Source organism: Papio anubis, chromosome 9 (genome assembly GCF_008728515.1).
Source record: "Papio anubis isolate 15944 chromosome 9, Panubis1.0, whole genome shotgun sequence".
Taxonomy (NCBI): domain Eukaryota; kingdom Metazoa; phylum Chordata; class Mammalia; order Primates; family Cercopithecidae; genus Papio; species Papio anubis.
In genome coordinates, this window is record NC_044984.1 from 8767575 (window position 1) to 8834255 (window position 66681).

Sequence of the window (66681 nt, forward strand, 5' to 3'; positions counted from 1 at the left end):
GACTCTTTTTTTTTTTTTTTTTTTTTAAGGAAAAGGGGTACAAGAGGTTTCTACTGCTGGGCTAAGGCCCTGCTGGCTTCTGGTAGCTATAAAACCACGAACGTTAGGTAAGGATTAGAGAAGAAAGCCAGAGTGGCTGCGAGTCAAGAAAAGACATCAGATAACAGCAATTATTTTACCATGATGTGACATGTAATCCTGATGTTCCTACCTGAAGATAAAGAGCACAGTTTTAAAAATCTCCGCTCCTCCATTTCCAAAATCCAACAGCTGCTGGTCCCTTTACCACTTAAAAGTCATACTCTGCCCTCCAATTCGGCTGCGCAGCCCACATTAGAGAAACACCAGGCAAGGGGCGGGGGAGGGGGTAATGGGGAAAACGCCCGGATGCTGAAAGATACCTAATATTTCTTCTCGGTTCCTACTCACTACCTGCGCTAGTTTTAACTACTTAAGCCGGCGTCCAAAACACAGAAAAAACGTCTCAGTCCTGCCTTATCGCGTGCAGGTGCCAGGTGATCAGAAATCAATACCGGGGGAGGCTGGCTGTCCCCACACATTTCCCGGAGCCTAGAACGATGAGGCAAGAGGGCTGTTGCGCAGAGAACGTGACCTTGTTTTCCAGGCCCCGACTGTCTTGTGCTCCCCTACCCCCCTGTAATGCAAGAAAAGAACCGAATAGCTTCTGAACCTTTTCCTCCCAAGCCCAATGATATCACAGCCAAAGTCAACTTCATTAAAGGAGAACCGGCCAAGGCAGAAATCGACCGGGTTTGCGCAAACCTCACCGCACAGCACAATGTCCCCGCGTTCTTAAAGGTAGCCAATCCACGGCCCTGATCTAACCACTCTAGCACACAGGGGCGCTATTTTGCGCACCTCAACCCACACAGGGTCTCAGTATTGCTGAAACCGTGTGGGTTGCTGAGTCACTGAAGACGGCAGCTCGGCCCCAAAAACGCCGTCAGCCCTCAAGGGGGGTTCAGGCCCCAGGTATATGTGGTTTTAAAAGCTCCGCAGTCTGGACGTCCATTGGCTCGGGCACTGAAGGGCGTTCAGGATTAACTAATTATCGGCACCTCCCTTCCCCAGAGCCGCCTGGGCGCCCCAGGGAAGCCATCTCGACTCCCAGCCCCCGCCCCCGCGGGCCCTTCCCCTCCCATCCCCCCGCTCCTCTACACTCACGGGGACCCTGTCCGGATATTTCTTCCGGATCTTTTCTCCTTCCTTTTTCCGATACTCAAAGGGATGGTCCTCCTTGTACTGGAACTTCATGATGCACCGCAGGGCTTCCGAGATTCCCCGCGCGGGGCCTGCCTCCTTCGCCGCTGGCCCTGTCCAGCTCCCTCCGCCGACGTCAAGGTGTGTTCAAATAGCTACAGAAACGTCCGCTCCCGGGGCAACAGCGCTGGGCCGAGCGTGCAGAGGGGGTTCGGTGTGGGGGGATCTCGGGTGAGCCTGCCCGGAGATAGAGGAGAGCCAGGTGGAGAAACACCGGCGGCTTTTCGCTGGAGCTGGGAGCACAAAAACAGTTGGGTGGCGCGTCGGGCTGTGACGTCACCCCGCGCGCCCCGCCCCGCCCCCCAGGCGCCAGGCGCCGAGGGCAGGGGGCGGCCGAGTGCTGTCTTAACTGCGTTTCCTTTCTGGCTAACATTTTTCAAAATCGATGTCATTGCAAACATCAAAACATTCTAGTTGTGTTTTATTTTGTGACTGTGAAAGACGGTTTTAAGACAAAAATAATTTTAAACATGTTTTATTCCCCCTCCACTGTTTTTCTTGGTTTGGCCCCAAAACAAATACAAAAGGCGAAAATCCTTTTCCTGCTGGTTGGGATCCAGCCTCAGGGGAAAAGAGGCCCAGGCCTCCTGGGATCCCTTTGGCCGATGCAGAGCTGTCCCGTGCTTGCACCGTGCCCTCTGCGCTTTCCGCTGCCCCTCCCGCGCTGGCGTCACAGTGTTTGGGCCGCGCCGCAGTTCGCTCCTGAACAGCAACATAAACAGAGCGTGACTCAGGAATCTGAAGAGAGGAGTCAGATGAAGGACACAGAGTGTAATCAAGGTCCAAAGGAGACGTGATGTCAGTCAGGACTACGGAGGGCTTCATGTACAATCAGATACAGAAATAATTCACTTTCTAGCCGGACGCGGTGGCTCATGCCTGTAATCCCAGCACTTTGGGAGGCCCAGGCAGGGGGATCACCTGAAGTTAGGAGTTCGAGACCAGCCTGACCAACATGGAGAAACCCCGTCTCTACTAAAAATACAAAATTAGCTGGGCGTGGTGGCCCATGCCTGTAATCCCAGCTACTCTGGAGGCTGAGGCAGGAGAATCGCTCTAACCCGGGAGGCGGAGGTTGCGGTGAGCCGAGATCGCGGCATCGCACTCCAGCCTGGGCGAAAAGAGCGAAACACCGTCTTAAAGAAAAGAAAGAAAGAAGTGATTCACTTTCTGCCATTAACTCAGAAAGGAGGCTTGTCTTCTGGAAAAGAGAGTATCAAGCAATTTAGGTGATGACCTCAATTCTTCCCCCACATCTTATTTAGTTCCAGTGGTTAGGTAGCCCTCACGTGGCTGGAAAGCGCTGCCTGGAATGCCAGTGGAAGATTGGGCATTGCGGCAGGTGCGGCGAAGCCTCGTTCTGGCTTTCCCCACCTAGAGTCAAAGAACAAAGACCTTCCAACCAGTACAGTAGGCAGCGACACGGAGGACCGTGGAGATTGCAAAGAAAAAGAATAGTGAAAACGGGCTGCGTTGCCCATACAAGCCGGGTGAGTTCTGAGAAATATTAGACAACAGCAGCCCCATGGCCTACCTTCTTCAGTCGGGGTCTCAGTGTCTCTAATTTTAAAAACACCCACAAGGGGACAGGCGCGGTGGCTCACGTCTGTTCTCCCAGCACCTTGGGAGGCCCCGGCCGAGGATCGCTTGAGTTAAGGAGTTCAAGACCAGCTTGGGTAACAGGGCAAAACCCTGTCTCTACAAAAAATACAAAAATTAACCAGTCATGGTGGTGCGCTCCTATAGTCTCAGCTACTGTGGAGGCTGAGGCAGGAGAATCGCTTGAACCCCGGAGGCAGTGCCTCAGTGAGCCTAGATCGCCCACTGCACTCCAGCCTGGGAGACAGAGCGAGACTCTGTCTCAAAAAGAGTAAGTAAATAAAAATAGGCCGGACGCGTTGACTCAGTCTGTAATCCCAGCACTTTGGGAGGCCGAGGTGGATGGATCACGAGGTCAAGAGATAGAGACCATCCTGGCCAACATGGTGAAACCCCATCTCTACTAATAATACAAAAAAAGAAAAAGGAAAGAAAATTAGCTGAGCGTGGTGGCGCATGCCTGTAGTCCCAGCTACTCCAGACGCTGAGGCAGGAGAATCGCTTGAACCCGGGAGGGAGAACCAGGGAGGGTTTAGCTATATTTGCACCAAAACTAAAATGAGGCCAGGCGGGGTGGCTCAAGCCTGCAATCCCAGCACTTTGTTAGGCCGAGGTGGGTGGATCACAAAGTCAGGAGATCGACATCATCCTGGCTAACACAGTGAAACCCCGTCTCTACTAAAAAATACAAAAAAATTAGCCGGACGTGGTGGCGGGCGCCTGTAGTCCCAGCTATTGGGGAGGCTGAGGCAGGAGAATGGTGTGAACTCAGGAGGCGGAGCTTGCAGTGAGCCAAGATCGCGCTACTGCACTCCATCCTGGGCGACAGAGCGAGACTCCATCTCAGAAAAAAAACAAAACAAACAAAAAAACCTAAAATGAGCAACTGAAAATTAAACTATTTTCAATTTGAAAATAAGACCTAAAAATTATAAACATATAATGTGATACAATAACTCATGGATTTTCTTTATTTATTTTATTTATTTGTTTGATACAGAGTTTCTCTCTTGTCCCCCAGGCTGGAGTGCAATGGCTCCATCTAGGCTCTCTGCAACCTCCATCTCCCGGGTTCAAGCAATTTTCTCCTGCCTCATCCTCCTGAGTAGCTGGGATTACAAGGCGCCCGCCATCACGCCCAGCTAATTTTTTTGTATTTTTAGTACAGACGGGCTTTCGCCATGCTAGCCAGGCTGGTCTCGAACTCCTGACCTCAGGTGATTCGCCCATCTCGGCATCCTAAAGTGCTAGGGTTACAGGCGCGAGCCAACGCGCCCTGCCCTCATGGATTTTCATACATAAAGACTGAAAGATGCCATGGAGAAAAATAACATGAAGAAGTGGGACTATATGATTCATTTTCTTGTGCCAGTAATGAAACTTAGTTGCTTTTATTTTGTGGGTGTGTTTTTACATTTTTATTTATTTATTTTTGAGACAGAATCTCACTCTGTTGCCAGGCTGGAGTGCAGTGGCATGATCTCCGCGGACTGAAACCTCCTCCTCACGGATTCAAGCGATTCTCCTGCCTCAGCCTCCCAAATAGTTGGGACTACAGGCGCACACCACCACCCCAGGCTAATCTTTGTATTTTTAGGTAGAGATGGGGGTTTCACCATGTTGGTCTCGAACTCCTGACCTCAAGTGATCCACCCTCCTCAGCCTCCCAAAGTGCTGGGATTACAGGTGTAATCCAGCCTAAAGAAGTAAATTTTAAATTAACACAATCAAGTAAAATATTTCAAAATGTCTTATTTAACCAAAACCAAAATACTACATTAAAAAGCTCACATTTTCTCTAATATCTTTTCAACGTTTCTTGCACTTTTTTAAATGATTTCAAGGGTTAGAAGTTTTTTCAGTCTTTTATGAACATTTTTAAACATGTAGAGAGTTTTGAAAAATAGTATGATAAACACCAATATACCCTTCACCTAGATTTTTTTCCATTTGAAAGTAAATTAGAGGCCAGGCATGGTGGCTCACGCCTGTAATCCCAGCACTTTGGGAGGCCAAGGCGGGCGGATCACGAGGTCAAGAGATCAAGATCATCCTGGCTAACGCTGTGAAACCCCTTCTCTATTAAAAATACAAAAAATTAGCCGGTGTGGCCGTGGGTGCCTGTTGTCCCAGCTACTCAGGAAGCTGAGGCAAGATAATCGCTTGAACCCGGGAGGCGGAGCTTGCAGTGAGTCGAGATTGTGCCACTGCACTCTAGCCTGGGCGACAGAGCGAGACTCCGTCTCAAAAAAAAAGTAAATTAGAAACATAACACCACCACAATATACAAATTATATCCCCCCTGAGAATAAGGATATGTTCCTCCATAACCACAATGGTTATTACACCTTAAAAACCACTAATATTTTCCATTATCTAATACAGAGCTTATATTTATATTTCCTCAATTGCCCCAAACATGCTTTTTATCTCCCCCAATCAAGCATTTGAATCTGAAAACAGGTGGAATTTACCATAAAGATAGGTCTGATTTGATTTAGGGTCTCTGTCTGTGTGTGTGTGTGTGTGGACATGGGATTTCACTGTTTTGCCCTTTGGCTAATTGCAACCTCCAGCTCCTAGGTTCAAGTGATTCTCCTGCCTCAGCCTCCCAAGCAGCTGGGATTGCAGACATGTGCCACCACACCAGCTAATTTTGTATTTTTAGTAGACATGAAGTTTCGCCATGTTGGTCAGGCTGGTCTCAAACCCCCGACCTCAGGTGATCCACCCGCCTCGGCCTCCCAAAGTGCTGGGATTCCACTTTGGGAGGCGCCACTGCACCAGGCCCAGGGTCTCTTATATTATCACTTTTAAATTGATACATGAAACCAGAATTTTAGTGCATTGGTCTCCAATGAGAAATACAATAGCTAGAGGTTTAGTTATTCACAGCCATTTTCAAAATTTGCTTGCTAAACTTGGAATTTAAATAAGGAATTTTATTACTTAATTTGAATTTTTTAGTAAGCTGCCATCCACAAATCAAGTGTCAAACACCACAAGGATGTGCCTGGCTGACTCCAAGACTAGGAAAATATTTCCTGCCCCTGAACTATACATGAGTGGATCTTCCTCCTTAATAATTGTGTGCTCACATTGCTTCATTGCAGCTGCCACTACCTTAGTTTAATCTTCATTTTTTAAAAATTTTGGCTTAGCTCTGATTATCTGTTACTATATAGCAAACCACCTCAAAAGAATGGCTTAAAATAATAGCATCATCTATTTTGCTCACAAATCTGAAGTAATGGGGCTCAGCTTTGGTTTTAGTTAGTGACTGGTGATAGCGTCTTCTTGGAAAGCTTCTTCACTAGCAGTTTTGGTAGTTGGACTGGGAAGACTCAAACAATTGGCGTTCCTCAGCCGCCTCTTTCTTTCTCTGTAGGATCTCACCATGGGTCTCTTCCCTTAGTGTCTGCAAGCTAGCTAGACTTCTTTCATGGTGCCTAGGGGCTCTCTGGGCAAATTTGCCAAAAGAAGTCAGCAGAAAGCACATGGCCTCTTGTAATCTAGTCATTTTAGTTTCAAAGGGACACTTCTGCCTCATTCTATTTCTCAAGGCAGTCACAAAGTTCTGCTCAGATTCAAAGGAAGGTGCCACAGACTCCACTTCTACCTGGAGGAAGTATTGGAGAATCTGAGAATATGCTTCAAAATCACCACTATTGGGCCAGGCGTGGTGGCTCACGCCTGTAACCCCAGCACTTTGAGAGGCCAAGGCGAGCAGATCGCCTGAGGTCAGGAGTTCGAGACCAGCCTGACCAACGCGGAGAAACCCCATCTCTACTAAAAATACAAAATTAGTCAGGCGTGGTGGCACACGCCTGTCATCCAAGCTACTTGGGAGGCTGAGGCAGGAGAATCACTTGAACCCGGGAGTCAGAGGCTGTAGTCAGCCAAGATCGCAGCATTGCGTTCCAGCCTGGGCAACAAGAGCGAAACTCCATCTCAAAAAAAAAAAAAAAAAAAGAAAAAACAGCACTATTACTCAAACACATTAGTAAATAGTGTTCAGTCCTGTCCTTCCCACTTCTAGGAAAAAGAGAGCTCATTGATGCCAGACTAAATGTAATAAAACTATATTTCATTGTGTCATTTCTCTTGTTGATATCATTCAGTGGTCAGCGTTCTCTGCAATCTTTGGGAGATAGTTCAAATTCTTTACAAGGGAAATAGAGTACTCACAATCAGGCTATTGTTTCTCTCTTGAGCCTCATATATAGCCATTTCCTATTATTGCACTCTATGTTTCAGGCATACTAAATTATTTTCCCTGTATTGCTATTGTTTCAGACCACTGGATATTCAAAGCCTCCTTCCTGTGAAAATATTTTCTTCCTTTTTTTTTCTGATTAGTTTCTATAAAACGTTCAGGGTTTAGTTCAGACATCGTCTTCTCTAGGATACTTTTGATCTCCTTTACCTGAGTTCTGAATTCCTTCTAGGCACTTGCAAAGCATTGTGTGCTTATCTTTGTCATAGCACGTATAATGATGCATTGTTCATTAGATAACGTGATGCCAGCTGGGTGTGGTGGCTCACACCTGTAATCTCCCAACACTTTAGGAGGCTGAGGTGGGCAGATCACCTGAGGTCAGGAGTTCGAGACCAGTCTAGCTAATATGGTGAAACCTTGTTTCTACTGAAAATACAAAAAGTTAGCCAGGCGTGGTGGCTCGCACCTATAATCCCAGCTACTCGAGATGCTGAGATAGGAGAATCGCTTGAACTGGGAGGTGGAGGTTGCAGTGAGCTGAGATCGTGCCATTGAACTCCAGCTTGGGCAACAAGAGCAAAACTGCGTCTCAAACAAACAAAAAACATGACGCCCATGACATCTCCTTGTTTTTTTTTTTTGGCGGGGGGTGGGATGTATGTATGGTTTCAGAGGTAACTACTCTTTTTACATTGACACCACATGGTTCTAGTGGAACCCACCAATCATAAAATCTCACTGCCTTGACCATAAGATTAATCCGAATTTTTCCTTAGAATTTCTTGCATATGAACTAAAGAAGCCCCTTCTTCTTTGATGATGAAGTTTAGATAATATCTTAGTCCATTCCAGCTGCTATAACAAAATACACAGACTGGGTGGTTTATGAACAACAGAGATTCATTTCTCACAGTTCAGGAGACTGGAAAGTCCAAGATCAAGGTGCCAGCTGATTAACTGGTGAGGGCCCGCTTCCTCATAGACAGCTGTCTTCTCACTCCAACCTCACATAGCAGAAGGAAAGAAAGAGGGTTCTGCCTCAGGCCTCTTTTATAACGGCACTAATCCATTTATGAGGGTTCCAGTCTCATGACTTAATCACCTACCAAAGGCCTCACCCCCTAATAATATCATCTTATGGGTTAGGATTTCCATGTACGAATTTGGAGATGATACACACATTCAGACCATAGTGGATGATATGAGATCAGGGGCTGCTATTGTTTTGGTCTCAAGCAGTCACCAGATAAATGAGATAGATAAAGATAACACTCAGAGAGGCAAGGTATATGACAGGGATAGAGAGAGATAGAGATACATACAGAGTTTGGGGGAGTTCTAATGGCATCCAGGTTCCTAGTTTCAGATAGTCTCTTCCAGTAGCGAGAGAGAGAGAGTTTTTCTTATTTTCTGTATATTATGGTGTTCGACATTTAAAAAAAAAAAAAAAATTCTGGCTGGGGAGAGACTGTCTTTACCAGAGCTAACCAGTTCTTAGAGATAGCAAGGGCTCAGCTGAGAACATGCCTTTGATATACAAACTCACCAGTCTAGAGCTATACCTCCTATATCCAACCTGTATATTCCAGGAGGCAACATTTCTCTGCCTTAATCATAGGAGGACCAGTTACCAGGCAACCAGGGACAACCTTTGTGGTTTAGAGCCCATAGAAGTATTTCAAACTAAATTGTTTACCCGTCCCTTTCCTGTTTTTCCTATGGCAACCCCATTGAACGCTTTGACCTAAACCTTACCCTCGCTCCTGTCTTCTTTCCCCTGACCTCCCTGGTGTCTTTCTGATGTGTGACCTGTATGGCATGCTGTGACTGCTGTTTCTGCAACTTGTGAGTAAACTTTGTTACTCACAAGTAAACAAAAATTACTTGTCAGAAAATGTTTTCCTGAGTCTCCTCTGTCTCCTTTTGTGTCCTCCCTGACTGACTACCTCATAAAAGAATGCAAAAACAGCATATATTGTTTTTATGTTGTCAGGGCCTTGGATAACTCATGACACAAAGACTCAAAATACGCAATATAGCATCATGAAAGGAGCAAAGGATAGACTTCTAATTTAAGACGGTGGAATGAAAAGGTATTTTTGGCTTTGCTGTCTCCTGAGGTGGCGCTAAAACAACTGTGTAATGGGTTGAATTGTGTCGTCCAAAAAGATGTGGAAGCTTTAACTTCCATTATCAGTGACTGTGTCCTCATTTGGAAACAAGGTCTTTGCAGACGATTAAATTAAGAATAGATCTTTCGAGTGGATTGTAGTCAATATTACTGGTGTTCTTATAAAAGGGGGGAAATTTGGACACAAAAACAGGCATGAATAAAGGAAAGAGGATGTGAAGACACAGGAAGAACGTCATCCACAACCCAAAGAACACCTGAGGATACTAGAAGCTGGGAGACAGGCATGGAACAGATTCTTCCTCCCAGTCCTCAGAAGAACCTCACTCTGCTGACACTTTAATATCAGCCTTTCAGCCTCTGGAACAGTGAGACAATACATTTCTGTTGTTTGAGCCATCTAGTTTGTGGTGCTATGTTACAGCAGCTCTAGGAAATAAAGATAGACTGTAAAGAAAAAAGGAAGTAAAAAACTCACAAAATCAGGCCAGGTGCGGTGGCTCATGCCTGTACTCCTGGCACTCTGAGAGGCTGAGGCTGGCAGATCACCTGAGGTCAGAAGTTCAAGACCAGCCTGGCCAACATAGTGAAACCCCACCTCTACTAAAAATACGAAAATTACCCAGGCATGGTGGCGTGTGCTTGTAGTCCCAGCTATTAGGGAGGCTGAGGCAGGAGAATTGCTTGAACCCAGGAGGCACAGGTTGCAGTGAGCTGAGATCACGCCACTGCACTCCAACCTGGGTGACAGAGTGAGACTCCCTCTCAAAACAAACAAACAAACAACCTCACTACATCAGAGAAAAGGGGGAAACAGGAATCAGTTTTAAACTCTAGAAAGAAGGCTAACAAATGATAAATAACTTACAAAGTAGACTTAAGGAACGGAATCTGAAGTTGGCAGTAAAAAAAGTCTAAATAGCCTACTCATTAGATGGTTTAGAAAGGCACAGGCATTTTTACCACCAAGTTATCTCTGTAGCCCTATATAGCCATGTAATTTCTTCTCTCCCATCCCCGTATAGTCTTGAGATTTATTCTTTATAGAGAAGAAACGAAGAGTCTATGAATTGGAAAAGCTAGAGGGAAAGGGCTCCGTAGACGACAGCATACTGATAACAGGAATATTAAGTGAGAACTTCCATACTGACTCCTAAATCCCCAACCTTCTTCCTCCGAGTCTGTTCCAGTTACTCAACCCAGCCGACAACCTGCCCAGTAGAAGACCATGGTTGGATGCATGTAGAATTCTACAAGGTTGTTTGCATGCATGTAGAATTTATTTATTTATTTATTTATTTATTTATTTATTTATTTATTTATTTTTTTGAGACGGAGTCTTACTCTGTGGCCCAGGCTGGAGTGCAGTGGCCGGATCTCAGCTCACTGCAAGCTCCGCCTCCCGGGTTTACGCCATTCTCCTGCCTCAGCCTCCCGAGTAGCTGGGACTACAGGCGCCCACCACCTCGCCCGGCTAGTTTTTTGTATTTTTTAGTAGAGACGGGGTTTCACTGTGTTAGCCAGGATGGTCTCGATCTCCTGACCTCGTGATCCGCCCGTCTCGGCCTCCCAAAGTGCTGGGATTACAGGCTTGAGCCACCGCGCCCGACAGAGTATCACTCTGTCACCCAGGCTGGAGTGCAGTGGCGCGATCTCGGCTCACTGTAACCTCTGCCTCCCCAGTTCAAGCGATTCTTATGCCCCAGCCTCCCAAGTAGCTGGGATTACAGGAGCTCACCACCACGCCCAGCTAATTTTTGTATTTTTAGTAGAGACAGGGTCTCACCATGTTGACCAGGTTGGTCTCCAACTCCTGACCTCAAGTGATCTGCCTGCCTCGGCCTCCCAAAGTGCTGGGATTACAGGCATGAGCCACCGCACCGGGCTGTGCATGCAGAATTTCAAATGAGCTTTTGTAGCATCCCGCTTTCAAATATAAGAAGACAGCAAGTAGTCAAAAATCACCAGGGATTTGAAGAAAAGGTCCAACATGACTCAGTAAGAGAAAAACAATTTGAAGAAAATAAAAGATTACTCAGGGAGATAGAAACACCAAAAAACTGTATCATTAACATCCTCAGAAAAAGAAGAGGAAAGATTGCTTCCATGGAACAAAAACAGCTGCAGCCAAATAACATTTAGAGAAAAAAAATCTTAAAAATTGAAAGTATGAGAAGAAAAAACTCAGGAGAAATATTAGAAGAAAGTTAAAGGAAATGTCCTAGAAACTAAAGCAGTAAGACCAAAGAAAAAAAAGAAAAGGGGGCAGGGAAGGTAAATTAGAAGTCCCACATTCAAATACGAGGAATCACAGAGAAGCAACAGGGGAAGGAGGTCAGATTTGTTTAAAGAGGTGAAATGTTAGAAATTCGCCATTCAAATAATAGGAGTCTCAGAGAGATGACAGAAGGGAAGGAGATCAGCTTTTATTTGAAGATCTATGCCTTTAATTTTTAAGGGAAATTATTTTCTTCCGAGAATTTTATAACAAGCTATAGTATTGTTTAAGTGTGGGGGAAGCTCAAGACATTCTTAGACATGGAAACTCTCCCAAAATTCACCTTTTTTTTGAGACTGAGTCTCGCTCTGTCGCCCAGGCTGGAGTGTAATGGCACGATTTTGGCTCACTGCAACCTCCACCTCCTGAGTTCGAGCAATTCTCCTGCCTCAGCCTCCCAAGTAGCAGGAATTACAGGCATGTGCCACCACACCTGGCTAATTTTTTTGTATTTTTAATAGAGACGGGGTTTCACCATGTTGGCCAGGTTGGTTTCAAACTCCTGACCTCAGGTGATCCACCCGCCTCTGCCTCCCAAAGTGTTAGGATTACAGGCGTGAGCCACCTTGCCCAGTCCCCAAAATTTACTTTTAATGTTCTTGTTTTCAGTAAGAACCCCCACAATGAGAAAATAAACCAAGAAAGGAAAAGATGTGTGATTAAGGAAGTATAATTTTCCTTTTAGAAAGAGATGATGAGAAATGAAAGATAATCTATAAGATAATGAAAGTGATTAATACATATTAGCATATTAATATGCATGTTTTAAATATGTTATTATATATGAATATATATATCAACTCCCATAGTCCTCATATAATATAATGTAGGTGTACTCATTTTTCATCATTTTACAGTTGAGGAAATTGAAGCTAGAAAGATTACGTGACTACAGCAAGATTGGACAGGGAGTAAAGAGCAGAGCTACAATTTTTACCCTTAAAGCCCGGTTTCAGGCTCTTAACCATTAATGCTCCCTTTCTTGCTTCTTAAACAAAATTAAGATATCATCATATTTGGATGATAGGAGGGCATGAGAAATATTCAGATGTGTGATGCTAGCAAAGGTGGAGGTGGTGGTAAAAAAAGAGACTCATTTTCATCTTTTATAATGGCAAGTCAATAGATGGTTTCCAAACCAAAAATAAAAATCAAGAATAGCAACATATGTATAGTATTTGAAGAACTGTAGGCCTAAAAATACCAGCTAAAAAGTAGGGAGTAGAAAATATGTGTGTGGTGGGAAGGTGCTATTTTTCTTCACAAGCCTTGCGGGGCTGTTTGAATTTTCAATCTGTAAGGATACATAGATTTAATTTTAAAAAATAAAACATAAATTAAAAAATAAAAGGATCTAGGCACAGTGGCTCATGCCTGTAATCCCAGCATTTTGGGAGGCTGAGGCAGGCAGATCACCTGAGGTCAGGAGTTTTTTGTTTTGTTTTGTTTTTTTGAGATACATTTTTGCTCTTTTTGCCCAGGCTGGAGTGCAGTGGTGCAATCTCAGCTCGTTGCAACTTCCACCTCCCAGATTCAAGTGATTCTCCTGCCTCAGCCTCCCAAGTAGCTGGGATTACAGGCGAGTAAGTAGCTGGAATTACAGGCAAGCGCCTCCACGCCTGGCTAATTTTATATTTTTAGTAGAGACGGGAGTTTCACCATGTTGGCCAGGCTGGTCTTGAACGCCTGACCTCAGGTAATCCACCCGCCTTGGCCTTCCAAAGTACTAGGATTACAGATGTGAGCCACCATACCCATCCTCTTAATCAACTTTTGTTCTCACTGAATTGGATTTGCATTTATCAACTTAGGTATTTACTGAGTTTGAAGTTACAACTCTTTGGGAGAGAGAGGATAGTACTCAACTTTATCATTTATGGTAATTAGTATTAATAGTGGAGGGGAGAGCAGGTCCTAACTATAGTGTAAGAGAAGAGCACACAAGAGAGATCCTGTATAGGCAAATTTGATACACAAAGTCGGAATTAAAGAAAAGTCTAGATGCTTGTAGCACTGGTATCATTTATCAAACAGGAATAGCAAGAACCAAAGGGTAACAGAAACAATTTAAGGTTTGGTACTCGGAGGCTGAGAGAGAAGAGGCGTTAACTGAGTCTGCCTTATTTCATAACTTTGTCCATAAGTAAGATTTTATCATAGAAATTAAAGAGATTGACTTTAGGGTAGCTCCTTAGCCGTAATGGTCACCCTGTCTCCTGTATTTTACTTCTCTTTTTCATTTTTTAGTGACAACCAAAGCATCTTAAAAGTTACATTATCCCTTTTTCCTCTTCAAGAACTTGTGATGGCTTTCATCGACTGCAGGATAAAGTCCAAACTGCTCAAGCTCACATTTAATGCCTTCCATAAAAAGAAACCAACCTGTCTTCCAGATTAATTCCTGTCACATCACTCCTGGAATTTTCACCAGTCTCCATGATTCACATTGTAATTTTTTATATCTTTTCTTATAAACAGAAAATGCCATTATACCATGTAATTAATGTTTAAAATTCAAATATCCTTTAGATTTCAACACTGTTTACTTTTTTTTTTTTGGAGACGGAGTCTTGTTCTGTTGCCCAGGCTGGAGTACAGTGGCACGATCTCGGCTCACTGCAACCTCCGCTTCCCGAGTTCAAGCGATTCTCCTGCCTCAGCCTCCCGAGTAGCCGGTACTACAGGCACGTGCTACCAGGCCCAGCTAGTTTTTGTATTTTTAGTAGAGATGGGGTTTCACCATCTTGGCCAGGATGGTCTCGATCTCCTGACCTTGTGATCCTCCTGCCTCAGCCTCCCAAAGTGCTGGGATTACAGGCATGAGCCACCACACCCGGCCCCATACTGCTTACTTTCATAGTACCCTTCCCAGACTTCTAAAGTTGTGAGGCACCCTGGGGTGGGAAATAGCACAATTCTGGGTTAACCAAGGTGGAGATGCCAGTGGAAGGACATTGGCCACCACTACTCAGTGACAGCATGTCACATATTTTCCACAGTTGAACTCTCCATGTATCTTAGACAATCCATAAATCACTGAAATCATCACTGAAATCATTTTCCCAGTTGGCTTGCTCAAGGGCAGATATCCTGCCCTGACCTCTTTGTTACCTTCCAGCCAAGCTACTTTACCCAAGGAAAAGAAAACAAAACATACCTTCCCCAGAGTTTGCCATTTCAATCTCCTGCCACTTAAATTTGTTAAACAATTCCTGTTTCTGCTTTATTTCTGTACTCTCATATGCAAGTAAATGCAAGTAAATGCTAATTAACTGATAAAGACTGATAAAGATCGCAAAGCTGGGCCGGCATGGTGGCTCACGCCTATAATCCCAGCACTTTGGGAGGCCGAGGCAGGCAGATTACCTGAGGTCGGGAGTTTGAGACCAGCCTGACCAACGTGGGGAAACCCCATCTCTACTAAAAATACAAAATTATCCGGTCGTGGTGGCGCATGCCCGTAATCCCAGCTACTTGGGAGGCTGAGGCAAGAGAATCGCTTGAACCTGGGAGGCAGAGGTTGCAGTGAGCCAATATTGCGCCATTGCACTCCAGCCTAGGCAACAAGAGCGAAACTCTGTCTCAAAAAAATAAAAATAAAAAATAAATAAAATAAAATAAAGATCTTATAGCCATACCTACAAGGCCAACTCAATTAGAACTGATGCTGCAGTTCCTGAGCTAGACTTGGAGGGAAAACAGGCTACTGCAAAGCACTCTATACTGTTGTATTTGCCTGTAAACCACCGACAACTAGTCATCACAGCCATAGAATGTGTCAGACCCAGCCTCCCCACTGAAGAACAGTTTGTTTGTCCTTGTGTAAATTTAATATAGGTTCATCTTTCAGGTTTCCCGCACAGATTAGGAGTTTTGTGTTGTCAGGGTCACTTCCTCCTGCTATGCACGTATCAACACCTTCTTTCAGAAATTGACAACACACTGGACACAGCCCTGACTCCAAGAGTTTTGGTTTTAGCAAGAGTTGACGAAAAGAGTCAAACTCTAAAATATTTGAAGATGTTTATGCTGAGACAAATATGAGTGACCATGGCCCATGACACAGCCCTCAGGAGGTCCTGAGAACATGTGCCCAAGGTGGTCGGGGTGCAGCTTGGTTTTATAGATTTTAGGGAGGCATGGGACATCCATCAAATACATTTAAGTAATATCTTGGTTTGGTCCAGAAAGGTGGGGCAACTTAAAGCAGGCGGGGTGTAGGCTTCCAGGCCGGGGCGGGGGGGTGCTTCCAGGCAAATTTAAACATTTTACATTTAAACATTTTTTCTGGTTGACAATTTGTTGAGTTTGTCTAAAGACCTGGGATCCATAGAAAGGAAGTGTTCAGGTTAAAATAAAAGATTGTAGAGACCAAGGTTCTTTTGAAGTCTTATAGTGGCTGTCCTTAGAGACAATAGATGACAATGATTTCCTATTCAGATATTTAAAAGGTGCCAGACTCTTAGTTAATCTCTTTAGGATTGGGAGGGCCAGGAAGAAAAGATCTAGCTAAGTTAATAGAGATGATGATGATGATGATGATGATGATGATGATGATGATTTTTGAGACGGAATTTCTATCTTTTTGCCCAAGCTGGAGTGCAATGGCACAATCTCGGTGCACTGTAACCTCTGCCTCCTGGGTTCAAGCAATTCTCCTGCCTCAGCCTCCCAAGTAGCTGGGATTACAGGTGCATGCTACCACTCCGGGCTAATTTTTGTATTTTTGGTAGAGACAGATTTAACCATGTAGGCCAGGCTGGTCTCGAACTCCTGACCTCAGTTGATCTGCCCGCCTCAGCCTTCCAAAGTGCTGAGATTACAAGCATGAGCCACTGCAGCCAGCTGAGATTCTTTATGGATGCAAATATTCCCCCCACAAAGGACAGCTTTGCAGGGCCATTTCAAAATGTGGCAAAGATCCATGTTTTGGGGTAAAATATTTTGACTTTCTTCTTTGTCACATGTTATGCCAGAGTCAGATGGGAAAGTAAGTCATGATATACAGGGTTAAATAAAATCCATCTGATGAGAATTTATGGTTAGTAGGGCATGACTCCCCAGACCCTTTAGATAGGAATTAGGGTAAGATTAAAAAATCAGAGCTTAGTCCTCACAAGTAAAAAGTGATAGGAAGGCTGGGCACGGTGGCTCATGCCTGTAATCCCAGCATTTTGGGAGGCTGAGGTGGGTGGATTGCTTGAGGACAGGAGTTTGATAGCAGCCTGGCCAACATGACAAAACCCATCTCTACTGAAAATACAAAAAAAAAAAAAATTAGCAGGGCGTGGTGGTGCATGCCTGTAGTCCCAGCTACTTGGGAGGTTGAGGCAGGAGAATCACTTGAACCCAGTAGGCGGAGGCTGCAGTGAGCGAAGATCATGCCACTGTACTTCAGCCTGGGCAACAGAGCGAGACTCTGTCTCAAAAAAAAAAAAAAAAAGTGATAGAGGATGTGGTTTTTTGTCCAGTGTAATCACCCTTGACAGTAAGTTGAAAAGACCACAGATTGGAGCTGCCTGGCTCAGAGGGTTTGTGCATATTTATGTTATTTGAACTGAGAAAGAGGGGCCAGTGCATTTCCTCTGCTTAAAATTATAGGAGAGACCTAGAGAACAATTGTGTTAAAAATCATGTTTTTAACCACTTTGTTACTTTTGTTTTTTCAATTGAGCACAGCTTAGAATTCTGTTGGAAAAAAAAAAAAGAACAACATTTTACCATCACCTCAATGTTCCTTTCCATGCCCATCATCATCTTTTTTTTTTTTTTTTTTTGAGACAGAGTCTTGCTCTGCCACCCAGGCTGGAGTGCAGTGGTGTGAGCTCTATCTACTGGATTCAAGGGATTCTCCTGCCTCAGCCTTCTGAGTATCTGGGATTACAGGCATGTGCCACCATGCCTGGCTAATTTTTGTATTTTTAGTAGAGACAGGGTTTCACTATGTTGGCCACTCTGGTCTCGAACTCCTGACCTCAGGTGATCCGCCCGCCTCGGCATCCCAAAGTGCTGGGATTACAGGCATGAGCTACTGCACCCAGCAAGCTCCCCATTTTTAACTAGGATTTTTTACAATATTCTCCTAGTCAGGATTAAGATCTGCCTTCCTCACATTTCAGCTAAGACCTCAAACTTTCATCAGGGTATCTTTCTTTACATAATGGAGCTTTCCTGCAAATAAAACATTAAGTCACCCATCATTGTCTTCAAGTTCAGTTACCGAATTGCTTGGTGCAAGCTGAGCAGTGTGCCACTTCAACTTCATGCACTGCCCTCCCTTTATAGTATACAATTCATACTAAACTACTGTATGCTAAAGGGAAGAAACTGGTGGAAAGAGAAAAATTAAAGGAGTGAGAGGGAAAAAAAATCAAAAGGGTGAGGATGGGGAGAGATGATCTCATTTATGTCCATATATATGAATATATATTTTAACTTGATAGTTTCCAAACTTACATCCTCCTGTCCAAACCCCAGAGTCTCAGAGAGACATAACCAACAGTTTCCATGCAGTCTCCCGTGAATTATCTTAAAAACATTACAAAGCTAAATGACTAATGTAAAATTCCTTTTTCTTTTGTTTTTCACGAATTGAGGCTTTTCTCATTCATTTCCAAAGAAAACTTTGACTTAATCCATTAGCACGTTTGAGTTTCTTTTACTGTTTAGTGCAGTAGGACGTGTCTTAGATTAATTTGGTACATATTTCACCAGTGAATGCCTTATTTCTCACTTTTAGAAAGCATTGTTTACATTTTCTCTTGAATCTGGTCTTTCTCCAGTCTTCTCCATACTAATAAATACCTGTACTTTCCATGCATCAGCTCAGGTAAATGATCTAGAAGTCATTCTTCACTTCCTTTCCTTAATACATTTTCCTCTCCAATTCAGCAGCAAGTCCTGATGATCCTATCTCCAATATATTTCTCAAATTCCTACATTTATCTCTCTCTCTCCCTTTATTCTCACCACACTCATCCTATCCACAATCATCTTTTATCCACTATTCTTCAGTACCTCTGAAGACTTTCCCTGATCTGACCTTTGACTTCTGACCTTCTGACTTTCCCACTCCACTCCATTCTCCTGTAGCACTGAGAGTCATTGTCTTAAAATTCAAATTGCATCAAGTGACTTATTTAAAATCCTTCCAAAGGCCAGGCGTGGTGGCTCATGCCTGTAATCCCAGCAGTTTGGGAGGTCGAGGCAGATGAATCACTTGAGGTCAAGAGTTGGAGACCAGTCTGGCCAACATAGTGAAACCCCGTCTCTACAAAAAATACAAAAATTAGCTGGGTGTGGTGGCTCATGCCTGTAGCTCCAGCTTGGGAGGCTGAGGCAGGAGAACCACTTGAACCCAGGAGGCAGAGGTTGCAGTGAGCAGAGATCGCACCACTGCACTCCAGCCTGAGCAACAGGAGGGAAACTCTGTTTAAAAAAAAAAAAAATCCTTCCACCGCTTCTCAATACATGTTTTTTTGTTGTTGTTGACAGAGTCTCGCTTAGTTGCCCAGGCTGGAATGCAGTGGCACTATCTTGGTTCACTGCAACCTCTGCCTCCTGGGTTCAAGCAATTCTCCTGCCTCACCTCCAGGGTAGCTGGGACTACAGGCACAAGCTACCACGCCCCACTAATTTTTGTATTTTTAGTAGATATGGGGTTTTACCATATTGGCCAGGCTGGTCATGAATGCCTGACCTGAAGTGATCCACGCTCCTCGGCCTCCCAAAGTGCTGGGATTATAGGCGTGGGCCACCGCACCCAGCCTCTACTGTTTTTTCTATTTTTTTTTTTAAGTTTCTCAGATTTACCAAGGCTTTTCTTATCTTCGAAAATGCTTTTCCCTTATTTTGCTTCTCCCAAGTATCCTCTACCCTCTCCTATTTGTTGTCTGCTCTCAGTCTTTGTTTAGCTCTTTGTATTTATAAATCTGGTATTATTTTATCTTGCTTTTTCTTAATATTCCTGAAAATGTAACTCTGTGAAGATGTAAACTCTGTGAAGACGGAAAGGCAGAGGCCCTGTTTGTTTGTTCTGTATGCGCTACACTTTTCTTGGTACATAATTTCTTTCTTTCTTTTTTTTTTTTTTAAGAGACAAAGTCTCGCTCTGTTGCCCAGGCTGGAGTGCAGTGGCACAATCTCAGCTCACTGCAACCTCCGCCTCCCGGGTTCAAGCGATTCTTCTGCCTCAGTCTCCTGAGTCGCTGGGATTACAGGCATGTGCCACCACACCCAGCTACTTTTTGTATTTTTAGTAGAGACAGGGTTTCACCATGTTGGTCAGGCTGGTCTCGAATTCCTGACATTGTAATCTGCCCTCTTTGGCCTCCCAAACTGCTGGGATTACAGTCGTGAGCCACCGCGCCCCCAGCTGGTACATAATTTCTTAAATCATATTTGCTGAACACACACAAAACCTGTTAAATGATTGTAATGCAAGCACAACTAAGTCTATTTATTTATTTATTTATTTATTTATTTATTTTATGTTTTTTGAGATGGAGTTTTGCTCTTACTGCCCAGGCTGGAGTGCAGTGGCATGATCTCGGTTCATTGCAACCTCCACCTCCCAGGTTCAAGAGATTCTCCTGCCTCAGCCTCCTGAGTAGCTGGGACTACAGGCCCGCGCCACCACACCTGGCTAATTTTTGTGTTTTTAGTACAGACAGGGTTACACCATGTTGGCCAGGCTGGTCTGGAACTCCTGACTTCAAGTGATCCACCCACCTCGGCCTCCCAAAGTGCTGGGATTACAGGCGTGAGCCACTGTGCCCAGCCAAGCCAGTGTTTGAAGAGTAGATGTGAAGAGAGTTAAAAATGATTTTAAAAAATTGAGAACAATAATGATGGTGATGGAGGTGATTAACAGATGTATTAGATTCAGTATAGAAATACTTGAGGCCAAAGGGGTGCAAATAACTCGTGACCAAATGGAAAGGTTACGGGAGTGAGCGACTCCACGTGACTGAGGAGCAGCACATGTGAAGCAGATTAGGAAAAGGCGCACTATGAGATGGAGACAGGGGACAGAGTAGTATGTCACGGTTGGAAGTGATTCTATATTTCAAATAAGGTGGTAGGGGCTAGGAAGTGGCTGTGGGGCAGAGAGATTCCTTTAGAATAAGACCTTATAGGCAAGATTTCCCCAAGATTTTCTAATGCCAATGAACATTTTACCTTTGTCAAGTCTGTGGTGTCCTGGTGCCTGAATAGAAGAGCCTAGAATGTCTTCTGGAATGTGTCTTTGAGGACTGAATGACTCATCTGGCAGCAGTAAAACAAAGTCACTTTAGGCGCTATTAGCAATGCATGCATTTCAATAATTCCCAGAGCCAATTTGTTAAATGACTCAGGATAATCAGATCAACAGCGGGTTATACTCAGAACATTTTCCCCTCTGGGCTAAGTGAGCATTCCAAGAATATAGTTAACAAGGAGCTGCACTAATTAGCCAATCCCTGGCTCTGTGTTGCCTCTCTGAGTACTGGAGCTAATTAATTGGCTAATAAACAGATTTCTCAAATATTCCTTACCTCTACCCAGAACATATTAAGAGGAATCACTTATATCTGTTGTTGTTTACCTCAATCAACAAGTATTTATTGATAAACATAAAGCCACTTCAGGTGTGACAACAGTAACATAGCTGGCAAAAATGGGAACATAGCTCTCAGAAAAATCATAGCAGACAAGGGAAGGTTAGATGACAGTAGGAAGAATAACATACATATGCATAACACTTTACAAATTATGCCGCATACATTTAGCTTCTTTGATCTTCACAACAACCTTCTGAGGTGTTATTATTCCCTGTTTTCTAGGTGAGAAAACTGCTTTAAAGATTTCAGGGCAGGAGCGGTGGGTCAGGCCTGTAATTCCAGCACTTCGGGAGGCCGAGGGGGGTGGATCACCTGATGTCAGGAGTTCTAGACCAGTCTGGCCAACATGGTGAAACCCCCTCTCCACTAAAAATACAAAAATTAACTGGGCATGGTGGCGGGCACCAGTAATCCCAGCTACTCGGGAAGCTGAGGCAGAAGAATCGCTTGAATCCGGGAGGTGGAGGAGGTTGCAGTGAGCCGAGATCATGCCATTGCATCCCAGCCTGAGCTACAAGAGCAAAACTCCATCTCAAAAAAAAAGGAAAAAAAAAAGAAAAGAAAAAAAGAAAAAGGAAGGATTTCAGTGACTTATCTAAGGTGAGTAGTTTTTCCCCAAATATGCATCACTTCCTCGATTTTCCGATAATACTCTGGGAGGTGGTATGATATGTGGATAGATTAACACTACACTGCCGCATGGTTCCTGGGAAGCATTCATTCCATCCAGGCTTAGTTCACCATTTAGTTTTTGCTCCAAGAACTGGAGAGCCATGCCGATAGGCTTAAAGGAGAGTGTATTTTCTACCATGGCTCCACTAGGTGGCAGTGAGGGCCACCCCTAGAGACTAGCGTGAGTCACTACAGAGTGTTGTGGCTTTAAGTGGTCCAGGCAAAACAGGAAAGAAGCAAAGCAACACTATTTAAACCTTTAGAGTTAAAACAGGGTGCATGTGTACATGCATGTGTGCACACGTATGTGTCTGCAGTGCAGAGGAACTGAAGAATTAATCCAACTGTTACTGCACAGTATGTACACTGTGTACACAGCATGTGTACATGCATGTGTGCACACGTATGTGTCTGCAGTGCAGAGGAACTGAAGAATTAATCCAACTGTTACTGCACAGTATGGTTCTGTGAGTATGGTTTTTCATACTGCGGAGGGGCAGGACCAGAGGAAAGAAAGACTGATATTTGGCACTTGAATACTATACTGTGTTCTTTTAGCCCGTATCAGCAATCCCATCCCTAGCTTTTAGATATCCGGGTGGGTATGTTGTGCTGTCTAAGATGATCATTGTCATTTGGTGTAAAATTGATTGCTGTCTCAGAAGGAAAGATGCATGCATTCAGTGCATTAATGTTGATGGCTGTGCTAACACTGTTGTCTTTCTTTTCCACTTTATCGCAATGGATTAGCTGACACAGAGAGACGCAACTGGCAGTATCATGTGGGTACAGGAATTTTATATGCACTCAATAGTTGAAGGAATTCAAGACACCTTCATGTTTTCCCGGTTTAGTGGTAATCAGCATGGCTAGAGATTCCTTGCAGATTTTGACCATTGGATAAAAAAATTAAGAGTTCCCAATTAGAGCATTCTGTATCAGAAGATATAAAGGCCTGCGAATGAAGAGTAAGAACCATCTTTCCCTGGAATGATGGTGTTAGATGCCATCCTAAAACTTCTGAGGGTTAGAAAAGAATGTGTTCCATTTTCCCACAGACTCTGGACATACCTCCACCCCAATTTATAAAATGGCAGCTCTCATCAGTCAGTTCCAAGAGTCAACTATTCAAGTTGACTCCTTCTCTATCGGAGGCAGCTGCTTTTCTTCAGGCACTGGGGGTAGATCAGGTGCTTTCTGCCCACACCTGGCTACTGTGAAGCGACTCATATGAAGAGCTTCTTCATACCCTGGGAGGGTGTCCAAAGAGGAGGGCAGTTGGCCCAGGGAGCTGTGGGAGTGCGCCACAGCCAGGATCCTCCGAGCTGCAGGGCCAAACAGCGACTGCAGAGCTGTGAAGAAAGAAGGAACAGAGCTAAGGAACTAAGGGAAATGGGACACCCTCAGACAGCACAGACTTACTTCACACTTAACTGTCGCTTCATTTTTAACAAGCGTCCAAACTCATTGTCACTCCTTGCCCCATATTTTATGAATATCCTTTGAAGCATGTTTACAACCCGGCTTCCTGCTCTGCTAGAAGGACCTGTTTTCTCTGGTATCCTCAAATAATCTAAAGAATGTTTCTGCATCTCTCTCTCTCTTTTTTTTTTTTTTTTTGAGATGGAGTTTCGCTCTTGTTGCCCAGGCTGGAGTGCAACGGCGGATCTCAGCTCATTGCAACCTCCGCCTCCTGGGTTCAAGCGATTCTCCTCCCTCAGCCTCCCGAGTAGCTGGGATTACAGGCACGCACCACCATACCCAGCTAATTTTTGTATTTTTAGTGGAGAGGGGGTTTCACTATGTTGGCCAGGCTGGTCTCGAACTCCTGACCTCAGGTGATCCACCCGCCTTGGCCTCCCAAAGTGCTGGGATTATAGGAGTGAGCCACCGCACCTGGCCAAGAATATTTCTGCATCTCAACCCTGCCCTTTCCCCTTTCAGACTTAGATCCCTTTCCCCCAGCCCCCGATACTATAGACTCCTTAGGATTATTTATTTTTACCTCATCTCTTTTCTTTTTTTTTTTTTTTAAAGACAGGGTCTCACTCTGTCACCCAGGTTGGAGTGCAGTGGCACAATCTCAGCTCACTGCAATCTCTGCCTCCCAGGTTCAGACGATTCTCTTCTTCCTCAGTCTCCCGAGTAGCTGGGATTACAGGCATGTGCCAACATGCCTGGCTAATTTTTGTATTTTTATTAGAGGTGGGGTTTCACTATGTTGGCCAGTCTGGTCTCGATCTCCTGGCCTCAAATGATTCACCTGCCTCGGTCTCCCAAAGTTCTGGGATTACAAGCATGAGCCACCATGCTCAGCTATTTTTTTAATTTTTCTTTTTCTTCTTCCTTTCCTTTTTTTTTTCTTTCTTTCTTAGATGGTGTCTCACTCTGTAGCCCAAGCTGGAGTGAAGTGGCACCATCTGGGCTCACTGAAACCTCCACCTCCTGGGCTCAAATGATTCTTGTGCCTCAGCCTCCCGAGTAGCTGGGACTACAAGCCCGTGCCACCACGCCCTGCTAAATTTTGTATTTTAATAGGGACGGAGTTTCACCATGTTGCCCAGGGTGGTCTCAAACGCCTAAGCTCAGGCGATCTGCCCACCTTGGCCTGAGCCATGGTGCCCAGCGTTGGTTATCTTTTTTTCCTAAGACGACAGTGAGAAAGGGGAGGTAGGAAAGGTGAATAGCAACACTTCATATCATTCTATTTTTGTTGTTGTTGTTGCTGTTGTTTTGAGACAGGGTCTTGCTCTGTCACTCACCCAGGCTGGAGTGCAGTGGCATGATCTTGGCTCACTTCAACCTTTGCCTCCCAGGTTCAAGCGAATGTCACGCCTCAGCTTCCCGAGTAGCTGGGATTGCCGGTGCGTGCCACCACGCCCGGCTAGTTTTTGTATTTTTAGTAGAGATGAGGTTTCATCATGTTGGCCAGGTTGGTCTCGAACTCCTGACTTCAAGTAAGCCACCCGCCTCAGCCTCGCAAAGTGCTGGAATTACAGGCAGGAGCCACTGCGCCCAGCCATTCTCTTTTCAAAATAAATATCCACATTTTGCCAGCTGGTGTTCTGACTGGTACTGGCTCTTCAATTTTAGGAAAGAACATAGTCCAGGCACAGTGGCTCATGCTTGTAATCCCAGCATTTTGGGAGACAGAGGCAGGTGGATCATGAGGTCAGGAGTTTGAGACCAGCCTGATCAACATGGTAAATTGTTTACACTAAGAATAAAAATAAATAAATAAATAAATAAAAATTTTAAAACATTAGCCTGGTGTGGTAGTGGCTGCTTGTAATTCCAGCTACTCAGGAGGCTGAGGCATGAGAATCTCTTGAACCTGGGAGGCGGAGTTTGCAGTGAGCTGAAATCCCATCACGGCACTCCAGCCTGGGCAACAGAGGGGGACTCCATCTCAAAAAAAGAAAGCAATCAATTTTGGCCGGGCGTGGTGACTCACGCCTGTAATCCCAGCACTTTGTGAGGCAGAGACGGGTGGCTCACAAGGTCAGGAGTTTTGAGACCAGCCTGGCCAAGATGGTGAAATCCCATGTCTACTAAAAATACAAAAATTAGCCAGGCGTAGTGGTGGGCGCCTGTAATCTCAGCTACTCTGGAGGCTAAGGGAGAGAAGTGCTTGAACCCAGAAGGCGGAGGTTGCAGTGAGCCTGAGATTGCGCCAGTGCACTCTGGTCTGGGTAACAGAACGAGACTCCGTCTCAAAAAAAAAAAAAAAAAAAAAAAATGTAATGGAAAGAATGGAACCGCAGAAGAAAGGGAAAGTGTCTTGTAATCACTGAGAAAATGTTAAGGCTAAAATTTAGTGTATCAAGACTTGAAGAATAAAGAGCTGAAAGTACATGCCATTAATTTCTTTAAAAATATAAAATAGTATAGAAAATAGAAAAAGTAGATTTCACAAAATCCAAGACATTTTGAAAAAGGCAACTGTTTGGAGTTCAAAATAGTTTTTAGCAAAGTAACTAGTTATAAACTGGCTAATTCTTCCTATTCAATACTTCCAACAGCCTCCAATATTTCACTTCCTTCTTTATCGTCATCCAGACAGACCCTTGAGAACACAGCTTCAATGACAGCCCAGGTCACTGCAGCATCAGGCTGCTGGGAATTGTGAGTCGTGGAATCTTTAATATTACTCGATCAGTGGTTCTACGCCTTTGCACTCTTTTCGTTATTCATTTAAATGGGGTCCTTCTCCCAGGTTAAAAGGTCAATGTACTCACATGTGATAGTGCTCTGGAGAGTGCTGTCGTGATCGAAAGCAATGACAGTCACTTCATAGGGCGGTGGGCCCCCATCTTCCCCATTTTGCTGGCGGCTCAGACAGCAGCAGCGGAAGCACAGGGAAGACAGGCCGCACAGCAGAAGCAGCGCACCAATTCCCACCAGCAACCTGCAAAAGCCCATGGGGCAAGTGAGACTGGGATCTGGCTTTTTTCCCAGCTCTGCTGTAACCAGTCTTTAATGTCTGAGTTTTGATTCTTGTTTAAATATTTTATAGAATAATTATAAACATTTTAATTTATAATTTTAATTTCAAGGCTTTTGCTTTATAGATAACCTTATTTTGTCAGCTGGAGTAAGTCAATCCATTAGAACAAATAATAAGACATTTAAGGTAATTTGAGGGGGCTGCTTTCTTATTCTTTTCTGAGACAGAGTCTTGCTCTGCTGCCCAGGCTGGAGTGAAGTGGCAGGATCTCAGCCTCCTGAGTAGCCAGTACTATAGGCACATGCCACCACACTCGACTAATTTTTTTTTTTTTTTTTTTGAGACAGAGTTTCGCTCTCATTGCCCAGGCTGGTGTGTAATGGTGCGATCTCAGTTCATCGCAACGTATTCCTCCTGGATTGAAGCGATTCTCCTGCCTCAGCCTCCTGAGTAGCTGGGATTACAGGCATGTGCCACCACGCCTGGCTAATTTTGTATTTTTAGTAGAGACGGGGTTTCTCCAGGTTGGTCAGGCGGGTCTCAAACTCCTGACCTCAGGTGATCCACTCCCTCGGCCTCCCAAAGTGCTGGGATTACAGGCATGAGCCACCGCGCCCAGCTTTTTTTGTATTTTTAATAGAGATGGGGTTTCTTTATATTGCTCAGGCTGGTCTCAAACTCCTGGCCTCAAAGTGGTCTGCCTGCCTCGGCCTCCCGAAGTGTCGGGATTACAGGTGTGAGCCACTGCACCCGGCCAGGCTCTGCTTTTTAATTCACTAAAGTAATCTCCTTTGTGGAGATATTTCTAGAACAGACTCTGAGGGAAGGACACAATAATGGTTTGATGTTTGTGGAGGAGATGGTATTGAAAAAGGAAATCCTGACATATTGTCACATAGGTAGTGATGAAGTAATGAAATCTTACTCCATGAGATGCTAAGTAAGTAGGCAGGCTGTCATTTTTAATGACCCTGAGAAATACAGTGTCTTTCTGGGTATTATAAGTGAAACTTACCATATATACCAGAGATGTACCCAGTCTGTGGTCAGGCAACTATAAAGAAAGAATAAAGTTTTGTATATTAAAAATATAGTCAATCCCTGTTATAACTCCAGACTCAGAAATATGAGTTACAATGTGATGTGATACCTTGTTATAATAAAAGCACTATGGGTTATGTTTTTTAAATTCAATGTAGCTAGTTGAATCTTTTGCCAAATTATATGCTTTAAATAGTACTTTATACTATAGATGGCACTGTCCAAGTCATTTTGTAAATCATTATAAAACAAACTAGTGGTTATTAGAAGTGTTCATAGAAAACATGTATGTGCCTGTTGTAAACATTTATGATAAAAATTACCAAGAAAGGGCCAGGCTCGGTGCCTCATGCTTGTAATCCCAGCACTTTGCGAGGCCGAGGCGGGCAGATCACGAGGTCAGGAGTTGGAGACCAGCCTGGCCAACACAGTGAAACCCCGTCTCTACTAAAAATACAAAAATTAGTCAGCCGTGGTGACTCCATCTCAAAAAGAAAAAAAAGAAAAAATAGCAAGAAAGAACTTGGAATGCAAGTTTACAAAGAGTAACTTTGAAAATGGATGTAAAAGTTAGGACTCGTGTAAATTTGAGGTTAATAAAATGTAAACATAAAGAAAATTTCAGTTATGAGTATGAAAGTCATACAATCACATTTGTAATTTATCTTTTGCAAGCTGTTGCAACACTCCCACTGAGAATGTAGGGAAAAAAAAACTGAGTTTCTTCCTGCTATACTCTCCCAGCCCTCTGACACCAGATGTGTGGGTGGGGATTTCCCCACACACCAAGCAAGCAATCTTCCAGCAACAGACAACAGCTGAGTGTCCTCTAATTCAATTCAATTCCAACACTACCTGCCTGGAGATAGGATCCGATCCCATAGGGTGAGGGCTCAGTCCCCTAGACCGCTCCCCAGAATTCTGATGCCAATCACAAGTTGTTTTGCCTGTGCTTCTGACCTACTGGTTACAAATTGGGGGTTCCCTGACTCCCTCTTGGGGTTGCATTAATTTGTTAGAGCAGCTCACAGAACTCAGGGAAACACTCACTTACATCTACAGTTTATCACAAAGAATATTACCGAGGATGCGGATGAAGAGATGCATAGAGCAAAGCATGTGGGAAGGGACACGGAGCTTGCATGTCTTCCGAATGCACCACCCTTCAGAAACCACCACCTGTTCAGCTGTACAGAAACTCTTCAAATCCATCCTTTGGGATTTTTATGAAAGCTTCATTATGTAGGCATGATTGATTAAATCACTGGCCATTGATGATCAACTTCAGCCCCTCTATTTTCCTTGGATGTTGAGGGATGTGGCTTTAAGCATTCTGCCTTGGTCCTTCCAATGACCAGCCCCACCCTGAATCTACCTAGGGGCTGCCAGCCACCAGTCAACTCATTAGCATGCAAAATGATACTACTTACTTTGGGGATTTTAGAAATTGTATGCTAGGAGATGGGGACAAAATCAAATATATATTTCACAGTATCACACTCACCGTAAAGAGTACCCTAATTTTTCACATCCAGGATCAAAACTAATATATATATCCACTGAGACCAAACAGGAAGAGGGAAAAAAGTAGAAGCCAACTTTACCATGATGAGAGCTAAATAAATGTTCTGTGTTCACTATGGCAACTGTAAATTTTCTCTGTAAGAATGAAAAAAAAAATACGGATTGTATGGGAGAAGGAGTAGAAGATAAGGTCAGAAACTGGAGAATGAGGTGAGGCAAAGTATCTGTGTATGTTTGAAGAGTAGTAAATTTTGTTATTTAATAATTCTTTCTGATACATGAATCTACTGAAATCTAGTGAATCTATTTTTATTCTCTGGTCACACATTTATAGAAAATATAGTTTTTTTGTTTTTTCACTGAACAATGACTCCTCTTAGTTTTCCCACATTTCTTACTTGTTGAAAATTCCTCTGGTTCTAATTAGATTCTGGTTTATAGGAAAGGACTCTTCCTATGGTGGTAGAGGTGTAAAACCTCAAAAAGCAGTTATCAAGTAGTCAACACGCAGTGTGCATGTGAAGGTAATCAAGGCCATCACCATTTCCCTGGGTTTAACAGACCTGGCTATCGGGAAACTCTTCCCATGGCTAAATATGTATTTTTCTTCATCCTAAACAAGTTTTTATTCAAAGTGCCCCTACTTTTTAAAATTTTTATTTTGTAGTTTCTTTAAGTGGAATGACTCTTGCATATTTATCTTCACGTCCTCTGTGTCTACATAAGACCTAAGTGTGGCAAGTTTGGATTAGTTGACAACTACATCAAAGTGATAGCTAAATGAAGTCTGCAATAAATGTTAACATGCCCTAAAAACTAGAAAATACTTTCAAATTTAAAGTGATAATGTTACTTTGGAAATCACCCAAATATGTACGCCAGTGACTAGATACTAAACCCAGTCTGTCCTGGTGAGTCACTGAGAAGCAGGGCTAAGAAAGTCTTTTGCAAGTCTCTATGACTGTATAAGTTGAGATTAATCGTGCTGCTTTGATGGGAAGATAGGCTTGGGGTAAAAACATGCTGTCAGCAGTGTTATTTTGAGCGCTTTAAGATGATACAAACACATGTCTTTATTTTGTGATAACTCATCTATGAGATCTATTACTTAAGTAAAAATAAATAAACGGAAGTCATAGATGTCTAATGACATCTTGACTGTCTTTAGGGTAGTGATGTTTTTGTCTGTTGCTCCTTCCTCCCAGCTTGAACTCTATACTTACTGTTCAGGATTACCACAGTTTTCCTCGCATCTCGTCCCAGAAAGCTGTAGAAAGAGAAATTGTCTTATACAGGGAAATTGTCTTGTCTGCTGTGTTCAGCTGCCTACCAATCATCTCTCATGGTTGTGCTGTGTTAGATCAACCAGTAAGAAAGTCACAGTCTTAGGGGCAGTCTATTTAGGACTGCCACTTTCATCTCTCCCATACTTGCTGGCTTTTGTACTTGAGGTAGGGGAACCGTGAAGAACGAATATCTTGTCTGTTGTTTTGGTGGTGGGTGAGCACCACCCTTTGTGAATGAGAGGTAGCCATTTACATTAAATTGTCTGCAGTAGAAAATTCCTGATCTCTCTGTCCCTTGGGATATTGCTATTGTCCTCCTAACTCCTGCCCAGTTGAATTCTACACCACTGCTCATTTTTATCCTCTTAGTGTGACAATGACTATACAAAGGAAGAAGGGGAAAAGCAAGGGGACCAGTGGGACAGAGGGTCTTCTTTATTGAATAGCTACTAGATACCAGTCAGACTGCTAACAACTCTGTTATTTTGTTTGTTTGTTTGTTTGTTGTTGTTTGTTTGTTTTTTGAGTCTTGCTCTGTCACCCAGGCTGGAGTGCAGTGCAGTGGCATGATCTTGGCTCACTGCAACCTCCACCTCCCGGGTTCAAGCAATTCTCCTGCCTCAGCCTCCCGAGTAGCTGGGACTACAGGCACGTGCCACCACGCCTGGTTAATTTTTGTATTTTTAGTAGAGATGGGGTTTCACCATGTTGGCCATGCTAGTCTCGAACGCCTGACCTCAAGTGATCCACCCGCCTCTGCCTCCCAAAGTGCTGCTGGGATTACAGGCGTGAGCCACCATGCCCGGCCATGAACTCTTAATATTTCATAGCATTTAATCACAATAACCCTCTTGGTGGGTATATTTAACCTTATCTTGAAAGGTTAAGGGACTAAGGCACAGGGTTTTAAGTAATGTGACCAGGCCAGGCATGGTGGCTCACGCCTATAATCCCAGCACTTTGGGAGGCCAAAGTGGGCGGATCACAAGGTCAGGAGTTCGAGACCAGTCTGGCCAACATGGTGAAATCCCGTCTCTACTAAAAATACAAAAATTAGCCAGGTGTGGTGGTGTGCACCTGTAATCCCAGCTACTCTGGAGGATGAGGCAGGAGAATTGCTCAAACCTGGGAAGTGGAGGTTGCAGTGAGCCAAGATCATGCCACTGCACTCCAGCCTGGGAGAGCAAAACTCCGTCTTGGAAAAAAAAAAAAAAAGCAAGAAAGAAATGTGACCAAATGTACACACCTATTGATGTAGACAGAACTCAAATCAAACCCTATCATAGATATGTGTTGAAAGAATCAATAACACTGGGGACAAGTTTGCTCTAACAATTCCTCGATATTGCTATCAAGTCCCTTCTACTCCTTCTACAGAAAACAAAAAACAAAAACAAACAAACAAAATTGTCCACTCTTTCTTCTACCTGATTTTTTTAGTTGACTTCCTCTTTCAAAAACCCATTCAAGGCTGGGTGCAGTGGCTCACACCTGTAATCTCGCCACTTCAGAAGGCCGAGGTGGGTGGATCACTTGAGGTCAGGAGTTTGAGATCAGCCTGACCAACATGGTGAAACCCTGTCTGTACTAAAAAAATACAAAATGAGCCAGGCATGGTGGTGCATGCCTGTAATCTCAGCTACTTGGGAGGCTGAGGCAAGAAAATCACTTGGACCCTGGAGGCTGAGGTTGCAGTGAGCCAAGATGGTGCTATTGCACTCTAGCCTGGGGAACAAGAGCAAAACTCTGTTTAACACCACCACCACCACCACCACCACCACCACCATTAATTTAATTCTAGAAGCTGCTTCTGTCTTCTAATAACTTGAGTGCTCTGATATTTCAGGAAAGCAACCACAAAGTCCCTTAGAAAAGAAACAGAGATTTGTAACTATTGGGAGTTTATGGTGGGCAGTGAAGGGGTAAGGAGACACACATACTCAAAACCTATCAGCTGAAAAGGATTTGTAAAAGGATGAATAGCCAGGCTTTGCAGATAACATTTGAGAAACCCCTGCTTGTGTTTTCATTTGAAAGAAATGGCCACTGAGGATGACAAAGCGTGTGTTTCTTCCACCCAACCATGGTACTTTCTTTCACTTTCTTCACTAAAAGTAAGAGAAGCCTAAAGTGCTCAGCAGAGAAAATGCCACTTTTCAGGCTTGTTGCAAAGAGAAAAGAGAGGAAAAATGAAGGAAAGAGAAGGCAAAGGAAGTGAAGAGGAAGCAAAAAGAAAATATAAGAAAAAACGGATTTTCAGATACCACTTTAGCTGGTCTATTAGCAAAAAAAACAAAAAAAACAAAAAAAAAAAACAACCCTCAGCCCACTTTGTACAGGGGCCATACTGGAATCTGAAACTGTCCAGTTTTCTTCATTTGCTCTCCTTCTTGCTAGATGGCATAGCTCTATACATTTCCCCATGATGATTGCTTAGAATCCCTCAGTCCAGTGACCCTTTTCTCCACTAATGGATTACTCAGAGACTTCTGATTCATTGTAGGCCCAAAATATTTTAAAAGAGCCCTCCCTCTCTTATTTCTAGACTAGACACACCTAAACTGCTAGAAGATGGTTAGAAATTCCTGGATGGGAAATTCCATTTAGGGGAATCACATACCTAGTTTTCATAATCTGTTTGGAATTTTGAGGGATGGGTAATAAGATGCTAAAAGAGAGAAATATACTTCAGTGACACTTTTAAAGTGCCACGGCAATCCTGCGTGTTTCCATGCTCACTCTAATTTCTGTCCCCCTTTTCATTGTCGTTGCCGTCAGTCACACATGCATCTATGCAATCTCGTAATACTAAGGAAACTTTGTAGTGTATTCATTTCCCTACGACTCCCTGGGTTCTGTGTATGTCTCCCCACCCCGCAGTTCATTTCCTCTCAGATTCTTCTGAGTTGATTAATCTGGGGAAAAATATTGTCTCTCTGCTTTTTCACCACTGAACTCACCAGGATGCAATGCACCAGGGCAGAGGCCGTCGCGACATGAACTCGGACTCCCATCGGGCTGAATTCCTGTTTCTTCAGAATCTTGCACTGGGCGTCCATTGCCTCCTTTCAATGCTCTGTGCCATATTTGACTTCTTGGCCTAGAATTCTTAAGGAGAGAAACTTTTCTTAGGAATTTATCAGCTTTTCTCTCTCTCTTTCTCTCTGTCTCCTCCTCTGTCTCTCTCTGGTTATTATTTTCTATGGCCTTTCCCTCCTCTTTTTTCCTGGTTTTCTTCTTTATTCTTATTACTATTTCTCTGGCCTCCACATTTACTTCCTTTTGCCTTCTTTCTTTCCGTTATACTATTAATTCTTTCTACATCTTTAAGTTTCTTTCTCCTACTGCTCCCAAAAAGGAGACATGCAAAGAGGACATATGTGTCCTCTGAAGTATTTTTCTAGACAGTGATGAAAAACTTGGCGTAGAGGATGGTCAAAGGCAGATTACTGGTGATCAAATATATTCTTTTCTTCATCAGAAAACTGGTTATATTCTTGATCCTTCACCAGAGTACTCTGGAGTGACTGTTGCAGGGTGGAAGTCACCCTGCTACTCTCCTTTCTTCTCTCTCCTTGTGATTAACAACCCTTTCTTGCTCTTTGAAACCCTCCCCTTCACTATGTTGATAATCAACTCTCCTGGTTCTGGGTCATTTATCCCTAACCGCTGGGGTAAGACTGAGAGGTTGCCAAATGAACAGGAAATGAACAGGAAAGCCATCTCATCTTTGGAGAAAACAGACTCGAAGATGAGAAATCAAGTTGGAAGATTAGAATTTTCATGTGTTATCAGTGACATCTTCCTCCACCCTGACTTCACTTCCCATTGAAATGGATAACTGAGAAAGACATTTTTTAAAATGTCATTTAAAACCAAATTTTAAAAAAGCAAATGTATAGCTTACTTTCTTTCTTATCTTTTTCTTTGTGCCTTCTTTCTCTCTCTCTCTCTCTCTCTCTCTCTCTCTGTCTCTTTGGTAAAGTAGTGATGTGATTGACAAATAAGTCTTGCCACTCAGGAAAATAAAACCTAAGGTCAGAATACAAACAAGCACACACGCAAGAGCATAGAATAGTTATGATGAAACAAATCTACAGAAACAAATGCGGCCGGGTGCCATGGCTCACGCCTGTAATCCCAGCACTTTGGGAGGCCAAGGGGTGCTGATAACTTCAGGCCAGCAGTTTGAGATCAGCCTGGACAGCATGATGAAACGCTGTCTCTACTAAACATACAAAAATTAGCTGTGTGTCATGGCAGGCACCTGTAATCCCAGCTACTTGGGAGGGAGGTTAAGGCAGGAGGTCGCTTGAACCCGGAAGGCAGAGGTTGCAGTGCATGGAGATCACACCACTATACTCCAGCCTGGGCGACAGAGCGAGAATCTGACTCAAAAAATCAAAATAATAAAAGAAACAAACGAATGCTGTATGAATGATTTATACTTAAGTAGGTGATCTTTTACTTAATACCAAATATTTAATAAAAATATTATTATTATTATTGGAGACAGAGTCTCTCTGTCGCCAAGCTGGAGTGCAGTGGTGTGATGTCGGCTCACTGCAACCTCTGCCTCCTGGGTTCAAGCAGTTCTCCTGCCTCAGCCTCCTGAGTAGCTGGGATTACAGACACCCACCACAACACCCAGCTAACTTTTCTATTTTTAATAGAGACAAAGTTTTACCATGTTGGCCAGGCTGGGATAAGAAAAGTAGATGTCAGTTTACAGTGATATATCTATCTCAATCTCATAAGAATTGAATAAAACCTCCTTTCAGGGCCTTTCTCGCTCAGTAAATCTAATTCTACTGAGTGATTGTGGAAGGGAGACTCTTGAGTCGGTGATCATACTCTAAGGGTCCTCACACACAGCTTGATGATGGGATATGAGAATGGAGGATATAACCTGTTTTTGTTGTCAGCTAAGGAAAACAAATAATGAGAGAATGGCCTGGTACAATCCTGGTGATTTAAAATCTGTCAGTTTCAAAACAAATGAGCACTGACAGTCTTTTGTTTTTTACTTTTTTAAATTAGGCAACTGGGGTTAGGATGAAGAGTAGTTTCCAGATTTCAGTTGAAGACTTGGCAAAGGTGGATGGTATTTTATAGGACAAGGAGAGCAGAGCTCTAGGTGGCCTTCCACTAAATTGTTATGTGATTTCTCCAGTCCTTAGTGTTCCCATTCATACAACAGGAGCGGAATACCCACTTGACCTGCTTTAGATGTTATTTCCTAGAGCAAATGAAAATAAAAGACAGGAAAGCATTTTGAATAGGATGTTTCTATCATGAGTGCCATGTACATGGGGAACGCATCATGAACCTTTTCCTTCTCTTTTTCTTGGCAGAAAGACAGTAGAGCACCAAGGCCTAAAGCCTAGCCAGGATACCTGGGTTTAAATACTTGGTTTTGTCACTTAGGAGCTGTGTGATCTTGGAGCAGGTTATTAGATCTCTGTTGGTTCACTTTCATTTTATATAAAACGGGGATAATAACAGTAATATTTATTTGATAGGCTTATACAGATTAAATAAATTAATGTGTGTAAAATTAATATAATAGTCCTAACTGATATTTTTTGTGTTCGCTAAGATTATTTTGATTTTCACTGAATTTTACCAATGACCTTTACTTTCAAGATTCTGCATAATTACTGTCCTTTATGCTTCTCTTGTATATTTCTATACCATTCCCTCTCCAGACCACATTTTAGTTTCCTGAGATTCTAATTCTTGGGTATTTTTCCTTGCTAGCCTGGCCACTTCTTCTCCCAACCATGCCAGCCTTCACCTGCCTAAACAGGTTTCCTGGTTAACATGACTCCCCGCTCGCATTGCACTTTTCTAACACATGATTGCCATCATCTTTTTGCCCTCCAGCTTCCAAACAGGTTTGAACAAAATGGGTTCTGTTAATGACCTTGTGACTTTCCTTTCTTAGAATTCTTATTACCGTTTTCTTTTTTTTTTTTTGCTCACCAGATTAGTCCCTGGAAAAACAAAAGTTTGTTTTTATTCTAATGAATGAGACTATGCCTTGGGGCAGCTTTAACTCTGAATCCGGTCCCTAACCAAGCCTCCATATAGGGAATGATGAAAGAAGAAAGAGAATTCAGGCAACAAGACTGAACAAAGCACACATTGGACAGGTACAGAAGGGCAGGTAGCTGGGGTAGAGGGAAATGGTCTCATTACAATCCTATACGATCTTGTGCAGTTCCATTAAGCTTGTGAATCATTAGCTTATAACCAGGTAGTTAAGGACTTGGAGTGGAACCAGCAGACGGTGCATGTACATAGACTTTTACACCTATGCCTCAGGGAATAGTTATACAACTGGTGTAACAAGTGTAGCCAAAAAAATTGCTTACTTCTGGTTCCGTTGATCATTCTCCTTTTGACTTTGCGTAAGTCAGGTGGCCAACTATGGATTTCTTTCCTCTCTGTGCCTCAATAAAATAGAGGACAGGACTATTATTACTCTGAGGCATCAACCTCAAACTATAAGTCAGCGGGCAGGGCCGCAGCCCTGACTTCAAAAATAAATAATACAGCAGAAGTTGTTTCATCTTTGCAACCCTTGGGAGATCCCTTGGGAAGTGTTTCCATCTAATGAGCCATGATCACAGCACAGGGACTGAGCGACAGCCTCAAAGGCACTGAAATCAGTAAAAAGATTAGAGTTAAAAAAGTTAAACAAGATGGAAGGATTCAGTTTATTGTAGAATGTTTTAGGTTTATATGCTATGTAACACATCACCACAAATTATGTGAGCCGCAATGTAAAACAACATACTTTTATTATTTCAAAGTATCTGTGCGTCAGAAGTGTGGGCACAACTTAGTTGGGTCCTCTGCTTGATGTCTCACAAGGCTGCAATCATGGTGGCTGCTGGGCTGTGCTCTCATCATGCATTCCCAGGTGACCCTGGGAAGATTCACTTGTAAGCTCTCTCAGGCAGAATTTATTTCTCCATGGCTGCAGGATCCACTGAAGCTTGCTTTTAAAAATCTAGACAGAGAGATAAAGATGGAAATAGGAGAGGGAGAGTGACTTTAGCATAATAGTCTCTATACCTTACATAAGCTTATGTAGATGATCACACACATTCCCGCACTTCTGCTACACTCCAAGTCATAGGTCTCACTCACACTCAAGGCGAAGGATTACACAAGATCATGAACACCAGGAGGCAGGGATAATGAGAGCCCCCTAAAATTTTTCAAATCTGGCCGGGCGCGGTGGCTCAAGCCTGTAATCTCAGCACTTTGGAGGCCGAGGTGGGCGGATCACGAGGTCAGGAGATCGAGGCCATCCTGGCCAACACTGTGAAACCCTGTCTCTACTAAAAAATACAAAACAAAATTGGCCGGGCATGGTGGCGGGCGCCTGTAGTCCCAGCTACTCGGGAGGCTGAGGCAGGAGAATGGCGTGAATCCGGGAGGAGGAGCTTGCAGTGAGCCGAGATCGCGCCACTGCACTCCAGCCTGGGCGACAGAAGGAGACTCTGTCTCAAAAAAAAAAAAAAAAAAATTCAAATCTGTCCAGTTATCTGCCACACAAGGACTGTAGAAACTATCCCACTGATCTTTAAAAAGAGGATAAACCCAAACATCCATCAATGGATAAATAAAATGTAGAATGTGGTTTATATATACAAAGGAACATTATACAGACTTAAAAAGGAACAAAATTCTGGCACATGCTACCACATTGATAATTGTTGAAGACACAGTGCTAAATAAAATAAGTTAGATACAGAAGGACAAATATTGTATGATTCCACCAGTAGGAGGTGCCTAAAATAAACCAATTTACAGAAACAAAAAAATGGAATGGTGGTTTCCAAGAAAGGAGAAAGGGATTGGGATTTGTATTAGGTCTGTGCAGAGAAAGAGGATCAATAGGATGTGTACATACGTAGAAATAGATTTATTATAAGGAATTGACTTTTATGATTATAGAGTCTGGTAAGTTAAAATCTGGAGTGTGGGCTGCCAGACTCGACTGGCAAGTGGAGAACTGGGAGAGTTGATGGCTTAGTTCCAGTCCATAGACGGCTGGAGAATTCTTTCTTATTTGGGGGAAGGTTAGAAGTTATTTTGTCGTTTAGGCCTTCAACTTTTGGATGAGGCCCACCCACATTATGCAGTGAAATCTGCTTTCCTCTGCTGATTAATATGTTAACCTTATTTAAAAGCATCCTGTCTGGGAACCCCATGGCCCAGTCAAGAAGACACATAGGGCAACATGGTGGCTCATGCTTGTAATCCCAGCACTTTGGGAGACTGAGGCGGGCGGATCACTTCAGGACAGGAGTTCAAGACCAGCCTGACCAACATGTTGAAATACTGTCTCTACTGAAAACACGAAACAATCAGCCGGGAGTGGTGGCGGATGCCTGTAATCCCAGCTACTCAGGAGGCTGAGGCAGGAGAATTGCTTGAACCCAGGAGGCGGAGGTTGCAGTGAGCCGAGATCACGCCTTTGCAATCCAGCCTGGGTAACAAGGGCGAAACTCCATCTCAAAAAGAAAAAAAGACACATAAAATTCAATTCACCATCACAGGAGTTATTGCTTGTTGGGTACAGAGTTACAATTGGGGAAGATGGAAAGTTCTGGAGATGGATGGTGGTGATGGCTGCACAACAATGTAAATGTACTTAATGCCACTGAACAGTACACCTAAAAATGGTTAAAATGGTAAACACTTTATGTTCTATAATATTCATGGCATCCAAAATAACTGAGTCAGTAGAGAAATGATAATATGCCCTTTTCAGTGTGATATCGTTTCAGTGTTTTTTAATTCTTTTTTTTTTTTAATGGAGTCTCGCTCTGTTGCCCAGGCTGGAGTACAGTGGCACAGTCTCAGCTCACTGCAACCTCCACCTCCCAAGTAGCTGGGATTACAGGCTTGCAACCAGGCCCAGCTAACTTTTGTATTTTTAGTGGTGACAGGGTTTTACCATGTTGGCCAGGCTGGTCTCAAAATCCTGACCTCAAGTGATCCACCCTCCTCGGCCTCTTAAAGTGCTGGGATTACAGGCATGAGCCACTGTGCCTGGCCAACGTTTTCAATTTGTTCTCAAATACTCTGCACATAATAAAAGGAATACAGGAAACAGGGAGGAGGAGGGAAATGGAATCCTCATTAGGCTGTCAATATTGGTAATTTTTCCTAACAGTTTCTTATATGTTTTATTTATTTATTTTATTTCCATTCTTCCTTTGTCTATCCTTTTCTTTTCACTTTTTTTTTTCCTGGAGCAATTTAAAGTAAATGCTGGATATCATATCATTTTGCTTATAAATACTTCAGAAGACATCTCCAATAGATATATATCCGGTTAGGAGGTTTTCAAGGGAAAATAGATAAGTATTCTATCAGTAAATACATACAGACATACTTACGGGTCTCTCATGTGAGAGTCTTTGTGACATAAGTCAATCACGGATTTTACTGAAATATATTATTTGATGGGTAATTCAACTGTGCTGACTATTAGTACTATACAAATAACTATTATCTATTGGGTTCTTATTATGCTCCAAGTACAAAGTTTGTCATTTTTACCCAGCTCGTCATTTGAATTCCTATAGCAATGTGACATTTTTCACAAATGTAGTGTGAAAAAGCTTATCATTCTTACCCAGCATGTCATTTGAATTCCTATAGCATCGTTATCAGGTAGACATTATCCCTAATTTCCAGACAAAGACATATATTCAAAGTATTAAGATTTTCCAGGACTGCAGACTAAAGGAAAGTACTGAAACTAGCTCTTTCTGGTTTCAAAGCGCTCTCTGCTGCTATGTTACACTGGCACTATATGAAATAGTAGCCCCAGATAAATTCTAAAATTACCCAGGACACCATTGCTGGAAATGGGAACCATATGTGATTCGCCCCAAAATTCTCAGATCTATCGCCAAATGAAACAGTGAAAATTAAAAGAGAATATATGTGATTTCTAAAAGACACCATATAGAAACAGTCTGCTAAGTGAAATTAGCAAACAAACATTGCAATAAAATATTTTGGCCCAAAATTCTAACACATTTTTCACAAATGTGGTGGGACTTACTCTCTTTGAATTTCAGTTTCTGTATCTGAAGAGTGGGTACAATATTTCTCCTCTAATGCTCATGAAAAATAGTTCTCCCTTTCATAAATTGCTTAGCGAAATATCCTGAAACACCTTCAGAATCGCCACTTTCTCCACCTGCAATACACATAACTCAAGAATTTGCGTCAGCGAACTTCCCAATATGAAGCAAAGCCTCTCCTTCCTCCTACCAATGATTGAGTCATTCTTCTATTAGATAACAGTAGCTATTTAAATACTTCAGCAGAAGCTCACATATTTTTAGTTTGTTGAAGTTCGTGACTGCTTCACTCTCTCATTCTTAGCTTGAATTTGGAAATGACTTTTGATGACCTAAAGATCCAGACTATGAAGGACCAGCCTGATGAGAAGTCAAATGGAAAAAAAGCTAAAGGTACTAGGGATGGGAAAATGTGTACAGGGAAAGAATCCCAGTGTTAGCCCCAAAATGTAAATTCACCGAAATATGGGATTAGAAAGCTAAACACCCAAGTATGGGAAAAGAGAATTAATACCATTTACTTAAAAGAGAAACAAGAAGGCTGTAATGATGATGATGATGACAACTTATTTATAACAATTTATACTGAGTATTTACTACAGGTTGTTCTATATGCTATTCACTTTAAGTGTATTATTTCTCGGAATCTTCACAACATTTTGAGATTGTCACTATTACTATCTCCCTTTTACAGAGCACTAACTGGGCATCAGGAGGACTGACAACATGAGTTTTATGGAGCTAATAAGTGGTAGAGCTAGGACTGTACCACAAACTCCCATTTATCCAGAAGTCAATACATCGGAGGGCTCGGGAACCAAATTTATCTGGTGTATATAATGATAATTTCTGTAAGTGTCCTTCAGGCACTACAAAAACCTGAAGTACCTCAGGAATTATGCAGGCAAAGTAAATGATATTCAGTGTAGTTTAGCATTAAGTTACATTTTGGTGTGTACTACTGCTTTGAAAAACTATAAGTTCTGTTTGACACATACAGTAAATTAAATTGCATAGGTATAAATTAATTCATAATCCCAGTTCCACAGACAATCTGGGTAAATTGCCTTTTATTCTATATCCATTCTGAGGGAAATGAACAGAATATAAGGAGAGAAAGACAGAAACGTATTGTCAGAAATTTGAATAAAGAAATTCCAAATTATATTTCCAAAAACAAAACAGAAATTTCTCTCAATAGAGAACATAAGTGTGAGCATGGAGTGATTTAACATTTGAGCTAACGAACTAAATTGCTATAAAAATAGTGCTGGCATTTATAGGTAAAACCAGAAGTGAACAATAGTCATTTGTTTCTTTACTCACTCATTATTTGTGTAGTAAATATCGAGGGCCTGAATTTACAATAATCGTGAGACTGATTCTTCTTTCAGAATCTTGGTTAGATCAGGTACCTTCTTCAAATAATCGGATTGGTTTCTGATTAGAAAATCACTAGTAGGGGCAGCAGTTGGATTAATGATCTCTGCCTACCAAGGACACAGGTCAAAAGGGAATCTATAGAAAAAGGGAACACGTACCTTCCTTCACAGGGTCCTGTGATTTTCTTTTTCCTCTAAAAATTCAGTTTTTCATTATTTAAGAGTGATGAGGCCAGGCACAGTGGCTCACGCCTATAATCCCAACACTTTGGGAGGCTGAGGTGGCCGGTCATGAAGTCAGGAGTTCGAGACCAGCATGGTGAAACCTCGTCTCTACTAAAAATACAAAAATTAACCTGGCGTGGTGGTGCACACCTGCAGTCCCAGCTACTCAGGAGGCTGAAGCAGGAGAATCGCTTGAACCCGGGAGGCGGAGGTTGCAGTGAGCCGAGATCGTGCCATGGCACTCCAGCCTGGGCAACACAGCAGGGCTCCACCCGCCCCCCCCCCAAAAAGAAAGTGATAAAAGTATCTGATGCCCTACAGTGTGGAATGAACAGTGACCAGAGAGTTGAAAGACTGGTTGAAAGATTTACATAGAGGTATTTGCCCCTGAGGCTAGAACTAGGCAATTATTTGCAAGAGACACAGACAAGCTACAACTTCTCTGCTAGCTTGCCACACACACTCTAGAAGCCAATAAGTATTGAATCAGAGGATGAACCATATTTATCCCTGTCAAGTTTCTATCTTCTTTTTATCATTTGTGGAGTTTAACACAGTACCTTTGACATATGAGAACTTTGAATATATCTGACTACTGCTTGACTTGGATCATTATACATTCACACTGGAAATTATATTATTATAATATTTCAAGTCACATAGCTACTGACAATTAGACTAAAGACTTATTTTTGGGTTTTAGCATTTGTGTGTTCTTAAGCAAGTCAATAAACCTTTCAGTCTCCTTATTTGCATACAGAGGATAACGATATAAGTACCTTATTTGTTTATCTCACAAGGTGAGGAAACCAAATACATTGTATGGGATGTGTTCCTACAAAACCAGTAATATCTGTGTTGTTTTTTTATTTTAGTGGTGGAACACATAATTGGATATTCATACACCTGTGAGCTATGTGATATGTTTTTTTCAAAATGGTGAATATTTCTCTTGTAAAATCAAATCTACACTTGGTGTGAGTGTAGGATATGCTGTTAATATAAGCTAAATTAATATCAAGGTTTCATCCCTACTTTTCTTTGATTAATAACCCCAGTTCCAAGTTGTAATTTTGGTGGACTCATAATTAAATAGCATAAAATTATTCATAAAGTTATTTGAGGTAATCTCAGTTGATTAACTGAAGAAAGCTTGTTTGCTTTATGTCTGACATTTGTTTATGTTACTTACAAAACACACTGTGTGTGTGTGCGCGCACATGTGTACACGTGTTCTATATTAAAAACGTCAGGCTCTCTGCACTGTGGATGAAGTTGATTCAGCCAAGCTGGATTGTGAGTTTCTTGAGGAGTAATTGTGGGGAAAGTAGATAAAGTATAAGCTTTAGAATCATATATTTAGATTCAAATATCTAGTATTGAATCCTGGCTCTGAATTTATTGGCTGTGTGACCATGGATAAATCACTTAAATTCCTTAACTCTCCCTATTTTCCATTCCTAAATGTGTATGATGAATTATTTGCAGAGCCATTTGGAGGACTAGTGGTATGGAATGCAAACTATTTATGTCTATTTACTAAAACATAAACAGTAAATCACCAAGTACAGACAGGTTCCAGAGAATGGTTCACTTACTTGTTCCCTCTTTTTTGTCTTTCTGATTCTATCCTCTGTCACTCTAGGCCTTCAGTTTCTTTATTCTCCATGGTGGTGCCTGGTTGCTGTGACTCTGGCAGTCCTCTGCCTGGGATTAGTAGTGACCATTATGGTGCTGGGCATGCAATGTAAGTGCTAAAATAAGGAACTGATGTTTATTGGGGTCAGGGTGTTGGAAATGAGGTTAATAAATATGGTTTATAAGTTCCTTTCATAACAACTACAAACAGCCTTGATATAGATTCATTTTAGGCAAAATGTTTTTAGAGTGACCATGAAAATAAATGGGTATATTGTTCACCTTCAAATGGATAGAGCCATGAAATAAAAATTACAACTGGCAGGCATTTTTTTGTTGGTTTGTTTTGTTTTGTTTTGTTTTCATAACTTCATGGAAAGGCCGGGTACAATGGCTCACGGCTGTAATCCCAGCACTTTGGGAGGCCAAGATGGGTGGATCACCAGAGGTCAGGAGTTCAAGACCAGCCTGGCCAACATGGCAAAACCCCATCTCTACTAAAAATACAAAAATTAGCTGGGTGTGGTGGCACATGCCTGTAATCCCAGCTACTTAGGAGGCTGAAGCAGGAGAATCGCTTGAACCGGGGAGGTGGAAATTGCAGTGAGCTGAGATCACACCACTGTACTCCAGCCTGGGCAGCAGAGCGAGACTCCATTTCAAAACAAACAAACAAACAAACAACAGCAAAAAAACAACCTCATGGATAGAGCCTATTTAAATTCTAGAATGATGGATAAGATAATAACTTAAAGTTACTAATCTCCGAGATCATCTGAGAGGCCCAAAAGTAAAATAAATTTTATTTAGCTTGCGGAGTTTTGATAGAGATAATTAAATACCATTTTAATGTTAAGAACCAGAAACACAATCTTAATAAATAAAACATTTAAAATAAAAAATGTTTCACATTTATAATAAGAGCATTTAGAAAAGAGAAGATATTGAGGGAAAAGAAGTGAAAAGAAGGTCCGGAGTGGCCAAGAAGGAAAGAAAATGGTGCCCAACATTCACCTGACTTGCCTGTGAATTTAGGTTGTAGATCTGAGTTGTTTAGGCTACCCAGGATCCAGGTTATTATGGCCATTGAAGTGCTATTTGCTTCTTAACTGCTGTTCAAGTTCACAAACTATTTTATTTTAGATTTGTGAATACTTAGGGCCTTTCCTAGTGACTAGGAGAAGTGCCCTTGACTCAGTGGTGGTGGTCAGAAAAATCTTCTGAGCCTTTGATCACCTTATAACAGGATCAAAGCTGCCTTCAAACCAAGCGGTCTGCTTTGTATTGCACCATCAAAATCCAGGAACTGAGACATTTGACCCTTAACATGTTATTGCCTGCTTGATTTCACAACCTTCACTTTATCTTCACCCTTCCTAAAATGTACTGTGGCCAAGGGGGAAAAAAAAGAAAAGAAAAGAAAAAATGCTTTGGGGACTCTTGTGACATAGTGTGTGTGGCTGTCTCAAAAAAGGGGTGTATGTCACAGTTCTTAAAATTAGGAAGTCTGGAAGACTAGACAGAATGGGAGGAGATATAGCAGAGGAATTAAGACATAAATAGAGTAAATCACTAATGACAATTCCTACTAATAGTCGCTGAGTCTGGTGGGTGTCTATTTTAGGTTTTCCTTATTTCATTTATTCTAACGCTGTACTGGTTATCTTGTGATTGCTTTTAATTTGTAACTCAATAAAAAAAATCTTGGGTTTTTTTTTTTTTTAGACAGAGTCTCCCTCTGTCACCAGGGTGGAGTACAGCGGCACTGTGATTCCCCTGCCTCAGCCTCCTGAGTAGCTGGGACTACCGGCGCGTGCCACCACCCCTAGCTAATTTCTTTGGTATTTTTAGTAGAGGTGGGGTTTCACCACGTTGGCCAGGATGGTCTCGATCTCTTGACCTCATGATCTGCCTGCCTTGACTTCCCTAAGTGCTGGGATTACAGACCTGAGCCACCGTGCCTGGCCAAAATCTTGGTAATTTTTTAAGAAATTACAAGTGGTTGCAATGTTCCTGACATTAAACAAAATACTGCAGGAATATTCAAGAACCTCCCAATCTGTAATTTCTGAGTAAATCTGGGTCATTTTTCAGCAGCTTATTTATTGTCAAAATAGATTTAATTCTGTTTTGATTTCCTCAAAAAGTCCCTGGGGGGATTTTTATCTGGACTAGAACTAGAGTCTTAATGCAACTGTGATTCAGTGTCCCAGGTGTCTAACCTCCTAAAGCAACAGCAAACAAACCTAACTCACCAGAAAAATAAACTGGAGGGACAGATCTCAGCCCGGCAACAAGCAGAAGAAGCTTCACAGGAATCACAAAACGAACTCAAGGAAATGATAGAAACCCTTGCTTGGAAGCTGAATGAGAAATCCAAAGAGCAAATGGAACTTCACCACCAGAATCTGAATCTCCAAGAAACCCTGAAGAGAGTAGCAAATTGTTCAGGTATTGGGAGAAAAGTGGGTGAGGAGACATAGTGGAAGCTTTCTGTCCAATCGTAACTATGTTTTGGAAACAATTCTGGGCTCAAAATTGGTCTATTGTTATGCGTATCATTATTCATTCCTAATGTTCTATATAAGAAGTTCTCAATTTCTTTTTCTTTTTCTTTTTTCTTTCTTTCTTTTTTTTTTAGATGGAGTTTTGCTCTTTTGGCCAGGCTGGAGTGCAATGGTGCAATCTCTGCTCACTGCAACCTCCACCCCCTGGGTTCAAGCGATTCTCCTGCCTCAGCCTCCCAAGAGTTGGGACTACAGGGGCCCGCCACCACGCCCAGCTAATTTTTGTATTTTTAGTAGAGACGGGGTTTCACCATGTTGGCTAGGCTGGTCTCGAACTCCCAACCTCAGGTGATTCACCCACCTCAGCCTCCCAAAATGCTAGGATTACAGGTATGAGCCACTGCACTCGGTCAATTTTTGATTTTTTAAATTTTATTTTATTTTTTTATTTTAAATGGGGTCTTGCTCTGTCATTCAGGCTGGAAAATAGTGGTATGATCTCAGCTCACTGAAGCCTCTGGATCTTGGGTTCAAGCGATTCTCCTGCCTCAGCCTCCTGAAGTGCTGGGATTACAAACATGAACCACCACGCCCAACTAATTTTTGTACTTTTAGTAGAAACAGGGTTTTGCCATATTGAACAGGCTGGTCTCAAACTCCTGGCCTCAAGTCATCCGCCTGCCTCAGCCTCCCAAAGTGCTGGAATTATGGGTGTGAGCCACTGTGTCTGGCAAGAAGTTCTAAATATTTTTATCATAACAACCTTATGCTCTGTGAAATCCTTGAGAAATCTGATTTAATTAAGCATAGCTTTTGGTGGATTTAAGTTTTCCTTCTTTATAAGAGCCTCTTCTTTTCAAAATTTTAGTTTTGAGATTTGTCTTTTTTTTTTTTATTTTTTTATTTTTTGAGACAGGCTTGCTTCGTCACACCCAGGCTGGAATGCAGTGGTGTGATCTCAGCTCAATGCAACCTCCACCTCCCAGGTTCAAGCGATTCTCTTGCCTCAGCCTCCTGAGTAGCAGTTTTGAGATTTTTCTTGAAGAATTCTGCCACCCCGACCCCTTTCCATGGATCCTTATCTCTTTCCATTCCAATGCGTTTTAGTCATTGTGTTTCTTTTTCTTTGGGGTCTTTTTGTCCTTGTAACTGTCTACCCCTAACTCGACATTAGCTCATTCTATGGCATTATTTCTTAAAGTGTACTACATCAACTTATTTTATTTTATTTCAGTTTTTGGAGATGGAGTCTTGTTCTGTCACCCAGGCTGGAGTGCAGTGGTCTGATCTCAGCTCACTGACACCTCTGCCTCCAGGGGTTCAAGCAATTCTCGTGTCTCAGACTCCTAAGCAGCTGGGATTACCGGCACCCATCACCATGCCTGGCCTTTTTTTTTCTGTTTTTTTAGAGGGAGTCTCTCTCTGTCCCCCAGGCTGGAGGGCGGTGGCACAATCTCGGCTCACTGCAACCTCCACCTCCTGGGTTCAAGTGATTCTCCTGTCTCAGCTTCCCAAGTAGTTGGGATTACAGGCACCCGCAACCACCCTTGGCTGATTTTTGTACTTTTAGTACAGATGGTATTTCACCATGTTGGCCAGGCTGGTTTTGAACTCCTGACCTCAGGTGATCCGCCTGCCTCGGCCTCCCAAGGTGCTGGGATTACAGGTGTAAGCCACTGTGCTGGGCCCATCAATTTCAATAGAGCCAATGGAGGCAGACTGGCTTGCAAGCCTTACGCAGATACTTCAGATTAGACGAAAATCTGAGGAGTCCAAGCAGTCTATTTATATAAGAAAAAATGAGTTAATTTTAGTTGTCTAAAGGGACTCAGAATCCAGAGGCAGGCAGAAATAGTAGCATCTATAAGAAGACTATGATGTGAACTCTGATATTGTTACAGAAGCTACTGTATTATTTGGTCTTTCTGCGCAGTATGTCATTAAACCAGACATATGGTTTTAGGCATAGGGAGAGTGAAAAGGTGTGAGATAGAGTCATTCAGAGGTACTTTATTTCCTTGGAGGTGCATAAATTAGTACCCTGCTGTCAGGATTAGTAAACAACTTCCTCTAATAAACAGAGATCTCTCTAGCTTCTTGTTTGCACAATTTACTTAATCTCAACCACATAATTTCTTTGAATAAAGAGTATATAATAACAGTTCACAGGTACCTAAGCTTTTCCTTGATAGGTGAAACATTGAGACCCGGATAAAGTGAAATGATAATAAAAAGTAATTTTGTGTAATGTTTTGCAGTTTATTAATCCCTTCACTATTTAGAGGTCATTTACATTTTCAAAATTAACAGAACTTTTTAGACAAACTAATTTTTAGCAAGTGTCAAACATATTTAATCTCTTTAAAGTTGGAGCTTGCAAGGAAATGAATATTACCACCTTCAAGAAGGCTTAAAGGGAGAAGGTTTATCTATTAAGGATAGGAATGTTTATAAAAGTGGACATAACCACATACTAACCAATGATTTATATAACAGGCAAGGCCTAAGAGAATTTTGTCTTTATCAGTTGTATGAGATTAAACCTGTAACAGGACCATCAGAACTATCTCCCAGAGATGCCCCGGATGAACAACTAATGAAAAACAATAAGTGATACGTCTGATGCTGGCAGATATACCAAGTAACGTGTTCCATTCCTTGACAGTGTCAGATAAAGGCTAGTTAGTAGAGATACCAAATAAACTTCTGCCTTTCATCAAAAAGGCTTTTTTGTTTTTAGATGGAGTCTCGCTCTTGTTGCCCAGGCTGGAGTGCAGTGGCGCGATCTTGGCTCACTGCAACCTCCGCCTCCTGGGTTCAAGCAATTCTCCTGCCTCAGCCTCCTGAGTAGCTGGGATTATAGGCGCCCGCCACCACGCCAAGCTAATTTTTGTATTTTTAGTAGAGATGGGGTTTCACCATGTTGGTCAGGCTGGTCTCGAACCCCTGACCTCGTGATCCACCCACCTCAGCCTCCCAAAGTGCTGGGATTACAGGTGTGAGCCACCGCGCCCGGCTCATCAAAGAGCTTTGAGAAGTCTTTAAAAAGTAATACTAAAATCCCACATTAAGAAAAAAAAAAAGCCAGGTTTTTCCAGTTTGAGGCAAGTTTTATCTTTTTTACTAAAAAGTCTGTGGTCTTCAATGTATATATGAGGGGGGAGAGATACTGAGAGGTTATTACATGTTTGCTTTAGGCCAACAAGCTAGTGAGATGCAGGGCCTTTGCAGGAATAGACTACATTTAACAATGGAATGTGTGGTGATTCTCAAACTTTACTGTATGTAAATAGATTGTTAAAAGTGGCAGATTACAGATTTACCTCAAGATTCTGTATCAGAATGTCTCGAGAATGTCACTGAGAAACATTTCCTCAAATGGTTTTAACTTAGAAGTTTGAAAGGTAGTATGTTAGAAGTGGTGAAACACCCAGACTCTAGCGTTACATTGTCTGGGTCCAGATTCTCCTCTATGTGTCAAATGAAGAAAATGACTGGAACCTATCTCAAAGAGATACTATGAGGATTAAATGAATTAATATCTGTACAGTACTTCCAATAGTTTCTGGCACATATTGAGTGATATTTGTGCTTGTGAAATTATAGAACAAATACAAACATCACTTACTATGTTTATTTTTGTGCACACACACACATACACGCAGTTAGTTTAAATACTACATTTTGTAACGTGTCCTTCTTACTTTGTCATAACTTGGAAAACTTGCCCAGACTGTGTTTTTAGTCCACAAAAACTTATATATATATCTAAATATATTTTTTTGAGACAGTCTTGCTCTGTCACCCAGGTTAGAGTGCAGTGGCATGATCTCAGCTCGCTGCAACCTCTGCTTCCTAGGTTCAAGTGATCCTTCCACCTCAGTCTCCCGAGTAGCTGAGACAACAGGCGCACACCACCATGCCCGGTGAATTTTTGTGTTTTTTGTAGAAATGGGGTTTCACCATGTTGCACAGGCTAGTCTGGAACTCCTGGCCTCAAGCGATCCACCCATCTCAGCCTCCCAAAATGGTGGGATTATAGGCATGAGCCACCACCCCCAGCCAAAAATGTACATATTTTTATATTTACATAATATGATGGGATTAGGCAAACTAAGAAGTAAGAAGCTTGCATTGACTGCTTTCAACTTGGTCTCTTTTTCTTTTTATAAGCATCAGTTTGGTGAAAAACCAACTTAGTGTTTTGTATGCTCTTTCTCGTTCACTTTTTTCTTTTGTTTTTCAGTTCCTCCTACTTCCTCCTCTCTGATAAAGCCTACTCTTATTTAGTGGTTTTATGCCACAGTGAGAATGAAATTAAAATGCTGCCTTTCTCAAAGATTTTAATTTTTCACCTTTTGGTTGTAGTGTAGACCAGAGTACTTTGTTTCCCCTTGAGGAGATGAAAGAGATGATGATGATGATGATGGTGATGATAGTGATGATTTGGGGGTTCCTGAAAGCATCCATAAACATGTAGACATTGGTATATTTTACCTATTGCCTAAGTTCTGTTTTTGGTTTGGTGGACTCCCTGTGAATTTTGCTACTGAAAATCTCCTTATTTTCTAAAATCTTATTTAAATTGATTTAATTTAAATCACTTTTATATTAATATACTATGCAACAACTCTGTACAAAAGAAATACAGTATGTGCTACATATCTATCATTAAAATTTCTAGTAGCCACATAAAAATGAAAAAGAAGCAGATAAAATTAATTTTAGAAACACATTTTGTTTAACCCAAGATATCTGAAATATTATTTCAATACTAATCAGTATAAAAATTTTAATGGGCTATTTTACATTCTTTTTTTTTTTTCAAACTAAGTTTTCAAAATCATTTGTGTGTTTTACACTTATAGTACATCTTAATGCAAACTAGCCGGGTGTGGTGGGTCATGCCTGTAATTGCAGATTTTGGGAAACTGAGGCAGGAGGATTGCTTGAGGCCAGGAGTTCAAGACCAGCCTGGGCAACATAGCAAGACCCTGTTTCAATTAAAATATATATTTTTTTAAGAAATGCAAACTAGCTATATTTCTAGTACTCAAAAATCACATATGGCTACTGTATTAGAGCACACATGCCTAAAAGCAAGGCACATAGTATTTAAGCCTAAATTCATTATTCAAAGATATGAAGTTTTAAAATCCATAGCATTACTTTTTAAAAACAGCATAATGGCTATTAAATATCTATTTCCCCAACCCTCACTTGCTTTGTTTCAAACACAGTTTCTAAAATTATATGCTAGCCTAACTTGCTTTTCATCAGGGGAAGTGAAAATGCTAAATGGGAAGTACATTTAGGTTGCTAAAATCAGTACGCTTTCTTTCTTTCTTTTCTTTTTTTTTTCTTCAAAAAATGGAGAAATAAGGACTCTGGGGCTATTTAGGTATTTGAAGAACATGGGTAAAATTTTACTTAAGAAGTAGTGTGGGCAGGGCGCGGTGTCTCACGACTGTAATTCCAGTACTTTGGGAGGCCTGGCCTACGTGGTGAAACCCCATCTCTACTAAATATACAAAACAAAAACAAAAACAAAAATAAATAGTATGCACCTGAGAGGACTAAGGGGATAATTGATTTAAGAACTGAAGAACTGCTTTTACACAAACATAACTGACTGAGTAGATATACTACCCTTCCCAGCTCCTTGTCCGCAAGACTGGATCTGGCATGAAGAAAACTGTTACCTATTTTCCACGGGCTCATTTAACTGGGAAAAGAGCCAAGAGAAGTGCTTGTCTTTGGATGCCAAGTTGCTGAAAATTAATAGTACAGCTGATCTGGTGAGTGTTTATGGATGTTTGTTGGGCTGAAGTATTGGTTGACAGGGAAATGAATCTGGTTTAGACTGTCACTGCAGGAATTCTTGTTTGAGAGCCAAAATGTCTGTTTTCTTAGCTTAATCTGATCACCAATTTTGTGCATGACCTTGGACTGACAGGCTCTGTAGTATCTCTAGGCTTCGGTAACTGTTTGCATAAAACAATCAAGGGGATGCCAGAGATCCCTTTTGGTTCTTTAGTTTTGTAGATCTAACACTAACTGACTTTCAGATTCTAAAACCACCACGTGGATTCCACAAACTCAGAAACATTACTCCCCACAGGACTTCATCCAGCAAGCAATTTCCTATTCCAGTTTCCCATTCTGGATGGGGCTGTCTCGGAGAAACCCCAGCTATCCATGGCTCTGGGAGGACGGTTCTCCTTTGATGCCCCACTTGTAAGTTTCCCATTCTTTTTGATGCCTCTCTTCTTGTCAGTTACCTATTCTTTGCTGAACCTGCTAGTGAAGTCACTGTCTGCATTCCACCAATGTTCTCTTCTTGCCAGAGAGAAGCTTGGGGGAAATTTCTCAAAGTCTCCTTCCTTACCTCTTTCCAAAAAAGATTTACTCAATAACCATTCAGACCTTTTCTTGAGTTTTCCTTCCCACGTTTATTACTGATTGGAGGCTTTAAGATAAAAAGTTTCAAAAGCTAAGTTTCTGAAACAAGGTGGCAGTAAACCTAAGTTTGTTTTTGGTGTTGTTCTTTTTGTTTTGTTTTGTTTTGTTTTGTTTTGTTTTCCTGCCTGCAGATTTAGAATCCGAGGTGCTGTTTCCCAGACATACCCTTCAGGTACCTGTGCATATATACAACGAGGAGCTGTTTATGCGGAAAACTGCATTTTAGCTGCCTTCAGTATATGTCAGAAGAAGGCAACCTAAGAGCACAGTGAATTTGAAGGCTCTGGAAGAAAAGAAAAAAGACTGAGTTTTATCCTGGAATTTAAGCTATTCTTTGTCATTTGGGTGCAAAGCATGAGAGCCCAGAGAACTGTCATTTAGCTGGCTCCTTCGCAGAAAGTGGGGCTACAGGTGCCCGGCACCTTTATGTCAACATGTTTGATTCTAGCTATCTGTATTATTTGACCTAGCTTGTCCCAAGCTTTCCTGCCAGCCTGACGTCCATTTTCCCCTTTTTATCTTAAAATTTGACTCCTCTTGAAGCTTGAAAATCCTCTGTACTGAGTCTTCTTTACCTCATTATCACCTTCCCCTCACCCTCTTAAAATTGCATAAAAGACAGAACATGGAGAACTTACTCAAGTGCAGGCAGAGACCAAAAAGGGGAAATATGTCTTGGAAAAAGTGCACATGAAGAAACAAAGAAGGACAGAAGCCATCCCGAAATGAAGAAACTCATGTTCCTAACTGTAAAAGATATCACTCCTTGGTTTTTAAACTGTGGTCCATCTCCAGACTCTTACTATATACAGACAGACAGACAGACAGACAGACACACACACACACACATATTTTGGGACAAGTGGGGAGTCCAAGAAAGTACTTAGTAAATGAGTGGTGTTTTCTGTGAGCTAATCCACAACCTATTACCACTTCCTGAATCAGTTATTATTTCTTCATCTTTTTTTCTACCAGAGAACAGACTAACAGCTTTAACCCTTCACAACAGTTCTTGTTAGAATCATGGGATGTGTGGCCCAGAGGTAAGAATAGAATTTCTTTCACTAAAGAACACACCTTTTGTAGATGACCTCTTCTCAACTCTGTTTTGCTATGCTGTAATTCCGAAGCATATAAGACAAAAAAAATGAAGACACTCAATCTAGAACAAACTGAGCCAGGTATGCCAATATTGCTGAATAGAAACAGATGGAATTAGAAATAGATCTTCTATTTTTAGGCTTCTATTTCCTTTACACCCACTCTTCACAGCCTATTCTACTTTAAAGGAAACCTTTTTATTTTGGTGCACATAATCTAGCAGGAATCTTTTTTTTTTAAGAGCTGTATCATCCTTACGAAGGTACGAGATGTTTGCTTTTGTCAAAAGCTTTGTTGAGATATAATTAACGTAAAATAAACTGAACATACTTAAAGTGTACAATTTGATAAGTTTTCACACCTTGTGGAGAACATGCATACCACAGTTAACATATCCGTCATCCCTCAAAGTGTCATAATGCCCCTCCCGCTGACTCCTCCCCAGGAAACCACCAATGGGCTTTCATTCTGCATTTTGTAGAGTTTTATGTGAATGGAATCATATAGTATGCTTTTTTTTGTCTGGCTTCTTTCACTTTGCATAATTATTTTGAAATTCATATGTCTCCATCTTGCTGCTCGTATGAATTCATTCTTTTAAATATTTGTTGAATATTCCCTTGTATGGATATACCACAATTCGTTTACCCATTTACTTGTTGATGACATTTGGGTTGTTTTAGTTTTGGGATATTACAAATAAAGCTGCTGTGAACATTTGTGTACAAGTCTGTATGAACATAGGATTTCTTTTGCCTTGGGTAAATACTTTGGATCACACAGTAGGTGTATGATTAACTATTTAGGAAACTGCCAAACTGTTTTCCAAAGTTGTACCATTTTACATTCCTACCAGCAGTGTATGAGTGCTCCAGTTCCACTTCATCCATGCTAGAATTTGATATGGTTCGTCTTATAGTTTTAATGATTCCAATAGATATTTAATGGTATATCCGCATAGTTTTCATTTGTATATCCTACAAATTTCTGTTTGTTTGTTTGTTTTTGAGACAGAGTTTCGATCTTGTTGCCCAGGCTGGAGTTGGCAGTGGCGCAATCTCAGCTCATTGCAACCTCCGCCTCCTGGGTTCAAGCAATTCTCCTGCCTCAGCCTCCCAAGTAGCTGGGATTACAGGTGCCCACTATCACTCCCAGCTAATTTTTGTATTTTTAACAGAGACGGAGTTTCACCATGTTGGCCATGCTGGTTTCAAACTCCTGACCTCAAGTGATCTGCCTACCTCAGCCTCTCTTTTTTTTTTTTTTTTTTTTTTTTTTTTGAGACAGAGTCTCGCTCTGTCGCCCAGGCTGGAGTGCAGTGGCGCGATCTCGGCTCACTGCAAGCTCCGCCTCCCGGGTTCACGCCATTCTCCTGCCTCAGCCTCCCGAGTAGCTGGGACTACAGGCGCCCACAACCGCGCCCGGCTAATTTTTTGTATTTTTAGTAGAGACGGGGTTTCACCGTGGTCTCGATCTCCTGACCTTGTGATCCGCCCGCCTCGGCCTCCCAAAGTGCTGGGATTACAGGCGTGAGCCACCGCGCCCGGCCTATAATAAATCTTAAAATCATGCAGTGACAGTCCTTCAAATTTAATTTTCTTTTTCAAAGTTACTTTGGCTGAGCTATGTCACTATCTTTTCCGTATTGAGTTTTGAATTGGCTCATTAATTTCTACAAAAACTCTTTTGGAATTCTGATTGTGATTACATTGAATCTACAAGTCAATTTGGGCTGAATTGAAACCTTAAAAATACTGATTTTTCTGACTCTTGAATAAAGTATGTCCCTCCATTTATTTAGGTATTTTAAAATTTCTCTGAGCAATGTTTTGCAGTTTTCTCATACAGATATTTTTACATATTTTATTAGTTTACCATATATATTTCATAGTTTCAATGCTACTGTACATGGAAATTATCATTGGTAATTTTAATTTCCAAATGTTTATTGCTAGAATGGAGAAATATAATAGACTTTTATATATTAACCTTATATTCCGAAACCATGATAAACTTATTTCTTTCTTCTGGTAACTTTTTTTGTAGACTTCATCAGATTTTCTATGTAAATAGTCATGCTGTGTGCCAGCCGAAGCACTTTTATTTTTCCCTTCCAATGCTTTTATTTCTTTTCCTTGCTTGAACCTCCCGTTCAATGCGAAATAAAAGTAGTGAGAACCATATCCTTATTTTGAACTTGATCCTGAGAAGAGATCATTCAGTATTACACCACTAAGTATGGTGTAAACTGTATGTTTCATAGACGTCCTTAATCAGTTTTAGGAAGTTCCCTTTTATTCCTCGCATTCTTAGAGGATTGATCAGGAATAGGTGTTAATTTTATCTAATATTTTTCTACATCTATTGAGAGGATTATATATACATTTTTATTAAAAACATTTCTAGTCTTTTGTGTTTTTTGTTAAAAATTTCTAGTCTTCGGGCGCCTGTAGTCCCAGCTACTCGGGAGGCTGAGGCAGGAGAATGGCGTGAACCCGGGAGGCGGAGCTTGCAGTGAGCTGAAATCCGGCCACTGTACTCCAGCCTGGGCGACAGAGCGAGACTCCGTCTCAAAAAAAAAAAAAAAAAAAAATTTCTAGTCTTTTAATGTGAATTACACTCATTCATTATATAAGGTTAAAACAATTTAGGATTGCATTATATTACTGGATTATATCTGTTATGTGCATTATATTATCGGTTATTTCTGTTAAAATTTGGCTTAGAATGTTTGCAACTATATTTATGGGTTTTTTGGTTTGGTTCATTTTGTTTTGGTCTTTTAGAGGTAGAGTCTTACTCTGTTGCCCAGGCTGGACTGCAGTGGCATGACCACAGGTCACTGAAGCTTTGACCTCCCAGGCTGAAGTGATCCTCCTGCCTCAGCCTCCAAAGTAGCTGGGACAACAGTGACCACAGGCATGCACCATCATCCCCAGTTAATTATTTGAATCACAGAGAGAGAGAGACAGGCTCTTCCTATGTTGCCCTGGCTGGCCTTGAAATCCTGGGTTCAAGTGACCCTCCTGCCTCAGCCTCTCAAGGTGCTGGGATTACAAGTGTGACCCACTTTGCCTGGCCAGTAATTTTTTTTTTTTTTTTTTTTGAGGTGGAGTCTTGCTCTGTTGCCCAGGCTGGAGTGCAATGGCACAATCTTGGCTCATTGCAACTTCTGCCTCCCAGGTTCAGACGATTCTCCTACCTCCGCCTCCCGGGTAGCTGGGATTACAGGTGCCTGCCACTATACCCAGCACATTTTTGCATTTTTAGTAGAGATGGGGTTTCACCATGTTGGCCAGGCTGGTCTCGAACTCCTGACCTCAGGTGATCTGCCCGCTGAGGCCCCCAAAGTGCTGGGATTACAGGTGTGAGCCACCGTGCCCAGCTGTGGCTAGTATTTTTAAACGTAGTTTTCTTTTCTTTTTATGGCTTTGCCTTGTTTGAATATCAGATATTTCTCAATGTCAATTTTTCTGGAAGATTTGGTTTACAGTTAGTACTATTTCTTCATTAGATGTTTGATACAATTTACCCCTGAAGTCATCTGGGCATACGGTTTTCTGTGTTGTAAGGTTTTTAACTACAGATTCAGTTTCTTTTTTCTTTTTTTTTCGAGACCAAGATTTGCTTTGTCGCCCAGGCTGCAGTGCAGTGGCACCATCTCAGTTCACTGCAACCTCTGCCTCCTGAGTTCAAGCGATTTTCCTGCCTCAGCCCCCGGACTAGCTGGGATTACAGGCCTGAGCCACCATGGCCGTCTAATTTTTGTATTTTAGTAAAGACGGGGTTTCACCATGCTGGCCAGGCTGGTCTCAAACTCCTGACCTTGTGATCCGCCCGCCTCAGCCTCCCGAAGTGCCGGGATTACAGGCGTGAGCCACTGCGCCTGGCCAGATTCAGTTTCTTTAGATGTTGAGCTGTTCGAAGGATTCCTTCTTCGATGAGCTTTGGTGATTACTTTCAAGGAATTTATGAGCTTCATCTAAGTTGTTTAATTTATTGGGCTACCATTTTAAAAAAATTATTTTAATAGCTGTAGAATCTTTAGTATTGCCACTTCCTTCCTGACAGTGTTAATTGTATGTTTTTTGTTTTCAACTAATGCTAGAGATTTATCAGTTTCATTTTTCTTCTCAAAAAAGCTATTTGGTCAACAGAGACAAGATGGCCAAATAGACGCAGCCAGGAAGCACCACTCCCGCTGACAGAAAGGGAGACTGGGAACCCTGTTCAGGTTCTGGAACACCAGGACCAGTTCCTGGCCCTGAACAACCCTTGGCAAGGCAGCTCACTCTCGCTGTGGACCTCTAGGATCCCAGTCACAGGAGATCCTACAACTCCCCGTAAACATTTGAACTGGCGTGGAGATATGCCCCACAAGCAGGCAGAGGCAGAACTCCAGCCTGCATAGAGCCCGGTTTTTTGTTGTTTGTTTTGCGTTGGGGGCAGTTCCAGTGGAACATGGCCATACGCACCCATCCCCCAAGGCTACCGGTCTTCTTCCGAATAACTCTAACCCCACTGACTGCTCTCCAAAGAGAAAAGCAGGGTCAACTTTCCCTTGGGACTGGGGCACTTCTGTTCCCCAGGACCTCCTGCCCTCCAGCCCCTCTCAAGTCCTCTGCCTGGCCGCTCTAGGAGCGTGTGAACAGCGCAGCCTCCACTGCCCATCCTGGGTGCTTTGCAGGCCGACTGCCTGACGGAGTTCTTTCCCAGCCGCTTGGGAGCACTTCTAATCCCCCGTCGCAGCCCGTGCTCGGACCTGGGGTGCAGGATGGCGGATGTGCTGGCAGCGGCCAAAGCCCTGGGCTGCGGCCTGCAGCTCCGCAGTGCAGAACCCAGATTCATGGCCTGCACTTCAGCGGGCGAGGAGTCCCCAGTCTCAGAAAACCGAGGGAGTGATATGCCCAGGTTAGGGACAGGCGCGGGAGAAAGGTCTGCCAGCCATGGGTCTCTGCCTGAGGGAGCTGCCCAGCCCGGACAACCTAACAAAGGAAATGCAGGCATGACGATAGTGACTGGAGGGGACTCTCCCAAGGCTTAAGAGCTGACCTGGTGGGGTCAGCTCCCCTTGCTGGGCCACACCACCGGACATTGCTGCGAACTCGCTGAAACGTAAAGAAGACCCGCAACGCTGGCCGTTACTTTATGCGCCATCTGCTGGATGATAGCCCAAATTACACCAAAAATATTCTGGCAATATATTAAATATTGGCCTGGGAAATCCAGGGCAAGAATCCAGCCACAAAGATTTTGTACAGAGCCTTGGCCCTCTGACAGCACTCATAAATGAAGTAAAGGACTAGATTCAACTTACACCACAGTTAAAGGAATACCAGCCCTCTCAGATGAGAAAGAATTTTACCAATTAAAAAGTAAGAGTGTCCCCTTACCTCCAAATGAGCACATTAGCTCCCCAGCAATGGCTCTTAACCAGAGTGAAATGACACAGACACAGAAATTAGAATCTGGATGGTAAGGAAGCTCACTGAGACTCAGGAGGCTGTTGAAACCCAATCCAAGGAATCCAGCAAAACGATCCAAGAGCTGAAAGATAAAAAAAAAATTTTTTTTTTTTTTTTTTTTTTTGAGCTAGAATCTCGCCCTGTCACTCAGGCTAGAGTACAGTGGCACGATCTCAGCTCACTGCGACCTACACCTTCCAGGTTAAAGAGATTCTCCTGCCTCAGCCTCCCAAGTAGCTAGGATTACAGGCGAACGCCACCACGCCTGGTTAATGGTTTGCATTTTTTGGCAGAGACAGGGTTTCGCCATGTTGGCCAGGCTGGTCTTGAACTCCTGACCCCAAGTGATCCACCTGCCTTGGCCTTCCAAAGTGCTGGGATTACAGGCGTGAACCACTACACCCAGCCTGAAAAAAAAAAAAAAGTTTTAAGAAAGAACCATACTGAACTTCTGGAATTAACAAATTTACTACAAGAATTTCATAATACATTTGGAAGCATTAATAGCAGCATAGACCAATCCGTGAAGAAATTCGAAGACTGGTTCTTTGAATTAACTCAGTCAGACAAAAATAAAGAATAATTTTTTTAAAATGGACAATAGAAATATGGAATTATATAAAGAGACCAAACCTATAACTCATTGGTATTCTTAAGAGAGGAGAGAGAGTAAGCTATTTGGAAAATGTATTTGAGGATATGATCCATGACTATCTCTCCACTCTCACTAGAGATGTTAACACAAACATTTAAGAAACACAAGGCCTGGCATGGTGGCTCATGCCTGAATCCCAGCACCTTGGAGGCCAAGGCGGGAGGATCACTTGAGGTTAGGAGCTCAAGACCAGCCTGGCCAACATGGCAAACCCCGTCTCTACTAAAAATACAAAAATTATCTGGGCATGGTGGTGCATGCCTGTAATCCCAGCTACTTGAGAGGCTGAGGCAGGAGAATCGCTTGAACCTGGGAAGCAGAGGTTGCAGTGAGCCAAGATCCCGCCATTGCACTCCAGCCCAGGCAACAAGAGCAAAACTCCATCTCAAAAAAAAAAAGAGGTGCAGATAACCCCCATGAGATACTAGATGCAGCAGGCATTCCCAAGGCACATAGTTATCAGATTCATCAAGGTCAATGCAAAAGAAAAAAATGTAAAGGCATCTAGAGAGAAGGGTCAGGTCACTTACGAAAGGAGAACCATCAGGCTAGTAGCAGACCTCTAAGCAAAAACCTTACAAGCCAGGAGAGATTGGGGCCTATTTCTAGTGCTCTTAAAGAAAAGGAATTCCAACCAAAACATTTATGTCCTGATAAACTAAGCTTGACAGGTGAAGGGGAAATAAAATTCTCAGACAAGCAAATATTAAGGGAATTTGTTACCACTAGACTAGCCTTACAAGACGTCTTTATAGGAGTGCTAAAGATGGAAATGAAAGAATGATACCTGCTATCACAAAAATACATTTAACCACATAGCCCACCAACAATATAAAGCAACTATGCAATAGAAACTACAAAGTCATCAGCTAAGAACATGATGACAGGCTCAATGTCACATATCAATACTAACTCTAGGCCAGGCACACTGGCTTATGCCTGCAATCACAGCACTTTGGGAGGTCGAGGTGGGCAGATCACTTCAGGTCAGGAGTTTACAACCAGCCTAGCCAATATGGTGAAATCCTGTCTCTACTAAAAAATACAAAAATTAGCTGAGTGTGGTGGCGTGTGCCTGTGGTCCCAGCTACACAGGAGGCTGAGGCAGGAGAATCACTTGAACCCAGGAGGTAGAGATTGCAGTGAGCCGAGATTGTGCCACTGCACTCCAGCCTGGGCAACAGAACGAGATTCTGTCTCAAAAAAAAAAAAAAAAAAATTATTCTGGTTTGGTGATGCATGCCTGTAATCCCAGCTACTTGGGAGGCTGAGGCATTAGAATCTCTTGAACCCAGGAGGTGGAGTTTGCAGTGAGCTGAGATCGTGCCACTGCACTCTAGCCTGGTTGACACAGTGGGACTCTGTCTCAAAAAATGAAATAAAATAAAAAATAAAAATACAATCAAAGAGGAACTGAATGAAATTGAGTTGCAAAACACCATATGAAAGATCAATGAAACCAAGAGCTGGTCTTTGAACGAATAATCATGATTGATAAGCCATAAGGTAGGTTGATAAAAAAAAGAAAAGAGAAGATCTGAATAAGCACAATCAGAAATTACAAAGATGACATTAAAACCAATTCCTCAGAAATACAAAGGATCCTAAGAGACCATTATGAAAACCTCTATGCAAATTAAAAATCTAGAGGAAATGGATAAATTCCTGGAAACATGTACCTTCCCAAGATTGAACCAGGAAGAAAGCAAAAACCTGAACAGACCAATAACAAATTCCAAAATTGAAACAATAATAAAAAATCCACCAACCAATAACACTCCTGAACCAGATGGCTTCACAGCTGAATTATAGCAGATGGACAAAGAAGAAGTAGTACCAATTCTACTGAAATTATTACAAAAAAATTGAGGAAGGGGCTCCTCCCTAACTCATTCTATGAAGATTCGGACACAACAAAAAAAGAAAACTTGAGGCCAACATCCTCAATAAATGTAGATGCAAAAATCCTCAGCAAAACACCAGCAAACCAAATCCAGTAGCACATCAAAAAGTTAATTCACCACAATCAGTTGGGTGCAGTGGCTCATGCCTGTAATTCCAGCACTCTGGGAGTCTGAAGCAGGGGTGTTGCTTGAGCTCAGGAGCTCGAGACCAGCCTGGGCAACATAGCGAGACAGGTCTCTAAAAAGAATAAAAATTAATAATAATAAAAAAAGTTAATTAATCACAATTAAGTAGGCTATATCTAGGATTCAAGGTTGGTTTGACATATGCAAATCAATATATGTGACTCACCACATAAACAGAATTTAAAATAAAAATCATATGATCATCTCAATAGACATGGAAAAACCTTTCAATAAAATCCAACCTCTTCTTATGGTTAAAAAAGAAAAACCTCAAAAAACTAGGCATTAAAGAAAGATAACCTCAAAATAATAAGCGTCGTCTATGACAAACCCACAGACAACATTATATTGAATGGGCGAAAGCTGGAAAAATTTCCCTTGAAAACTGGAACAAGATAAGGACGTCCACTTTCACCACTCCTATTCAACGTAGTACCAAAAATCCTAGCCAGAGCAATCAGGCAAGAGAAAGACATAAAAGGTATCCAAATAGGAAAAGAAGTCAGACTATCTCCCTTCACTGACAACATGATTCTATACCTAGAAAACTCTAAAGACTTTGCCAACATGCTCCTAAAACTGATAAATGATGTTAGCAAAGTTTCAGGATACAAAATCAGTGTACACAAATTAGTAGCATTTCTAAACACCAATAACATTCTAGCTGATGGCCAAATTAAGAACATAATCGCACTTACAATAACCACAAATAAAATGATTATTGGGAGTACAACTTGGGAGTACAACTAAACAAGGAGGTGAAAGATCTCTGCAAGGAGAACTATAAAACACTGCTGGAAGAAATCAGAGACAACACAAATAAGTGGGAAAACATGCCATGCCCATGGATTGGAAGAATCAACATTGTTAAAATGGCACACTGCCCAAAGCAATGTACAGATTCAATGCTATTACCATCAAATTACAACCATCATTTTTCACAGAATTAGAAAAAAAAAATTCCAAGATTCATGTAGAACCAAGAAAGAGCCTAAATAGTCAAAACAATCCAAAGCAAAAAGAACAAGACAGGAGGCATCATGTCACCCAACTTCAAACTATATTATAAGGCTACAATAACCCAAAGAGCATGACAGTAGTACAAAAACAGACACACAGACTGAGGGAACAGAATAGAGAACCCAGAAATAAAGTTGCACATCTATAGTTATCTGATCTTGGACAAAGTTGACAAAAACGACCAATAGGAAAGGACTCTCTGTTCAATAAAAGCTGCTGGAATATACTGGCTAGCCATATGCAGAAGACTGAAACTGGTGAAACCCTACCTTTCATCATACATAAAAATTGATTCAAGATGGATTAAAGATTTAAGATCTCAAACTATAAAATTCTAGAAATAAATCGAGGAAATACCCTACTCAACATCAGCTATGGCAGATAATTTATGGCTAAATCCTTAAAACCAATGGCAACAAAAACAAAAATCAACAATAGGACCTAATTAAACTAAAAAGGTTTGCATAGCAAAAGAAACTATCAACAGAGAAATTAGACAGTCTACAGAATAGGAGAAAATGTTAGTAAAGTATGCATCTGCCAAAGGTGTAATAATCCAGAATCTATAAGAAATTTAGTCTGGGCGTGGTGGCTCACACCTGTAATCCCATCACTTTGGGAGGCCAAGGTGGCTGGATCACCTGAGGTCAGGAGTTCAAGACCAACCTGGCTAACATGGTAAAACCCCATCTCTACTAAAAATACAAAAATTAGCCAGGTGTGGCAGCACGTGCCTGTAGTCCCAAGTACTCGGGAGACTGAGGCAGGAGAATCACTTGAACCTGGGAGGTAGAGACTGCAGTGAGCTGAGATTATACACCATTGCACTCCAGCCTGGGCAACAAGAGCAAAACTCCATCTCAAAAAAAAAAAAAAGAAGTTTAAAAAAATCAGCAAGCAAGAAACAAATAATCCCGTTAAAAAGAAGCAAAGGACATGAACAGACACTTCATGAAAGAGGACATACAAAGCAGCCTTTAAACATACGAAAAAATGATCATCATCACTAATCATTAGAGAAATGCAAATTAAAATCACAGTGAGACACCATCTCTCACCAGTCAGAATGGCTGTTATTAAATAGTCATAAAACAACAGATGGTGGCAAGGCTGCTGAGAAAAGAGAATGCTTATACCCTGTTGGTGGGAATGTAAATTAGTTCAGCCACTATAAAGAGCAGTTTGGAGATTTCTGAAAGAACTTAGAACTATGATTTAATCCAGCAATCTCATTACTGGGTATATATCCAAAGGAAAATAAATCATTCTACCAAAAAGCACATGCACTCATATGCTCATCACACCACTATTCACAATAGCAAAGACATGGAATCAACCTAGGTGTCCATTGACAGTGGATTGTATAAGGAAAATGTGGTACATATACACAATGGAATACTACACAGCCATAAAAAAGAATGAAATCATGTCATTTGTAACAACATGGAGGCAGCTGGTGGCCATTATCCCAAGTGAATTATCATAGGAAGAGTGAACCAGATACTGCATGTATTCACTTATAAGTGGGAGCTAAGCATTGAGTATGCATGGACATAATAATGAGAACAACAGATACTGGGGACTACTAGAAGGGGGAAGGAGGGAGGAAGGGAAACGTCAGCTGAAAAACTACCTATTGGGTACTGTGCTCACTTCCTAGGTGACAGGATCCTCTGAACTCCAAACCTTAGCATCATGAAATTTACCCATGTAACAAACCTGCACATGTACCCACTAAATCTAGAATAAAAGTTGAAATTGCTTTTTAAAAAAGCTCTTTGTTTCATTGACTTTATCTATACATATTTGTTTCCTATTTCATTAATTTCTACTTTGATTGCTATTGTTTCTTTCTTCTACTTAGTTGGGTTTTAATTTCCTCTTCTTTTTCTTGTTTCTTAATATGGAAGCTGAGTTCATTGATTTGAGGCATTTCTTCTTTTTCATATAGTCATGCAGTGCTTTAAACTTTCCTTTAAATATTGCTTTGGTGGTATACAACAAATTCTGATATGGTGATTTTTCATATTTATTCATTTCAAAACACTTTATAATTTCCCTTCAAATTTCCTCTTTGATTATTGATTATTTAGAATGTGTTAATTTCCAAATACTTGGCAATTTTCCAGAAATTATTATACTATTAGTTTCCATGTGAGAAGAAACATATTTTTATGACTTAAATCCTTAAATTTATTGAGACATTTTATGGCCAAAAATATGATCTATCTTAGCAAATTTTCCATGTACACTGACGAAGAATATGTAATCTGTTGTTGTTGGATGGAATGTTGTTAAAATGTACATCAAATAAATGCAGACAATAATTTGATCCAAGTCTTTTTTCTTTTCTTTACTTTTTTTTTTTTTTTTGAGAAGGAGTCTTGGTGTCTGTCGGCCAGGCTGGAGTACAGTGGCCGGGGTGCACCCTCTGCCTCCCAGGTTCAAGCGATTCTCCTGTCTCAGCCTCCTGCGAAGCTGGGATTACAGGCGTGTGCCACCGTGCCTGGCTACATATATGTATGTGTGTGTATATATATATGTGTGTGTGTGTGTGTGTGTATGTGTGTGTGTACAGTTTTTTGAGACAGAGTTTTGCTTTTGTCCCCTAGGCTGGAGTGCAATGGCACGATCTTGGTTCACTGCAACCTCCGCCTCCCGGGTTCAAGTGATTCTCCTGCCTCAGCCTCCCCAGCAGCTGGGATTACAGTACAGGCATGCAACACCACGTCCTTCTAATTTTTGTATTCCTGGTTTCGTCAAGTTGGCCAGGCTGGTCATGAGCTCCAGACCTCTGGTGATCCACCCGACTCGCCTCCCAAAGTGCTCAGATGACAGACGTGAGTCACCATCCCTGGTCTGGTTCAAGTCTGTTATATCCTTGCTGATATTTTTTGTCTATTATCATATCAATTATTGAAAAAGGAGTATCTAACCTTTGATGATAATTATGATTTTGTCTGCTTCTCCTGTAGTTCTATCAGTTTTTGCTTTTTATATTTTAAAGCTCTGATAATCAAGGCATAAATACTATGGATTTTCATTCTCTCTTGATGAATTGACCTCTAATCAAGTAATCTTTTTTATTCCTGTTAGTAATGTTTGTTCTGAAATTTATTAGTCTGAAATTAGTACAGTAACTCCTGCTTTTCTTTGATTAATATTGGCATGGGTTTTTTTTATCCTTTTACTTTTAACCTATTTTTTTGTCTTTAAACAGAGTATATTTCTTTTAGCTGACATACATTTGGGCTTGTTATTTTCATCATTTAACAATTTCTTTTGGGTGTGTAAAACATTTACATTTAATGCAATTTTGATATAATTATACTTAAGTCTGTCATCTTGATATTTGTTTTCAATTTGTCTCAACTCTCCTTTGATCTTTTTCCTGTTTTTTTTTTTTCCCTGCATTCTTTTAGATTAATTGAATTTTGTTTACTATCCTATTTATCCCCTGTTGGCTTACTAGCTATTACTCTGTTTTATTTTTCGTTGCATCATGATTTATAAAATATCAAACTTACTGCACTCTAAATTAAAGTGGTATCATACAACTTTATGTTTAGGATAAGAATCTCACATTGGTAGACTTCTATTTCTCTTCTTCCAGTCTTCATGCTAATGTTGTTATATAATTTATTTTTATATGTGTTATAAACACCAAAACTCTTTTTATTATTTTTAAGTAGTAAATTGTTTAAAGGCATTTAAATAATAAGAACAAAATCATATGTATTTACCTATGTTGTTACTATTTCCAAAGATAATCATTTCTTTTTCTAGTCCTGCTTTATCATCATTTGACATTGTCATTTTTCCTGAAGAATTTTTTTTTTTTTTTGAGACTGAGTCTCTGTCGCCCAAGCTGGAGTGCAGTGGTGCCATCTCCGCTCACTGCAAGCTCCGCCTCCCGGGTTCACGCCATTCTTCTGCTT

The 66681-nt window shown here is 41.8% G+C and overlaps 3 protein-coding genes and 2 long non-coding RNA genes across 7 annotated transcripts in view; 2 read left to right on the forward strand and 3 right to left on the reverse strand.

Annotated features, from left to right (window-relative positions):
- Positions 1 to 295, forward strand: part of LOC103875617 — a 940-nt gene extending 645 nt beyond the window's left edge. The window contains exon 2 of the long non-coding RNA XR_634471.3: positions 30 to 295. This is a non-coding gene — a long non-coding RNA (uncharacterized LOC103875617). The remainder of the gene's footprint in view (positions 1 to 29) is intronic.
- The window catches only part of GABARAPL1 (GABA type A receptor associated protein like 1), a 10258-nt gene extending 8656 nt beyond the window's left edge, over positions 1 to 1602 (reverse strand). The window contains exon 1 of the mRNA XM_003905983.3: positions 1186 to 1602. Coding sequence (XP_003906032.1) covers positions 1186 to 1275 — 90 coding nt within the window. The 5' untranslated portion in view covers positions 1276 to 1602. The remainder of the gene's footprint in view (positions 1 to 1185) is intronic.
- A 20895-nt stretch (positions 1603 to 22497) lies between these two features.
- On the reverse strand, positions 22498 to 33731 carry TMEM52B (transmembrane protein 52B). The gene is made up of 5 exons (XM_003905979.5): positions 33041 to 33731; positions 30018 to 30061; positions 27245 to 27283; positions 26021 to 26190; positions 22498 to 23134 (listed from the first exon to the last, which is right to left on the reverse strand). Exons 1-5 carry the CDS (start codon positions 33137 to 33139, stop codon positions 22911 to 22913), a joined length of 576 nt encoding a protein of 191 aa, XP_003906028.1. The 5' UTR covers positions 33140 to 33731; the 3' UTR covers positions 22498 to 22910.
- Positions 33732 to 36783: 3052 nt separating this feature from the next.
- On the reverse strand, positions 36784 to 43496 carry LOC108580891. Its single transcript, XR_001892478.3, has 2 exons — positions 43404 to 43496; positions 36784 to 37098 (listed from the first exon to the last, which is right to left on the reverse strand). It is a non-coding gene; the product is annotated as an uncharacterized LOC108580891 (long non-coding RNA).
- Positions 40390 to 54241, forward strand: OLR1 (oxidized low density lipoprotein receptor 1). 3 transcript variants are annotated; one of them, XM_003905980.4, is made up of 6 exons: positions 40390 to 40591; positions 43451 to 43552; positions 45649 to 45894; positions 51609 to 51748; positions 52072 to 52187; positions 52544 to 54241. In XM_003905980.4, exons 1-6 carry the CDS (start codon positions 40516 to 40518, stop codon positions 52671 to 52673), a joined length of 810 nt encoding a protein of 269 aa, XP_003906029.1. In that variant the 5' UTR covers positions 40390 to 40515; the 3' UTR covers positions 52674 to 54241. The 3 variants fall into 3 exon arrangements, with proteins under 3 accessions (XP_003906029.1, XP_021777734.1, XP_031506107.1); XM_021922042.2 differs by having other exon boundaries at positions 52019 to 52187; positions 52544 to 52766; XM_031650247.1 differs by lacking the exon at positions 43451 to 43552 and having other exon boundaries at positions 40440 to 40591.
- Positions 54242 to 66681: the final 12440 nt, after the last annotated feature.

Excerpts from the sequence above, each read along its gene's own strand:
- TMEM52B (XM_003905979.5), bottom strand. The coding sequence starts at position 33,139 with ATGGACGCCCAGTGCAAGATTCTGAAGAAACAGGAATTCAGCCCGATG. Across the intron at positions 27,284-30,017 it reads AACTGTGGTAATCCTGAACA|TTGCCTGACCACAGACTGGG; the intron begins GTAAGTATAGAG and ends CTTTCTTTATAG. Across the intron at positions 23,135-26,020 it reads TCTCCAGAGCACTATCACAT|CTCTGCAGTCGCTGTTTGGC; the intron begins GTGAGTACATTG and ends CTTTCTTCACAG.
- OLR1 (XM_003905980.4), top strand. The coding sequence starts at position 40,516 with ATGACTTTTGATGACCTAAAGATCCAGACTATGAAGGACCAGCCTGAT. Across the intron at positions 43,553-45,648 it reads TATGGTGCTGGGCATGCAAT|TGTCCCAGGTGTCTAACCTC; the intron begins GTAAGTGCTAAA and ends ACTGTGATTCAG. Across the intron at positions 51,749-52,071 it reads TTAATAGTACAGCTGATCTG|GACTTCATCCAGCAAGCAAT; the intron begins GTGAGTGTTTAT and ends TACTCCCCACAG.